This window comes from Rutidosis leptorrhynchoides, chromosome 4, assembly GCF_046630445.1.
Source record: "Rutidosis leptorrhynchoides isolate AG116_Rl617_1_P2 chromosome 4, CSIRO_AGI_Rlap_v1, whole genome shotgun sequence".
Classification (NCBI taxonomy): Eukaryota; Viridiplantae; Streptophyta; class Magnoliopsida; order Asterales; family Asteraceae; genus Rutidosis; species Rutidosis leptorrhynchoides.
In genome coordinates this window covers 551,213,750-551,285,838 of record NC_092336.1, presented here as the reverse complement: position 1 = coordinate 551,285,838, position 72,089 = coordinate 551,213,750, and the positions used below count along the sequence as shown (strand labels likewise).

Genomic DNA, 72,089 nt, shown 5'->3' with positions numbered 1-72,089 from the left:
TAAAAGCTGTGTATTGTACGAGTACGAATACGGTGCATACGAGTAGAATTGTTGATGAAACTGAACGAGGATGTAATTGTAAGCATTTTTGTTAAGTAAAAGTACTTTGATGTATGTCTTGAAGTCTTTCAAAATTGTAAGAATACATATCAAAACACAACATGTATATACATTCGAATGGAGTCGTTAAGTCTTCGTTAGTCGTTACATGTAAGTGTTGTTTTGAAACCTTTAAGTTAACGATCTCAATTAATGTTGTTAAAACAATGTTTATTATAACAAATGAGATGTTAAATTATTATATTATCATGATATTATGATGTATGAATATCTCTTAATATGATATATACATTAAAATATCGTTACAACGATAATCGTTACATATGTCTCGTTTCGTAATTCTTGAGTTAGTAGTCTTATTTTTACATATGTAGTTCATTGTAACACACTTAATGATATATTTAAATATCATTTTATCATGTTAAATATAGTGTATCAATATCTTAATATGATACATATATATTTAGTAGACGTTATCATAACGATAATCGTTATATATATCATTTCGAGTTTCTTAACTTAGTAATCTCATTTCTTATGTATATCACACATTGTTAATATACTTAGTGAGATACTTACTCATCATAATCTCATATCAACCATATATATATGTCTATATATACCACAACATGTAGTTTTTACAATTTTGTAACGTTCGTGAATCGTCGGTCACTTGGGTGATCAATTGTCTATATGAAACATATTTATTTAATCAAGTCTTAACAAGTTTGATTGCTTAACACGTTGGAAATATTTAGTCATGTAAATATCAATCTCAATTAATATATATAAACATGGAAAATTCGGATCACTACAGCTGAACCCCCCATCCCCATCCCCACCCCTTTTATTTTGATTTTTGGGCTTATTTGGTTAACTAGTGTGGTATTAGGCCCTAACTAGGAAGTATAAAAGGCAAGTTAACTCGCATAATTCCCTAAACCCTATTTTCAGTCAATCGTCTTCTCCCTCTGCCTCTCTTTTTCTTCGACCACACACACCACCACAACACCATCAAATCTTGATTTTTTAGATTAAATGTTCTACACGAAGATTTCAATTCACATCGATAGCTACGCGTTGGTATAAATAATTTAGTGATCTAAGGTATATTTATTTAAACCCTAATTGATATAGATCTGATTTTGTTAGTGTTTGATAGTGTAAGTGGTCTATTGCTCAAGTCTATATGCGTTATCGTTAATTACTCGCGTTAATTCGATTGTTTGATGTGATTAGGGTTAATTCCGAATTTGTTTTGCATGATTACAGAAACTTGACTTTATTGAATGTAAAATATTATTACATATTTGGAATCATCTCAAAAAATTAATAATTTTAGGCTTTGGATTTGCGTATTTTCGTTACCGTATGCGTAAGTTACAATTAAATGAAGTTTTGTTGATGAATCTGTGATTTATTCAAATTCTGGAAAAACGTGCATGGAATTGAGTTATATACTTACTGATCATAAATGTGTAGAGAATTCAAAAACATTCAAGTTAGACTAGGATATCATGCTATATGGTGTTGTAATGCTTACGTTATGCTTAATCGAACGTTCATTACAAAACTGATTTGCTCGGTAACTTAAAATAAATTCTAAAGGCTATTTGAAAAGAGATATTGAATCAAGTCTTTGCATATCTGGAAAATTCATATGTTTTAGATAACTTTTCATTTAATCAAGTCTTAACAAGTTTGATTGCTTAACACGTTGAAAACATTTAGTCATGTAAATATCAATCTCAATTAATATATATAAACACGGAAAAGTTCGGGTCACTACAGTACCTACCCGTTAAATAAATTTCCTCCCGAAATTTTAAGCTGTTGAAGGTGTTGATGAATCTTCTGGAAATAGATGCGGGTATTTCTTCTTCATCTGATCTTCATGCTCCCAGGTGAACTCGGGTCCTCTACGAGCATTCCATCGAACCTTAACAATCGGTATCTTGTTTTGCTTAAGTATCTTAACCTCACGATCCATTATTTCGACGGGTTTTTCAATGAATTGTAGTTTTTCATTGATTTGGATTTTGTCCAATGGAATAGTGAGATCTTCTTTAGCAAAACATTTCTTCAAATTCGAGACGTGGAAAGTGTTATGTACAGCCGCGAGTTGTTGAGGTAGCTCCTGTTGGTAAGCTACTGGTCTGACACGATCTATAATCTTGAATGGTCCAATGTACCTTGGATTTAGTTTCCCCCGTTTACCAAATCGAACAACGCCTTTCCAAGGTGAAATCTTAAGCATGACCATTTCTCTAATTTCAAACTCTATATCTTTTCTTTTACTATCCGCGTAGCTCTTTTGTCGACTCTGGGCGGTTTTCAATCGTTGTTGAATTTGGATGATTTTCTCGGTAGTTTCTTGTATTATCTCCGGACCCGTAATCTGTCTATCCCCCATTTCATTCCAACAAATCGTAGACCTGCACTTTCTACCATAAAGTGCCTCAAACGGCGCCATCTCAATACTAGAATGATAACTGTAGTTGTAGGAAAATTCTGCTAACGGTAGGTGTCGATCCCAACTGTTTCCGAAATCAATAACACATGCTCGTAGAATGTCTTCAAGCGTTTGTATCGTCCTTTCGCTCTGCCCATCATTTTGTGGATGATAGCCAGTACTCATGTCTAGACGAGTCCCCAATGCTTGTTGCAACGTCTGCCAGAACCTTGAAACAAATCTACCATCCCTATCAGAGATAATAGAGACGGGTATTCCATGTCTGGAGACAACCTCCTTCAAATACAATCGTGCCAACTTCTCCATTTTGTCATCTTCTCTCATTGGCAGGAAGTGTGCTGACTTGGTGAGACGATCAACTATTACCCAAATAGTATCATAACCACTTGCAGTCCTTGGCAATTTAGTAATGAAATCCATGGTAATGTTTTCCCATTTCCATTCCGGGATTTCTGGTTGTTGTAGTAGACCTGATGGTTTCTGATGTTCAGCTTTGACCTTAGAACACGTCAAACATTCTCCTACATATTTAGCAATATCGACTTTCATACCCGGCCACCAAAAGTGTTTCTTGAGATCTTTATACATCTTCCCCGCTCCGGGATGTATTGAATATCTGGTTTTATGTGCTTCTTTAAGTACCATTTCTCTCACATCTCCAAACCTTGGTACCCAAATTCTATCAGCCCTATATCGGGTTCCGTCTTCCCGAATATTAAGATGTTTCTCTGATCCTTTGGGTATCTCATTCTTCAACTTTCCTTCTTTTACAACCCCCTGTTGCGCCTCCTTTATTTGAGTAGTAAGGTTAGTACGAATAATTATATTCATAGCGTTTACCCTTATAGGTTCTCTGTCCTTTCTTCTCAAAGCGTCGGCTACCACATTCACCTTCCCCAGGTGGTATCGAATCTCAAAATCATAATCATTCAATAGTTCTATCCACCTGCGTTGTCTCATATTCAGTTGCTTCTGATAAAATATATGTTGGAGACTTTTGTGATCGGTATATATAATACTTTTGACTCCATATAAATAATGCCTCCAAGTCTTTAATGCAAAAACAACAGCACCCAATTCCAAATCGTGAGTTGTATAATTTTGCTCGTGAATCTTCAATTGTCTAGACGCATAAGCAATCACCTTCGTTCGTTGCATTAATACACAACCGAGACCTTGCTTTGATGCGTCACAATAAATCACAAAATCATCATTCCCTTCAGGCAATGATAATATAGGTGCCGTAGTTAGCTTTTTCTTCAATAACTGAAACGCCTTCTCTTGTTCATCCTTCCATTCAAATTTATTCCCTTTATGCGTTAATGCAGTCAAGGGTTTTGCTATTTTGGAGAAATCTTGGATGAATCTTCTATAGTAACCAGCCAATCCTAAAAATTGACGTATATGTTTCGGAGTTTTTGGGGTTTCCCACTTTTCAACGGTTTTGATCTTTGCCGGGTCCACCTGGATACCTTCTTTGTTCACTATGTGACCGAGGAATTGAAATTCTTCCAACCAAAATGCACACTTTGAAAACTTAGCGTACAGTTTTTCTTTCCTCAATACTTCTAGCACTTTTCTCAAATGTTCTTCGTGCTCTTGATCATTCTTTGAGTAAATAAGTATGTCATCGATGAAAACAATGACAAACTTGTCAAGATATGGCCCACACACTCGGTTCATAAGGTCTATGAACACAGCTGGTGCGTTAGTCAATCCAAACGGCATAACCATAAACTCGTAATGACCATAATGTGTCCTAAAAGCAGTTTTTCGAATATCATCCTCCTTTACTCGCATTTGATGATATCCAGAACGTAAATCGATTTTCGAATAAACCGACGAGCCTTGTAGTTGATCAAATAAGTCGTCAATTCTCGGAAGTGGATAACAGTTTTTGATGGTAAGTTTATTCAACTCTCTGTAGTCAATACACAACCAAAATGTACCATCCTTCTTCTTGACAAACAAAACAGGAGCTCCCCATGGTGATGTGCTTGGTCGAATGAAACCACGTTCTAATAGTTCTTGCAGTTGGCTTTGCAGTTCTTTCATCTCGCTGGGTACGAGTCTGTAAGGAGCACGAGCTATTGGTGCAGCTCCTGGTACAAGATCTATTTGAAATTCAACATATCGATGTGGAGGTAGTCCCGGTAATTCTTTCGAAAATACATCGGGAAATTCTTTTTCCACGGGAACATCATTGATGCTCTTTTCTTCAGTTTGTACTTTCTCGACGTGTGCTAGAACAGCATAGCAACCTTTTCTTATTAGTTTTTGTGCCTTCAAATTAGTAATAAGATGTAGCTTCGTGTTGCCCTTTTCTTCGTACACCATTAAGGGTTCTCCTTCTTCTCGTATAATGCGAATTGCATATTTGTAACATACGATCTCTGCTTTCATCTCCTTCAGCCAGTCCATGCCAACTATTACATCAAAACTCCCTAACTCTACTGGTATCAAATCAATCTTAAATATTTCGCTACCCAGTTTAATTTCTCGATTCCGGCATATATAATCTGCTGAAATTAATTTACCGTTTGCTAATTCAAGTAAAAATTTACTATCCAACGGCGTCAATGGACAACTTAATTTAGCACAAAAATCTCTACTCATATAGCTTCTATCCGCACCTGAATCAAATAAAACGTAAGCAGATTTATTGTCAATAAGAAACGTACCCGTAACAAGCTCCGGGTCTTCCTGTGCCTCTGTTGCATTAATATTGAAAACTCTTTCGTGACCTTGTCCATTCGTGTTCTCCTGGTTCGGGCAATTTCTAATAATGTGGCCCGATTTTCCACATTTATAACAAACTACATTGGCATAACTTGCTCCGACACTAATTGCTCCGCCATTACTCATTCCGACACCATTTGTTCCTTTCATTCTGTTAACCCCTGGTCCGTAGACCTCACACTTCGCCGCGCTATGACCATTTCTTTTACACTTGTTGCAAAATTTGGTGCAGAACCCCGAGTGATATGAAATGTCTCGTTCTTATTGATTAAAAACGTTCCATATTAATTGATTTCGTTGCGAGGTTTTGACCTCTATATGAGACGTTTTTCAAAGACTGCATTCATTTTTAAAACAAACCATAACCTTTATTTCATAAATAAAGGTTTAAAAAGCTTTACGTAGATTAAATGATAATCTAAAATATCCTGTTTACACACGACCATTACATAATGGTTTACAATACAAATATGTTACATCGAAATCAGTTTCTTGAATGCAGTTTTTACACAATATCATACAAACATGGACTCCAAATCTTGTCCTTATTTTAGTATGCAACAGCGGAAGCTCTTAGTATTCACCAGAGAATAAACATGCTTTAAACGTCAACAAAAATGTTGGTGAGTTATAGGTTTAACCTATATATATCAAATCGTAACAATAGACCACAAGATTTCATATTTCAATACACATCCCATACATAGAGATAAAAATCATTCATATGGTGAACACCTGGTAACTGACATTAACAAGATGCATATATAAGAATATCCCCATCATTCCGGGACACCCTTCGGATATGATATAAATTTTGAAGTACTAAAGCATCCGGTACTTTGGATGGGGTTTGTTAGGCCCAATAGATTTATCTTTATGATTCGCGTCAATTAGGGTGTCTGTTCCCTAATTCTTAGATTACCAGACTTAATAAAAAGGGGCATATTCGATTTCGATAATTCAACCATAGAATGTAGTTTCACGTACTTGTATCTATTTTGTAAATCATTTATAAAACCTGCATGTATTCTCATCCCAAAAATATTAGATTTTAAAAGTGAGACTATAACTCACTTTCACAGATTTTTACTTCGTCGGGAAGTAAGACTTGGCCACTTGTTGATTCACGAACCTATAACAATATATACATATATATCAAAGTATGTTCAAAATATATTTACAACACTTTTAATATATTTTGATGTTTTAAGTTTATTAAGTCAGCTGTCCTCGTTAGTAACCTACAACTAGTTGTCCACAGTTAGATGTACAGAAATAAATCGATAAATATTATCTTGAATCAATCCACGACCCAGTGTATACGTATCTCAGTATTGATCACAACTCAAACTATATATATTTTGGAATCAACCTCAACCCTGTATAGCTAACTCCAACATTCACATATAGAGTGTCTATGGTTGTTCCGAAATATATATAGATGTGTCGACATGATAGGTCGAAACATTGTATAAGTGTCTATGGTATCTCAATATTACATAATATACAATACAAGTTGATTAAGTTATGGTTGGAATAGATTTGTTACCAATTTTCACGTAGCTAAAATGAGAAAAATTATCCAATCTTGTTTTACCCATAACTTCTTCATTTTAAATCCGTTTTGAGTGAATTAAATTGCTATGGTTTCATATTGAACTCTATTTTATGAATATAAACAGAAAAAATATAGGTTTATAGTCATAAAAATAAGTTACAAGTCGTTTTTGTAATGGTAGTCATTTCAGTCGAAAGAACGACGTCTAGATGACCATTTTAGAAAACATACTTCCACTTTGAGTTTAACCATAATTTTTGGATATAGTTTCATGTTCATAATAAAAATCATTTTCCCAGAATAAAAACTTTTAAATCAAAGTTTATCATAGTTTTTAATTAACTAACCCAAAACAGCCCGCGGTGTTACTACGACGGCGTAAATCCGATTTTACAGTGTTTTTCGTGTTTCCAGGTTTTAAATCATTAAGTTAGCATATCATATAGATATAGAACATGTGTTTAGTTGATTTTAAAAGTCAAGTTAGAAGGATTAACTTTTATTTGCGAACAAGTTTAGAATTAACTAAACTATGTTCTAGTGATTACAAGTTTAAACCTTCGAATAAGATAGCTTTATATGTATGAATCGAATGATGTTATGAACATAATTACTACCTCAAGTTCCTTGGATAAACCTACTGGAAATGAGAAAAATAGATCTAGCTTCAAAGGATCCTTGGATGGATTGAAAGTTCTTGAAGCAGAATCATGACACGAAAACAATTTCAAGTAAGATTTCCACTCGAAATAAGATTGTTATAGTTATAGAAATTGAATTAAAGTTTGAATATGATTATTACCTTGTATTAGAAAGATAACCTACTATAAGTAACAAAGGTTTCTTGATCTTGGATGATTACTTGGAATGGATTTAGAAAACTTGGAAGTAAACTTGCAATCTTGGAAGTATTCTTGATTTTATGAAACTAGAACTTTTGGAATTTATGAAGAACACTTAGAACTTGAAGATAGAACTTGAGAGAGATCAATTAGATGAAGAAAATTAAAGAATGAAAGTGTTTTTAGGTGTTTTTGGTCTTTGGTATATGGATTAGATATAAAGGATATGTAATTTTGTTTTCATGTAAATAAGTATTGAATGATTACTCATATTTTTGTAATTTTATGAGATATTTCATGCTAGTTGCCAAATGATGGTTCCTACATGTGTTAGGTGACTCACATGGGCTGCTAAGAGCTGATAATTGGAGTGTATATACCAATAGTACATACATCTAAAAGCTGTGTATTGTACGAGTACGAATACGGGTGCATACGAGTAGAATTGTTGATGAAACTGAACGAGGATGTAATTGTAAGAATTTTTGTTAAGTAGAAGTATTTTGATAAGTGTCTTAAAGTCTTTCAAAAGTGTATGAATACATATTAAAACACTACATGTATATACATTTTAACTGAGTCGTTAAGTCATCGTTAGTCGTTACATGTAAATGTTGTTTTGAAACCTTTAGATTAACGATCTTGTTGAATGTTGTTAACCCATTGTTTATTATAACAAATGAGATTTTAAATTGTTATATTATCATGATATTATGATATATAATATATCTTAGTATGATATATACAGTTAAATGTCGTTACAACGATAATCGTTACATATGTCTCGTTTCGAAATCATTAAGTTAGTAGTCTTATTTTTACATATGTATTTCATTGTTAATACACTTAATAATATATTTACTTATCATTTAACATAATTAACCAAGTGTATCAATATCTTAATATGATTCATATGTACCTAGTAAGACGTTGTTATAACGATAATCGTTATATATATCGTTTTCGAGTTTCTTAAATTAATAGTCTCATTTTTATGTATATAACTCATTGTTAAAATACCTAATGAGATACATACTTATAATAAAATCATGTTAACTATATATATAACCATATATATGTCATCGTATAGTTTTTACAAGTTTTAACGTTCGTGAATCACCGGTCAACTTGGGTGGTCAATTGTCTATATGAAACCTATTTCAATTAATCAAGTCTTAACAAGTTTAATTGCTTAACATGTTGGAAACACTTAATCATGTAAATAAAAATTTCATTTAATATATATATATAAACATGGAAAAGTTCGGGTCACTACAGTACCTACCCGTTAAATAAATTTCGTCCCGAAATTTTAAGCAGTTGGAGGTGTTGACGTATCTTCTGGAAATAAATGCGGGTATTTCTTCTTCATCTGATCTTCACACTCCCAGGTGAACTCGGGTCCTCTACGAGCATTCCATCGAACCTTAACAATCAGTATCTTGTTTTGTTTAAGTCTCTTAACCTCACGATCCATTATTTTGACGGGTTCTTCAATGAATAGAAGTTTTTCATCGATTTGGATTTCGTCCAACGGAATAGTGAGATCTTCTTTAGTAAAACATTTCTTCAAATTTGAGACGTGGAAAGTGGTATGTACAGCCGCGAGTTGTTGAGGTAGCTCCAGTTGGTAAGCTACTGGTCCGACACGATCTATAATCTTGAATGGTCCTATGTATCTTGGATTTAGTTTCCCCCGTTTACCAAATCGAACAACGCCTTTCCAAGGTGAAACCTTAAGCATGACCATTTCTCCAATTTCAAACTCTATATCTTTTCTTTTACTGTCCGCGTAGCTCTTTTGTCGACTCTGGGCGGTTTTCAATCTTTGTTGAATTTGGATATTTTCTAGGTAGTTTCTTGTATTATCTCCGGACCCGTATTCTGTCTATCCCCCACTTCACTCCAACAAATCGGAGACCTGCACTTTCTACCATAAAGTGCTTCAAACGGCGCCATCTCAATGCTTGAATGGTAGCTGTTGTTGTAGGAAAATTCTGCTAACGGTAGATGTCGATCCCAACTGTTTCCGAAATTAATAACACAAGCTCGTAGCATGTCTTCAAGCGTTTGTATCGTCCTTTCACTCTGCCCATCAGTTTGTGGATGATAGGCAGTACTCATGTCTAGACGAGTTCCCAATACTTGCTGTAATGTCTGCCAGAATCTTGAAATAAATCTGCCATCCCTATCAGAGATAATAGAGATTGGTATTCCATGTCTGGAGATGACTTCCTTCAAATACAGTCGTGCTAACTTCTCCATCTTGTCATCTTCTCTTATTGGCAGGAAGTGTGCTGACTTGGTGAGACGATCAACTATTACCCAAATAGTATCATAACCACTTGCAGTCCTTGGCAATTTAGTAATGAAATCCATGGTAATGTTTTCCCATTTTCATTCCGGGATTTCAGGTTATTGTAGTAGACCTGATGGTTTCTGATGTTCAGCTTTGACCTTAGAACACGTCAAACATTCTCCTACATATTTAGCAATATCGGCTTTCATACCTGGCCACCAAAAATGTTTCTTAAGATCCTTGTACATCTTCCCCGTTCCAGGATGTATTGAGTATCTGGTTTTATGAGCTTCTCTAAGTACCATTTCTCTCATATCTCCAAATTTTGGTATCCAAATTCTTTCAGCCCTATACCGGGTTCCGTCTTCCCGAATATTAAGATGCTTCTCCGATCCTTTGGGTATTTCATCCTTTAAATTTCCCTCTTTTAAAACTCCTTGTTGCGCCTCCTTTATTTGAGTAGTAAGGTTAGTGTGAATCATTATATTCATAGATTTTACTCGAATGGGTTCTCTGTCCTTTCTGCTCAAGGCGTCGGCTACCACATTTGCCTTCCCCGAGTGGTAACGAATCTCAAAGTCATAATCATTCAACAATTCAATCCACCTACGCTACCTTATATTCAGTTGTTTCTGATTACATATGTGTTGAAGACTTTTGTGGTCGGTATATATAATATTTTTGACCCCATATAAGTAGTGCTTCCAAGTCTTTAATGCAAAAATAACCGCGCCTAATTCAAAATCATGCGTCGTATAATTTTGCTCGTGAATCTTCAATTGTCTAGACGCATAAGCAATCACCTTCGTCCGTTGCATTAATACACAACCAAGACCTTGCTTTGATGCGTCACAATAAATCACAAAATCATCATTCCCTTCAGGCAATGACAATATAGGTGCTGTAGTTAGCTTTTTCTTCAATAATTGAAACGCCTTCTCTTGTTCATCCTTCCATTCAAATTTCTTCCCTTTATGCGTTAATGCAGTCAAGGGTTTTGCTATTTTGGAGAAATCTTGGATGAATCTTCTGTAGTAACCAGCCAATCCTAAAAATTGACGTATATGCTTCGGAGTTTTTGGGGTTTCCCACTTTTCAACGGTTTCGGTCTTTGCCGGGTCCACCTGGATACCTTCTTTGTTCACTATGTGACCGAGGAATTGAACTTCTTCCAACCAAAATGCACACTTTGAAAACTTAGCGTACAGTTTTTCTTTCCTCAATACTTCTAGCACTTTTCTCAAATGTTCTTCGTGCTCTTGATCATTCTTTGAGTAAATAAGTATGTCATCGATGAAAACAATGACAAACTTGTCAAGATATGGCCCACACACTCGGTTCATAAGGTCTATGAACACAGCTGGTGCGTTAGTCAATCCAAACGGCATAACCATAAACTCGTAATGACCATAATGTGTCCTAAAAGCAGTTTTTGGAATATCATCCTCCTTTACTCGCATTTGATGATATCCAGAACGTAAATCGATTTTCGAATAAACCGACGAGCCTTGTAGTTGATCAAATAAGTCGTCAATTCTCGGCAGTGGATAACAGTTTTTGATGGTAAGTTTATTCAACTCTCTGTAGTCAATACACAACCTAAATGTACCATCCTTCTTCTTGACAAACAAAACAGGAGCTCCCCATGGTGATGTGCTTGGTCGAATGAAACCAAATTCTAATAGTTCTTGCAGTTGGCTTTACAGTTCTTTCATCTCGCTGGGTACGAGTCTGTAAGGAGCACGAGCTATTGGTGCAGCTCCTGGTACAAGATCTATTTGAAATTCAACAGATCGATGTGGAGGTAGTCCCGGTAATTCTTTCGGAAATACATCGGGAAATTCTTTTGCGACGGGAACATCATTGATGCTCTTTTCTTCAGTTTGTACTTTCTCGACGTGTGCTAGAACAGCATAGCAACCTTTTCTTACTAGTTTTTGTGCCTTCAAATTACTAATAAGATGTAGCTTCGTGTTGCCCTTTTCTCTGTACACCATTAAGGGTTCTCCTTCTTCTCGTACAATGCGAATTGCATTTTTATAACATACGATCTCTGCTTTCACCTTCTTCAGCCATTCCATGCCAACTATTACATCAAAACTCCCTAACTCTACTGGTATCAAATCAATCTTAAATATTTCGCTACCCAGTTTAATTTCTCGATTCCGGCATATATTATCTGCTGAAATTAATTTATCGTTTGCTAATTCGAGCAAAAATTTACTATCCAACGGCGTCAATGGACAACTTAATTTAGCACAAAAATCTCTACTCATATAGCTTCTATTCGCACCCTAATCAAATAAAACGTAAGCATATTTATTGTCAATAAGAAACGTACCCGTAACAACCTCCGGGTCTTCCTGTGCCTCTGCCGCATTAATATTGAAAACTCTTCCGCGGCCTTGTCCATTCGTGTTCTCCTGGTTCGGGCAATTTCTAATAATGTGGCCCGGTTTTCCACATTTATAACAAACTACATTGGCATAACTTGCTCCGACACTACTTGCTCCGCCATTACTCGTTCCGACACCATTTGTTCCTTTCGTTCTGTTAACCCCTGGTCCGTAGACCTCACACTTCGCCGCGCTATGACCATTTCTTTTACACTTGTTGCAAAATTTGGTGCAGAACCCCGAGTGATACTTTTCACACCTTTGGCATAGCTGCTTCTGATTGTTGTTGTTGTTGCGGTTGTTATTGTTGTTGGGATGATTGTTGTAATTGCTGTTGTTGTTGTTGTTGTTGTTGTTGTTGTTGTTGGGCCGTTTGTTGTAGTTACGATTGATGTTGCGATTGTTGGGATAATTGTTGCGATTATTATTGTAATTGCTGTTGTTGTTGTATTGGTGATTCTTATCACCGTTTTCCTCCCACTTCCTTTTGACTTGCTTCACATTGGCCTCTTCAGCCGTCTGTTCTTTAATTCTTTCCTCAATCTGGTTCACTAGTTTGTGAGCCATTCTACATGCCTGTTGTATGGAGGCGGGCTCGTGTGAACTTATATCTTCTTGGATTCTTTCCGGTAATCCTTTCACAAACGCGTCGATCTTCTCTTCCTCATCTTCGAACGCTCCCGGACACAATAGGCACAATTCTGTGAATCGTCTTTCGTACGTGGTAATATCAAATCCTTGGGTTCGTAACCCTCTAAGTTCTGTCTTGAGCTTATTGACCTCGGTTCTGGGACGGTACTTCTCGTTCATCAAGTGCTTGAATGCTGACCACGGTAGTGCGTACGCATCATCTTGTCCCACTTTCTCTAGATAGGTATTCCACCATGTTAACGCAGAACCTGTGAAGGTATGCATAGCGTACTTCACTTTGTCCTCTTCAGTACACTTACTTATGGCAAACACCGATTCGACCTTCTCGGTCCACCGTTTCAATCCGATCAGTCCTTCGGTTCCATCAAATTCCAACGGTTTGCAGGCAGTGAATTCTTTGTAGGTGCATCCTACACGATTTCCTGTACTGCTAGATCCAAGGTTATTGTTGGTATGTAGCGCAGCCTGTACTGCGGCTATGTTTGAAGCTAGAAAAGTACGGAATTCCTCTTTATTCATATTCACGGTGTGTCGAGTAGTCGGTGCCATTTCCTTCAAAATAGTCAAATGGAACAAGTTAATCATACAGAATATTAAGAGTAGTTAATAGTATTTCGTAGCATAATATGAATTCATTTATAAAAGCTTTTTCTTCATATTAGTGTTTTATAAGTTTAAATTCGGGTAGTACCTACCCGTTAAGTTCATACTTAGTAGTTAATATACAATTCAACTACTACAATTCTATATGAAAAACTGAATATAATAATATTTCGAGTTCAAACTTTTATACAATATTTTACAAACTTACAATACCGCTTATTTTACATAAAGCATGAAATATAGCACACAATAACTTAGATACAAGATAGTTGTGAAGATAATTCTAGCTAGTACACAAGTCGTTCAGCAAAGGCAATAAAGACACGTAATTCATACGTCCAGAAACAAGTCATGCATTCTGGTTTTACTAGGACTACTTTCCATCCTTGGTCTTGTGAAACATAACCGTTATGGCCGTTGATAAGACAGCGTGTTGTAACGTCGTCAAAGGGATGAGGGTTACTTAATGACCAACAGTCTTGTAATAACCTAAAAACCTCATTTCTTACCCCAATTACCGAATCCGTCACTTGTGGGAACGTTTTGTTTAATAGTTGTAGCCCGATGTTCTTTTTCTCACTTTGGTGAGAAGCGAACATTACTAACCCGTAAGCATAGCATGCTTCTTTATGTTGCATGTTAGCCGCTTTTTCTAAATCATGAAGTCCTATATTCGGATACATTGAATCAAAATAATTTCTTAACCCGTTGCGTAAAATAGCATTTGGGTTCCCCGCAATATATGCGTCAAAGTAAACACATCGTAACTTATGGGTTTCCCAATGTGATATCCCCCATCTTTCAAACGAAAGTCTCTTATAAACCAAGACATTCTTGGAACGTTCTTCGAATGTCTTACAAACTAATTTTGCCGTAAATAGTTGTGCCGAAGAATTCTGACCGACTCTAGACAAGATTTCATCAATCATGTCTCCGGGTAGGTCTCTTAAAATATTGGGTTGTCTATCCATTTTGTGTTTTTATACTGTAAAATAGACAAGAGTTAGATTCATAAAAAAGAATACTTATTAATACAAGCAATTTTTACATATATCATAAAGCATAAGCACACTATATTACATATATTACACCACACGAATACAACTATCTTATTCCGACTCGCTCGTTTCTTCTTCTTCAATTTTGGTTCGTTTTGCCAAGTTTCTAGGGATATATGATGTTCCCCTAATACGAGCTGTCGTTTTCCACAACTGTTTAGAAAAACCTGGTGGTTTAGAGGTTCCCGGGTCATTGTTACAACTTAAGGGCTTCGGGGGTTGACGATACATATAAAGTTCATCGGGGTTGGAATTAGATTTCTCTATTTTTATGCCCTTTCCCTTATTATTTTCTTTTGCCTTTTTAAATTCAGTTGGGGTAATTTCTATAACATCATCGGAATTCTCGTCGGAATCCGATTCATCGGAGAATTGGTAATCCTCCCAATATTTTGCTTCCTTGGCGGAAACACCATTGACCATAATTAACCTTGGTCGGTTGGTTGAGGATTTTCTTTTACTTAACCGTTTTATTATTTCCCCCACTGGTTCTATTTCCTCCTCCGGTTCCTCCTCTTCCGGTTCTGATTCTTCTTCCGGTTCTGATTCTTCTTCCGGTTCTTCTTCGGGAACTTGTGAATCAGTCCAATATATATTCGACTCTTCGTTATTATTAGGTGAGTCAATGGGATTTGTGCTAGAGGTAGACATCTATCACACAATATCAAACATGTTAAGAGATTAATATATCACATAATATATACATGTTAATAATATATAGTTTCCAACAAAAATGTTAAGCAATCATTTTTAAAGAAAACACGGTCGAAGTCTAGACTCACTAATGCATCCTAACAAACTCGATAAGATACACTAATGCAAATTTCTGGTTCTCTAAGACCAACGCTCGGATACCAACTGAAATGTCCCGTTCTTATTGATTAAAAACGTTCCATATTAATTGATTTCGTTGCGAGGTTTTGACCTCTATATGAGACGTTTTTCAAAGACTGCATTCATTTTTAAAATAAACCATAACCTTTATTTCATAAATAAAGGTTTAAAAAGCTTTACGTAGATTAAATGATAATCTAAAATATCCTGTTTACACATGACCATTACATAATGGTTTACAATACAAATATGTTACATCGAAATCAGTTTCTTGAATGTAGTTTTTACACAATATCATACAAACATGGACTCCAAATCTTGTCCTTATTTTAGTATGCAACAGCGGAAGCTCTTAGTATTCACCTGAGAATAAACATGCTTTAAACGTCAATAAAAATGTTGGTGAGTTATAGGTTTAACCTATATATATCAAATCGTAACAATAGACCACAAGATTTCATATTTTAATACACATCCCATACATAGAGATAAAAATCATTCATATGGTGAACACCTGGTAACCGACATTAACAAGATGCATATATAAGAATATCCCCATCATTCCGGGACATCCTTCGGATATGATATAAATTTCGAAGTACTAAAGCATCCGGTACTTTGGATGAGGTTTGTTAGGCCCAATAGATCTATCTTTAGGATTCGCGTCAATTAGGGTGTCTGTTCCCTAATTCTTAGATTACCAGACTTAATAAAAAGGGGCATATTCGATTTCGATAATTCAACCATAGAATGTAGTTTCACGTACTTGTGTCTATTTTGTAAATCATTTATAAAACCTGCATGTATTCTCATCCCAAAAATATTAGATTTTAAAAGTGGGACTATAACTTACTTTCACAGATTTTTACTTCGTCGGGAAGTAAGACTTGGCCACTGTTTGATTCACGAACCTATAACAATATATATATATATATATATATATATATATATATATATATATATATATATATATATATATATATATATATATATATATATATATATATATATATATATATATATATATATATATATATATATATATATCAAAGTATGTTCAAAATATATTTACAACACTTTTAATATATTTTGATGTTTTAAGTTTATTAAGTCAGCTGTCCTCGTTAGTAACCTACAACTAGTTGTCCACAGTTAGATGTACAGAAATAAATCGATAAATATTATCTTGAATCAATCCACGATCCAGTGTATACGTATCTCAGTATTGATCACAACTCAAACTATATATATTTTGGAATCAACCTCAACCCTGTATAGCTAACTCCAACATTCACATATAGAGTGTCTATGGTTGTTTCGAAATATATATAGATGTGTCGACATGATAGGTCGAAACATTGTATACGTGTCTATGGTATCTCAAGATTACATAATATACAATACAAATTGATTAAGTTATGGTTGGAATAGATTTGTTACCAATTTTCACGTAGCTAAAATGAGAAAAATTATCCAATCTTGTTTTACCCATAACTTCTTCATTTTAAATCCGTTTTGAGTGAATAAAATTGCTATGGTTTCATATTGAACTCTATTTTATGAATCTAAACAGAAAAAGTATAGGTTTATAGTCATAAAAATAAGTTACAAGTCATTTTTGTAAACGTAGTCATTTCAGTCGAAAGAACGACGTCTAGATGACCATTTTAGAAAACATACTTCCACTTTGAGTTTAACCATAATTTTTGGATATAGTTTCATGTTCATAATAAAAATCATTTTCCCAGAATAACAACTTTTAAATCAAAGTTTATCATAGTTTTTAATTAACTAACCCAAAACAGCCCGCAGTGTTACTACGACGGCGTAAATCCGATTTTACGGTGTTTTTCGTGTTTCCAGGTTTTAAATCATTAAGTTAGCATATCATATAGATATAGAAAATGTGTTTAGTTGATTTTAAAAGTCAAGTTAGAAGGATTAACTTTTATTTGCGAACAAGTTTAGAATTAACTAAACTATGTTCTAGTGATTACAAGTTTAAACCTTCGAATAAGATAGCTTTATATGTATGAATCGAATGATGTTATGAACATCATTACTACCTCAAGTTCCTTGGATAAACCTACTGGAAATGATAAAAATAGATCTAGCTTCAAAGGATCCTTGGATGGCTTGAAAGTTCTTGAAGCAGAATCATGACACGAAAACAATTTCAAGTAAGATTTCCACTCGAAATAAGATTGTTATAGTTATAGAAATTGAATTAAAGTTTGAATATGATTATTACCTTGTATTAGAAAGATAACCTACTGTAAGTAACAAAGGTTTCTTGATCTTGGATGATTACTTGGAATGGATTTAGAAAACTTGGAAGTAAACTTGCAATCTTGGAAGTATTCTTGATTTTATGAAACTAGAACTTTTGGAATTTATGAAGAATACTTAGAACTTGAAGATAGAACTTGAGAGATCAATTAGATGAAGAAAATTGAAGAATGAAAGTGTTTGTAGGTATTTTTAGTCGTTGGTGTATGGATTAGATATAAAGGATATGTAATTTTGTTTTCATGTAAATAAGTCATGAATGATTACTCATATTTTTGTAATTTTATGAGATATTTCATGCTAGTTGTCAAATGATGGTTCCCACATGTGTTAGGTGACTCACATGGGCTGCTAAGAGCTGATCATTGGAGTGTATATACCAATAGTACATACATCTAAAAGCTGTGTATTGTACGAGTACGAATACGGGTGCATACGAGTAGAATTGTTGATGAAACTGAACGAGGATGTAATTGTAAGCATTTTTGTTAAGTAGAAGTATTTTGATAAGTGTCTTGAAGTCTTTCAAAAGTGTATGAATACATATTAAAACACAACATGTATATACATTTTAACTGAGTCGTTAAGTCATCGTTAGTCGTTACATGTAAATGTTGTTTTGAAACCTTTAGATTAACGATCTTGTTGAATGTTGTTAACCCATTGTTTATTATAACAAATGAGATGTTAAATTGTTATATTATCATGATATTATGATATATAATATATCTTAGTATGATATATACAGTTAAATGTCGTTACAACGATAATCGTTACATATATGTCTCGTTTCGAAATCATTAAGTTAGTAGTCTTATTTTTACATATGTATTTCATTGTTAATACACTTAATAATATATTTACTTATCATTTAACATAATTAACCAAGTGTATCAATATCTTAATTTGATTCATATGTACCTAGTAAGACGTTGTTATAACGATAATCGTTATATATATCGTTTTCGAGTTTCTTAAATTAATAGTCTCATTTTTATGTATATAACTCATTGTTAAAATACCTAATGAGATACATACTTATAATAAAATCATGTTAACTATATATATAACCATATATATGTCATCGTATAGTTTTTACAAGTTTTAACGTTCGTGAATCACCGGTCAACTTGGGTGGTCAATTGTCTATATGAAACCTATTTCAATTAATCAAGTCTTAACAAGTTTGATTGCTTAACATGTTGGAAACACTTAATCATGTAAATAACAATTTCATTTAATATATATATAAACATGGAAAAGTTCGGGTCACTACATGATACTTTTCACACCTTTGGCATAGCTGCTTCTGATTGTTGTTGTTATTGCGGTTGTTATTTTTGTTGGGATGATTGTTGTAGTTATTGTTGTTGTTGTTGTTGTGCCATTTGTTGTAGTTGCGATTGATGTTGCGATTGTTGGAATAGTTGTTGTTGTTTTGGTGACTCTTATCACCGTTTTCCTCCCACTTTCTTTTGACAAGCTTCACGTTGGCCTCTTCGGCCGCCTGTTCTTTAATTCTTCCCTCAATCTGGTTCACTAGTTTGTGAGCCATTCTACATGCCTTTTGTATGGAGGCAGTCTCGTGTGAACTTATATCTTCTTGGATTCTCTCCGGTAACCCTTTCACAAATGCGTCGATCTTCTCTTCCTCAACTTTGAACGCTCTCGGACACAATAGGCACAATTCTGTGAATCGTCTTTCGTACGAAGTAATATCGAATCCCTGTGTTCGTAACCCTCTAAGTTCTGAATTGAGCTTATTGACCTCGGTTCTGGGACGGTACTTCTCGTTCATCAAGTGCTTGAATGCTGACCAAGGTAGCGCGTAAGCAGCATCTTGTCCCACTTGCTCTAGATAGGTATTCCACCATGTTAACGCAATACCTGTGAAGGTATGCGTAGCCTACTTTACTTTGTCTCCTTCAGCACACTTACTTATGGCAAACACCGATTCAACTTTCTCGGTCCACCGTTTCAATTCGATTGGTCCTTCGGTCCCATCAAATTCTGAAGATTTGCAGGCAGTGAATTCCTTGTAGGAGCATCCTACACGATTTCTTGCGCCGTTAGCTGTATTACTAGATTCAGAGTTATTGTTGGTATGTAGCGCGGCCTGTACTGCGGCTATGTTTGAAGCAAGAAAGGCACAAAATTCCTCTTCGCTCATATTCAAGGTTGAGTAGTCGGTGCCATTTCCTTCAAAATAGTCAAATGAAACAAGTTAATCATACAGAATATTAAGAGTAGTCAATAGTATCTCGTAGCATAATATGAACTCATTTATAAAAGCTTTTTCTTCATATTAGCGTTTTATAAGTTTAAATTCGGGTACTACCTACCCGTTAAGTTCATACGTAGTAGCTAATATACAATTCAACTACTACAATTCCATATGAAAAACTGATTATAATAATATATCACATACAAATATTCTTCAAACTTACAACTTCGCTATATTACATATAACATGAAATATAGTACACTATGATACAGGACAGTTTTGAAGATAAATCTAGTTAATACGCAAGTTGTTCAGCAAAGGAAATAAAGACACGTACTTCATAAGTCCAGAAACAAGTCATGCATTCTGGTTTTACTAAGACAACTTCCCATCCTTGGTCTTGTGGAAAATAACCGTTATGACCATTGGCTAGGTAGCATGTTGTAATGTCGTCAAAAGGACGAGGGTTTCGTAATGTCCAACAGCCCCGTAATAATCTAAAAACCTTGTTTCTCACCCCAACTACTGAATCCGTCACTTGTGGGAAAGTTTTATTTAAAAGTTGCAATCCGATGTTCTTTTTCTCACTTTGGTAAGAAACGAACATCACTAACCCGTAAGCATAACATGCTTCTTTATGTTGCATGTTAGAAGCTCTTTCTAATTCACGAAATCCTATATTGGGATATGTTGAGTCAAAATAGGTTCTTAACCCGTAGCGTAAAATTGCATTTGAGTTCCCCGCATTTAACGCTTTAAAGAAAACACGGCGTAACTTAAAGTCTCCCTAATGTGATATACCCCACCTATCAAAGGAAAGCCTTTTATAAACTAAGGCATTTCTGGAAAGTCTTTCAAATGTTTGACAAGTTAATTTCGCCATAACTAAATGTGCTGATGAATTCTGGCCGACTCTAGACAAGATTTCCTCAATCATATCCTCTGGTAGGTCTTCTAAAATATTCGGTTGTCTACCACCCTTAACGTCCATTTTGTTTTTATACTGTAAAATAGACAAGGATTAGATTCGTAATAACAAACAATACAAGCAATTTTTACATAGAACATAAAAGTACAAGCACATTACAATACATTTATTACACAACATGCTCACACCCCTCTAATCTGAATCACTGGTTTCTTCTTCATCGGACTTGGTTCTTTTTCCTAATCTTCTAGGGATATATGATGTTCCTCTAATACGAGTCGTCATTTTTCACATTGGTTTAGAAAAACCTGGTGGTTTAGAGGTTCCCGGGTTATTGTCACGATATTGAAAATACGGGTGTTGACGGTACATATAAAGTTCATCGGGGTCGGAATCAAATTTCTCTATTTTGATGCCTTTTCCCTTATTATTTTTTTTTTGCCTCATTAAATTGGGTCGGGGTAATTTCTATAACATCATCGGAATCCTCATCAGGATCCGATTCATCGAAAAATTGGTAATTTTCTCAATATTTTGCTTCCTTAGCGGAAACACCATTGACCATTATTAACTTTGGTCCATTGGTTGAGGATTTTATTTTATTTTACCGGTTTTCTGTGGTTCCTACTATTCCCCCCTCCGGAAGCTCTTCTTCTTCCGGTTCCTCTTCTTCTGATTCCTCTTCTTCCGGTTCCGTTTCCTCTTCTTCCGGTTCTTCGGGAACTTGTGAATCTTGCCAATATATATTCGACTCTTCGTTATTATTAGGTGAGTCAATGAGATTTGTGCTAGAGGTAGACATCTATCACACAATATCAAACATGTTAAGAGATTAATATATCACATAATATTTACATGTTAATAATATATAGTTTCCAACAAAAATGTTAAGCAATCATTTTTAAAGAAAACACGATCGAAGTCCAGACTCACTAATGCATCCTAACAAACTCGATAAGACACACTAATGCAAATTTTCTGGTTCTCTAAGACCAACGCTCGGATACCAACTGAAATGTCCCGTTCATATTGATTATAAACGTTCCATATTAATTGATTTCGTTGCGAGGTTTTGACCTCTATATGAGACTTTTTTCAAAGACTGCATTCATTTTTAAAACAACCATAACCTTTATTTTATCAATAAAGGTTTTAAAAACATTACGTAGATTATCAAATAATGATAATCTAAAATATACTGTTTACACACGACCATTACATAATGGTTTACAATAGAAATATATTACATCGACATATGTTTCTTGAATGCAGTTTTTACATAATATCATACAAACATGGACTCCAAATCTTGTCCTTATTTTAGTATGCAACAGCGGAAGCTCTTAGTATTCACCTGAGAATAAACATGCTTTAAACGTCAACAAAAATGTTGGTGAGTTATAGGTTTAACCTATATATATCAAATCGTAACAATAGACCACAAGATTTCATATTTCAATACACATCCCATACATAGAGATAAAAATCATTCATATGGTGAACACCTGGTAACCGACATTAACAAGATGCATATATAAGAATATCCCCATCATTTCGAGACACCCTTCGGATATGATATAAATTTTGAAGTACTAAAGCATCCGGTACTTTGGATGAGGTTTGTTAGGCCCAATAGATTTATCTTTAGGATTCGCGTCAATTAGGGTGTCTGTTCCCTAATTCTTAGATTACCAGACTTAATAAAAAGGGGCATATTCGATTTCGATAATTCAACCATAGAATGTAGTTTCATGTACTTGTGTCTATTTTGTAAATTATTTATAAAACCTGCATGTATTCTCATCCCAAAAATATTAGATTTTAAAAGTGGGACTATAACTCACTTTCACAGATATTTCCTTCCTCGGAAATAAGACTTGGCCACGGATCGATTCACGAACCTATACAAATATGTACATATATATCAAAGTATGATCAAAATAAAATTACAACCATTTTTATTATGTTTTAAAGATTTGAGTGTATTAAGTCAGTTGTCCTCGTTAGTAACCTACAACTAGTTGTCCACAGTTAGATGTACAGAAATAAATCGATATATATTATCTTGAATCAATCCACAACCCAGTGTATACACGTCTCAGGCTAAATCACAACTCAAAGTATATATATTTTTAGAATCAACCTCAACCCTGTTTAGCTAACTCCAACATTACTGCATATAGAGTGTCTATGGTTGTTCCAAATAATATATATACATGGATCGATATGATATGTCAAAACATTTGCATACGTGTCTATGGTATCCCAAGATTACATAATATATTAGAATACATGTATAATACAATATAAGTTAGCTAGGATATGATTTGTATAGATTTGTTAAACATTTCCCGTAGCTAAAAAGATCAAAAATATCCAATCTTGTTTTACCCATAACTTCTTTATTTTAAATCCGTTTTGAGTGAATCAAATTGCTGTGGTTTCATATTGAACTCTAATTTAAGAATCCAAACATAAAAAGTATAGGTTTATAGTCAGAAATTTAAGTTACATGTCAATTACTAAAGAGGTAGTCATTTCTGTCGAAAGAACGACATCTTGATGACCATTTTGAAAAACATACTTTCACTTTGAGTTTAACCAAGATTTTTAGATATAGTTTCATGTTAATATGAAAAATCATTTTCCCAGAAGAAAAACTTTTAAATCAAAGTTTATCATAGTTTTTAATTATCCAAACCAAAACAGCCCCCGGTTTCACTACGACGGCGTATATCTGATTTTATGGTGTTCATCGTGTTTTCAGGTTTTAAATCATTAAGTTAGCATATCATATAGATATAGAACATGTGTTTAGTTGATTTTAAAAGTCAAGTTAGAAGGATTAACTTTTGTTTGTGAACAAGTTTAGAATTAACTAAACTATGTTCTAGTGATTACAAGTTTAAACCTTCGAATAAGATAGCTTTATATGTATGAATTGGATGATGTTATGAACATCATTACTACCTCAAGTTTTCTGGATAAAACTACTAGAAATGAGAAAAAATGGATCTAGCTTCAAAGGATCCTTGGATGGCTTGAAAGTTCTTGAAGCAGAATCATGACACGAAAACAGTTCAAGTAAGATTTTCACTCGAAATAAGATTGTTATAGTTGTAGGAATTGAATCAAAGTTTGAATATGAATATTACCTTGAATTAGAAAGATAACCTACTGTAAATAACAAAGGTTCCTTGATCTTAGATGATCACTTGGAATGGATTAGAAAGCTTAGAAGTAGACTTGCAAACATGGAAGTATTCTTGATTTTTATGAAACTATACTTATGGAATTTATGAAGAACACTTAGAACTTGAAGATGGAACTTGAGAGAGATCAATTAGATGAAGAAAATAGAAGAATAAAAGTGTTTGTAGGTGTTTTTGGTCGTTGGTATATGGATTAGATATAAAGGATATGTAATTTTGTTTTCATGTAAATAAGTCATGAATGATTACTAATATTTTTGTAATTTTATGAGATATTTCATGCTAGTTGCCAAATGATGGTTCCCACATTTGTTAGGTGACTCACATGGGCTGCTAAGAGCTGATCATTGGAGTGTATATACCAATAGTACATACATCTAAAAGCTGTGTATTGTACGAGTACGAATACGGGTGCATACGAGTAGAATTGTTGATGAAACTGAACGAGGATGTAATTGTAAGCATTTTTGTTAAGTAGAAGTACTTTGATATATGTCTTGAAGTCTTTCAAAAGTGTAAGAATACATATCAAAACACAACATGTATATACATTCTAATGGAGTTGTTAAGTCTTCGTTAGTCGTTACATGTAAGTGTTGTTTTGAAACCTTTAAGTTAACGATCTCAATTAATGTTGTTAACGAAATGATTATTATAACAAATGAGATGTTAAATTATTATATTACCATGATATTATGATGTATGAATATCTCTTAATATGATATATACATTAAAATATCGTTACAACGATAATCGTTACATATAAGTCTCGTTTCGTAATTCTTGAGTTAGTAGTCTTATTTTTACATATGTAGTTCATTGTAACACACTTAATGATATATTTAAATATCATTTTATCATGTTAAATATATTGTATCAATATCTTAATATGATACATATATATTTAGTAGACGTTATCATAACGATAATCGTTATATATATATCATTTCGAGTTTCTTAACTTAGTAATCTCATTTCTTATGTATATCACACATTGTAAATATACTTAGTGAGATACTTACTCATCATAATCGCATGTCAACCATATATATATGTCTATATATACCACAACATGTAGTTTTTACAATTTTGTAACGTTCGTGAATCGCCGGTCACTTGGGTGATCAATTGTCTATATGAAACTTATTTCATTTAATCAAGTCTTAACAAGTTTGATTGCTTAACACGTTGAAAACATTTAGTCATGTAAATATCAATCTCAATTAATATATATAAATATGGAAAAGTTCGGGTCACTACAGCTGAACCCCCCATCCCCATCCCCATCCCCACCCCACCCCTTTTATTTTGATTTTTGGGCTTATTTGGTTAACTAGTGTGCTATTAGGCCCTAACTAGGAAGTATAAAAGGCAAGTTAACTCACATAATTCCCTAAACCCTATTTTCAGTCAATCCTCTTCTCCCCCTGCCTCTCTTTTTCTTCGACCACACACACCACCACAACACCATCAAATCTTGATTTTTAGATTAAATGTTCTACACGAAGATTTCAATTCACATCGATAGCTACGCGTTGATATAAATAATTTAGTGATCTAAGGTATATTTATTTAAACCCTAATTGATATAGATCTGATTTTGTTAGTGTTTGATAGTGTAAGTGGTCTATTGCTCAAGTCTATATGCGTTATCTTTAATTACTCGCGTTAATTCGATTGTTTGATGTGATTAGGGTTAATTCCGAATTTGTTTTTCATGATTACAGAAACTTGACTTTATTGAATGTAAAATATTATTGCATATTTGGAATCATCTCAAAAAATTAATAATTTTAGGCTTTGGATTTGCGTATTTTCGTTACCGTATGCGTAAGTTACAATTAAATGAAGTTTTGTTGATGAATCTGTGATTTATTCGAATTATGGAAAAACCTGCATGGAATTGAGTTATATACTGATCATAAATGTATAGAGAATTCAAAAACATTGAAGTTAGACTAGGATATCATGCTATATGGTGTTGTAATGCTTACGTTATGCTTAATCGAACGTTCATTACAAAACTGATTTGCTCGGTAACTTAAAATAAATTCTAAAGGCTATTTGAAAAGAGATATTGAATCAAGTCTTTGCATATCTGGAAAATTCATATGTTTTAGATAACTTTTCATCTAGGCCTTGCGTTGTATGGATTAGTATAGCTTGCGTAATGTGCGTGCAAAAACGGTAACCTGTATTCTGTCCAAATCTGCTACGTATGCACCTTTATCCCTATAAGTCGACTTGTGTATAGTTTGAGAACTTGATCTTCTGGATATTGAATTTTTGTATGTTATGTGATAAAAGTCTAGTTTATGGTAAACCTTGAAACTTGATACATTGTGCACTCTAAGGCCGTAGTTTTGGTAACGGCTGAATCGAGCTGAAATAGAACGTCTAACTTGCATGAATAAACTTTACCAATTGGCTAAACAAAAAAGTCTAATCTTTTGATATGTGGTAATTTGACTTGTCCTTGAACCATGACTACTGACCTAGCTTGATTTGCATGTCCCTAGCTCCGGTTATGATCATTAAGAGATTGGTGCGCAGTTTGAAACTGTTTTGGTAAACCATAACTGCACCCTATCTGAAACCGACTTTTAGACATCGTATGAGTCCCTGGTTATGCCTTTTGGAAACGTTTATGAGTCTAGTTATGATCTGGAGTTGGTCATATTACCATGATATATGTACTATGATTTATGTGCGTTGATTGCAACCTGTGCATGAATTATGTGCTAAACGATAAACTGTGAACGCGTACTTGATAAACTGTGAACTAAAACATGTTAGTTGACTTAGGATTGACATGTTGACCAATATTGCATGACCTATTGATATGGTTGAGTTTAGTTGACTACTTTGACCAAGTTTGACTTTTGGTTTGACTTTGGTTAACTTTTGTTGACTTGCATGAACTAGCTGACTATGTGTTGACTTTTACTTTGAAATGCGTCGAGTCGAGCAATAGGACAACTTACTCTATGAAACCCCTATTGTATAAGATACATATATTGACCAACCTACATACGTATACTTAGGTTGCGTTACTCGACAGTAAACCGTACAAGCTAATTGCTTACTTTTCTTTCCGAGCTTTTCTAAGGTGAGTCTATAGTCTCGCTTTTTACATATTTTCAGGGATGAGAATACACACTGATTACATTAACATTTTACAAATGCTTTTATGTTTGACATGACTACTTATTATACATATTGAGTTTTGTTCACAAAGCCCCAAGCTTGAATACTTTTATTACCTTCGGGTACGCACAATTTAGATGGACGGATCTGTTAGGTTAGACAAACCCAGGGGCGGTTTTTAATGGGGACAGGCGGGGGCAGCCGCCCCCAGTGAATTTGCAATTTTCAGTGTAAATTTTTTGGATTTTTCGACTTTGCCCCCAGCGGATTTTCTTTTTGCCTCAAAACCTACATATTTTGCCCCAAAACCTTTAAATTTTGCCCAAAAATCTCCAAATTTTACCCCAAAACCTTCAAATTTTGTCCACAAATGTTTAAATTTTGCCTCAAAACCTCCATAATTTGCTTAAAAACCTCCATTTTTTGCTCCAAAATCTCCATATTTTGCCCAAAAAATTGCCACGGTTTTAAATTTTTTTTTTGCCCCCGGTGACTTGGAATCCTGGTACCGCCACTGGACAAACCTCACCCTACTATAATTGTGGTGCATTTACTTTGAACTTTTTGTACGCTCGAACAAGTGTATACGTTTTTATAGGGTAAAAGAGGTCTTTATGCTAGTATTCAGGTGCTCATGGATTATGTAACATTTTGCAACGTTGGGTTGTACTTATTGAAATCTTGTGGTCAAATGAAAACGAACTATTTTCTGATTACTAAATTTTCAGATACTATTTTACATACATAAACCTGTAGATTCACCAACATTATTTGTTAACCTGTTTTTGCAGGTTTGTATTCTCAGGTCCATGAGAGGTATAGCTTATGCTGTTTGTTTGATGCTCTAGTCTGGCTGTGGAGTTAGCATGTTTTAAATAAAGACATTTATTACTTTCGCATTTAAACTTTTGCATCTGTTTAATACTGTTGGTTTGTGGTTACGATCACAATAGTATTACTTATTTTGGTTTATTGACTTATGTTTTAAAGTCAACTGTTTTTAATAAAATTAAATGCGAATGCTTTGAAACGTCTCATATAGAGGGCGTGATTGTTAACTGTGGGACCTATGATTAACACGCCATCAGATGAGAATTTGGCGGGGTGTTATATCCGTGCAGACTCGGATCACTGTGTAGATACCGTGAGATGGCTTAAGTCAATTTTACAAAGCCAAATTGTGAGTTGGTCTGTAGCGTGGTGCTGTTAAGTCCTTGAGTTTTAGAGAGAATAAAGTACTATGTGAGAGACAAAGTATGTTCTTTGACACAAGTCCAAATGTCTGAAAAATGATGGCCCATATGTCTTATTTATAGGCGTGAGAGTTTCGAAATGTTCAGAGACAAAAGGTCGTGTTATCATTGATTAATTTATACGAAAAGTATGTAACCGACTTTGAATTTTATGCTGACGTGACATGTATGATGCTCACGTGCTATATACTTAAATTTTTAGGGCTTAAGCAATAAAAGCGTCCTTCAGGGCTTATGCAAAACGATGGACGACCTGATTTGTTATTTATTGATTATTTTTATGGAGAGCGTTGAACGCCTTAATGTAAAAAAAGCCTTTAACTTTTCATTCCATGACTCTTGAGCGTCTTTTCCGTCATGTGAGGTTTATTTCATGCGTGTAGATCATAGAGTGTACCATTAAATAATAATAACAATAATATAATAATAATTATAATAATAAAATAATAATAATATTAATAATATTAATGATTAATAATAATAATAATAATAATTATTATTATTATTATTATTATTATTATTATTATTATTATTATTATTATTATTATTATTATAATAGTAATAGTAATAGTAATAGTACCACTAATAATAATAATAATAATAATAATAATAATAATAATAATAATAATAATAATAATAATAATAATAATAATAATAATAATAATAATAATAATAATAATAATAATAATATTTCACAAAGGTTACCGCTTCTGCAGAATCTACTTTTTCATTATCTCCCCGACAATCGGCCTTATGGAAATCGCAGCAGGGTGATCACACCTCTGCTTGGCTAAGGGCAGTCCCTATTTTGGGGTTGGGTCAGACAATGAACGCAAAGACTTACCGATGTGTGTTGTGCTACCGGTTGGGTATTCCATTGTTCTCTATCTCGACGGCAAGCTCTGCCTGTTCAAGGGTTTTTACTGGGGATATTTTCGGGGATCACGCGGTGTCTTGTGCTGGTATGGTGGGTGTTAAGCATCGACATAATGTTGTTCGGGATTCCCTTGTTGATGTTTGTTATCGATCTGGGATTTCAGCGAGAAAGGAGGTTGACATTGGGTTGTCTGGAGGGAACGACAGGGCCCTCAGACCTGCAGATGTGTTACTTTATTCCTGGAATTGTGGTCGCGATGTTTGTGTTGACTTGACATGGTCTTCTACTTTGACACAGTCTGGGCTTTCTGACTTTGTCCCTGGACGTGCTGTGGTTGATGCGGCTCGTCGGAAGCGGGTCAAGTACGAATCTAGCTGTCGGGCGATTGGTTATGGTTTCATTCCTTTCTCATTTTCTTCCCTTGGAGAATTAGAAAAGGATGCTGTTTCTTTGCTAAAGCGGGTTCAGAAGAGTTCGATGGCGCAAGATATTGGTGCCGGTGCTGCTGCTCATATTTTTACTAGGATAGGTTTTGCTATTGCTAGAGGTGTGAGGGCCCAGATTGTCTCTAGGCTTTCCACTAATTTTTTGTAAGTTTTAATACTTTTAAGTTTATTATAATAATAATAATAATAATAATAATAATAATAATAATAATAATAATTGATTGATTGATTGATTGATTGATTGAATGAATGAATAAATGAATGAATGAATGAATGAATGAATGAAAGCATAAAGTTTAAAGTGGTTTAGTAAAGGAGTTCTTGTACGGGATGATTCCAATTTTGTGCATCGGTAGGTTCTTATGTCAAAAGGATATGAATATGAATTTGATTTGATAAGAGTAATAAGCAAAGATTCTTGACGTGTGTATAAAATTAGGCCATACAAGTTTCTTTTCACCATGGTCCATGTTCCCATATATATTTTTAGTATAGTTTAAAAAAATGTGAAAAATATTGGAACTGTTATAATTCAGTAGGCTTATAACTACCTTTAGTGGTTTGATTCTTGATGTTATAATTCAGTAGGCTTATAACTACCTTTAGTGGTTTGATTCTTGATGTTATAATTCAGTAGGCTTATAACTACCTTTAGTGATTTGATTCTTGATTTAGAATACTAATAATGAAGTGTAAGAACAAAGATGATAATGGAGAGAAAGAAAGAAACACTTTGTAAGTGTGAGAAATGGTGCAAGTTTAATGCTTGCATTCATGAGTATTTATAGCCTAAAATCTCAATATAAAAATACATACTTTGTGTACCAAAATTGACTATATGTATACACCAAAATTGACTATCCATATCTATATTATTATTATTATTATAACACTCCCCCTTGGATAGCAATTTTATTTTGTTGAAGATCAACTATAAATTACTGCCTCGTTAAAAACCTTGCTAAAGAAAATCCAGTGGGAAAAAACTTTAGCTAAGGGAAAAAGAGTGCAGCATGGAGTTGACTCCCCCTCAAGTAGACATCGCTTCAGCTGTTACATCTTTTGAACATGTCTCATGCCAATGTTATGAACGTGTGTTCTGAAAATAGCAGTTGGAAGTGCTTTCGTGAAAAGATCAGCAGAGTTTTTGCTAGATTGCACATATCTCATTTCAATCTGGTTGTCCTTAATGAGATTTTGAGTGTATGAGAAGAATCTAGGTGGTATGTGTTTTGTTCGGTCACTTTTGATATACCCTTCTTTCATCTGTGCTATGCAAGCTGCATTATCTTCATAGATAGTTGTTGGACTTTTATCGCGTTCTAGTCCACAAGAATCAGTAATGAGTTGTGTCATTGATCTCAACCAAAAACATTCTCGAGTAGCTTCATGTAATGCAATCACTTCGGCATGATTTGACGATGTAGCAACAAGTGTTTGTTTTTGAGAACGCCATGATATTGCAGTACCTCCATTTAGGAATACATATCCAGTTTGAGATTTAGCTTTATGTGGATCAGATAAATAACCTGCATCTGCATAACCAACCAAATCTTGTTTTGATTCGTTAGAATAAAATAATCCTAAATCAGTAGTTCCTCGAAGGTATCGAAATATGTGTTTGATCCCATTCCAGTGTCTTTTGGTAGGAGCAGAGCTGAACCTTGCCAACAAATTAACTGCAAAAGAAATGTCAGGTCTTGTACAATTTGTAAGATACATAAGAGCTCCAATTGCACTAAGATATGGTACTTCTGGTCCAAGAATGTCTTCTTGATCTTCACATGGATGAAATGGATCAGCTTCAATATTGAGTGATCTAACAACCATAGGAGTACTTAATGGTTTTGCCTTGTCCATATTGAAACGTTTCAAAATCTTTTCAGTATATGTTGTTTGATGTACAAGTAAACCATTAGGCATATGCTCAATTTGTAAACCAAGGCAATACTTGGTTTTTCCGAGATCTTTCATTTCAAATTCTTTCTTTAGAAGTTGAATGGCTTCATGGATCTCTTTATTTGTACCTATGATGTTAAGATCATCAACATAAACAGCTATGATCACATATCCGGATGTTGTTTTCTTAATGAAAACACAAGGGCAAGTAAGATTATTTGTATACCCTTTGCTTATCAAGTAATCACTTAATCGGTTATACCACATACGTCCCGATTGTTTTAACCCATATAAAGATCTTTGTAATTTAATCGAATACATTTCTTTGGGTTTTGCATTTGATGCTTCTGGTACCTTAAATCCTTCAGGTATCTTCATATATATATCACTATCAAGTGATCCATATAGATAAGCAGTCACAACATCCATGAGATGCATTTCTAATTTTTTAGAAACTGCCAGACTGATTAAGTACCTAAAAGTAATTGCATCCATAACAGGAGAATAAGTTTCTTCATAATCAATTCCCGGTCTTTGAGAAAAACCTTGAGCTACAAGTCTAGCTTTATACCTTGTAACTTCATTTTTCTCATTTCTTTTTCGGACAAAAATCCATCTGTATCCTACAGGTTTCACATCTTTAGGAGTGAGAATGATGGATCCGAAAACTTTTCTTTTATTGAGTGATTCTAATTCAGCTCGTATTGCTTCTTTCCATTGAGCCCAATCATGTCTATTTTGACATTCAACCATAGATGTTGGTTCTGGATCATCATCATTATTCATGATGTCATATGCAACATTAAATGAAAATTTCTCATCAAGATTTTTCATTTCATTTCGGTTCCATAATATTTTTGAATATGCATAATTGATTGCAATTTCTGTATTGACATCATCAATCTCCTCTGCAGTAGGAGTACTGATTTGTGGTTCTTCTTGAACACTTTCTTTTACTTCATTATCAGCTGATTTTCTTTTTCGAGGATTTTTATCCTTTGAACCGATTGGTCTTCCACGTTTCTGACGTGGCAAAGATTCATGAGTGACGTTATTGCCAGCTTTTGGAATTTCAATTCGAGCTGGAGTATTTACTGCTGGTATATATGATTTTGTCACCGTTTTTGTATCTGTAAATGCATCAGGCAATTGATTTGCAAGTTCTTGTATATGCATTATCTTTTGAACTTCTGTCTCGCATTCTTTTGTGCGAGGATCAAGATACTTTAATTGAGGTTCACACCATGAAACATCATTTTCTTTATTTTTCATTTCTCCCCCTAATCTAGGGAACAATGTTTCATTAAAATGACAATCAGCAAAACGTGCTGTAAAAACGTCACCTGTCATAGGTTCAATATACCTTAATATTGAAGATGTTTCATATCCAACATATATTCCCAACCTCCTTTGAGGACCCATTTTTGTACGTTGTGGTGTCGCAATTGGAACATACACTGCACAACCAAATGTTCTAAGATGGGAAATATTTGGCTCTTGACCAAAAGCAAGTTGTAGGGGGGAATATTTATGACTTGCACTTGGTCTGATGCGAATCAATGCAGCAGCATGTAAAATTGCATGACCCCATATAGATACAGGGAGTTTTGTTCTCATTATCAATGGTCTAGCGATTAACTGTAAACGTTTAATCAATGACTCGGCTAAACCATTTTGTGTATGCACATGAGCAACAGAATGTTCAACAACAATTCCTATAGACATGCAATAGTCATTAAATGCTTGAGATGTAAATTCACCAGCATTATCAAGTCTCACCCTTTTAATGGTGTAATCAGGAAAATGAGCTCTCAATTTAATAATTTGGGCAAGAAATTTTGCAAATGCCACATTACGGCTTGATAACAGACAAACATGAGACCATCTGCTAGATGCGTCTATTAGAACCATGAAATATCTAAATGGTCCACATGGTGGATGAATTGGTCCACATATATCACCTTGAATTCTTTCAAGAAACATTGGTGATTCTTTCTCAACCTTAAGTGGTGAGGGTCTAGTTATCAATTTTCCAAGAGAGCAAGATGTACATGGAACCATTGTATCATGATGGATTTTTCTATCCTTTAGTGGATGTCCATGAGTACATTCAATAATCCTTTTCATCATTGTTGATCCTGGATGGCCTAATCTGTTATGCCATAAACTGAATACACCAGGATCAATATATTTTTCGTTAACTACCATATGTATTTCTGGTACATTTATATGTGTATAATGTAATCCAGAACTAAGTCTTGGCAGTTTTTCAACCACATGACTCTTGTCAGTGATACTTAAATATTTCTCATTTTCTGTTGTCACTGACTGATAATCATACCCGTTAAGGTATATGTCGGAGAAACTCAATAAATTTCTGCTTGACTTGGGAGAAAATAAGGCATCATTTATTAAAAATTTTGTACCATTTGGTAGTATGAAATTTGCCTTTCCTATCCCTTTTATCAAGTTAGCAGGTCCTGATATTGTATGTATAGTTCCTTCCGTTGGTTTTAGATCAATAAAATATTTCTCGGATTTAAGTATAGTGTGTGTAGTTCCACTGTCTGCTATACAGAGATCTCCACCACTTGATTGATGTTGTATTCCAGCAAAATTCATATTGAACTTCATATATAAGAAATAAATAGTGAGTACATTAATATTACACAATATTTTAAACGCAAATAGATAGTACTGAAACATTTAGCAAACATAATGACAAAGACAGACGATATTAAATCGTTTATTTTTCAAAAGACACACAACTTAAACATTCAAGAAATCTTCATATAAATCAGATGGTTTCTCAGTGACTGTTGGATCAATATTATCCACAAAATTTACTTCCTTTTCTTTACCTTTCAGCGAATCCTGATACATCTTAACAAGATGTTTAGATGTTCGGCAAGTATTAGCCCAGTGGCCCATTCTACCACATCTGTAGCAAGATTCTTCAGAATTTTTAGAAGAATTTTCTTCAACATCTTGTTTAATGGGCTTGTTTTGTGGTTGATATTTATATTTTCGTGGATTACTATTTCTTTGACCACCACGGCCACGACCACGACCACGTCCACGCCCATTACCATTACCATAAGGATGGTTTCTACCATAGTTATGGCTTTTGGCATGATGATGGTGATGGTTATTATAACCACGACCTTGTCCGCGTCCTTGTCCCTGTTTATAATTATTTGCAGTATTTGCTTCAGGGATTGCAAGTGTACCAGTAGGACGGGATTGCTGATTTTTCATTAATAGCTCATCATTTTGCTCTGCAACTAAGAGATATGAATTAAGTTCAGGATATGTTTTGAACTTTAGCATTCTCAAATTTCTTTGCACTGTGATGTTTGCAGCATTCATTGTGGAGAAAGTTTTCTCCATCATGTCTGCATCACTAATTTCATGTCCACAGAATTTAAGTTGTGAACATGTATTATACAGAGCTGAGCTGTATTCATTTACTTTCTTAAAGTCTTGGAACCTTAATGTTCTCCATTGTTCCATTGCAGCTGGAAGTAAAATTTCTCTTTGATTATTGAATCTGCTTTTGAGACCTTCCCATAAAACATGGGGATCTTCTACAGTCACATAATTATTTTGTAAGCATTCATCAATATGTTGATGAATAAAGCAACATGCCGTAGCTTGTTCTTTTTCAGAACAAGTGTTGTTTTCATTTATGGTTTCAAGAATGCCCATTGATTTAAGATGCATTTTTACTTTTATAACCCATGGCATGTAGTTGTTTCCAGTTGATTCTAAAGGAGTAAATTTAAGCTTTTCCAGATTCGACATTTTCTATTATCAAAAATTAAAACAAACATCATGACAAATTAGAGTCAATTTATATTCATAAGTATATAAACATTAAACATAAATTTAATATAACATAAATGATAAGTAGGTGACAGTGTCGACCATGTGTAAGCAATCATAAATAAATGTTATATAACAAAAATATAAATATTAGTAAACATAAATGAAAATTTGGCGACAGTGTCGACCATATATTTTTTCAGGTGGTATAACCGACCTATATCATTCTGGTGGTATAACCGACCATATATCATTTTGGTGGTATAACCGACCATATATCATTTTGGTGGTATAACCGACCATATATCATTTTGGTGGCAGAGCCAACCATATTTAGTATTAAGATTATCGTGCTGATAACGTGTTATAATTCAGTAGGCTTATAACTACCTTTAGTGGTTTGATTCTTGATGTTATAATTCAGTAGGCTTATAACTACCTTTAGTGGTTTGATTCTTGATGTTATAATTCAGTAGGCTTATAACTACCTTTAGTGATTTGATTCTTGATTTAGAATACTAATAATGAAGTGTAAGAACAAAGATGATAATGGAGAGAAAGAAAGAAACACTTTGTAAGTGTGAGAAATGGTGCAAGTTTAATGCTTGCATTCATGAGTATTTATAGCCTAAAATCTCAATATAAAAATACATACTTTGTGTACCAAAATTGACTATATGTATACACCAAAATTGACTATCCATATCTATATTATTATTATTATTATAACAGGAACTTATATGTACTCGATTCGGACAACAATGGGGCCGCTTTTTTTTCGGGGTTACTACCTTCGTCGTCGGCTACTTTGATCGAGAATGATTGGTCAAATATTTTATCGTACAAGATTGAGAATATGTCGGGAAAGAAGGTTCATTGCGTTAAAATAAAAGCTATGGTAGCAAGGTCGGGCCTAAAGGGCGTTAAGTCTTTAATGGCTTTGATTTACTTCTTACAGTATTCATGCTTAGTATACTTGGTGCTCATCTAGTTCTATTGTTGTTTATCTGTTTTGTTTGGTTTTTGTTGCCGGTTAAAGTTTTGTTGTGCCGTGTTTATGTGAATTCTTAGTTCTTACTTTGTTCGGTTCGTCTCGGTTGTAGATAACATTAGATCACTTGTGTTCTTGGAGGTTTGTTTTCTAGTTTCAAGTCGTGCGTGTTTCCGTTATATCTTTTGTTGGCTTTTTTAATATTTCGATGAATATGCCTTAACTATATAGTTCTCGTAATTTTTCTTTTTTAAAATGGGTCTCTTTTGTTGTTATGATATATAATGTTTTGTTATGAAGTAGTTATACTGTTTTATAGCTGATGTGACGTTAATGCAGTTAAAAGAATAAAAATATTAATTACGTTAAAGAGTGATAAATTAATATAATACTCCTTTCATTCCATTTTAAATGTCATGCAGGAATATTTGTTGAAATGAAGATATATTAGATGAATGTCATTTTTACTCTTATATATCCGAACTAAGTTTGACTATTTATTAAATGAATGGTGAAGAGTAATAAATGAGAACATAATAGATAGTTTATAGATATTTAGTTTTTTTTTTTTTTTTTTTTTGCAAGTAAACAAATATTTTAGGATAGATATAAATATTATGCTGTATAATTAATTAGTAATAACATAACAATAATAATAATGATAAATTAATAATAACTCTTATAATAATAATTATTGATGAGTGAAATTTTAGGATAGATATAAATTGTATGCTGTATAATTAGTAATAACTTAACAATAATAATAATAATGATAAACTAATAATAACTCTTATGCTAATCACAATATCTCTTTTGATTGGTATTACGGACAAGATTTTGGAGGATGATTGGTCTCGCTACTATTTTGGTCATTTGGATGGTTAGAAACGACATTATCTTCAATAGCAAATTCACATGCCGATCTATCATTAGTCGGAACATCAAGTTAAAAGTGTTTCTTTGAACGTCTAATATCAAACTCGTGCATGGTCTTCAAGCTTACGTATGAGAGCAAAATCCTTATTTCTTTGTCAATATGATTGTTATTGTTGTAATCCTCTTTTTAGATTATGACTGTTTTTTCATTTTCTCATTGTAATTTTAATCGGTAGTTTTCATCGCTTTGATGAAGCTATAAATTCCTTTTTTAATATAAATTCCTTTGATGAAACTATCGTTTTTATTTTTTATATAATTTTTTTTTCTTCGCCAAAAAAGATAAAATAAAAAAAAAATGATGAGTCATAATAAATTTAATTTAAGTTATTTAAAAAAAGAGAGAGAAAAGTATGATGTGGATGTGGTTGGTATCTTTATATTATCACACTATTCTTTCTTTACATATAAATTCGACAAATAGTACAATCACTATTATTGGATGAATTTTCATGGATTCGAATTATATCCCACTTTAAGACTAAAGAAGCTTTTGGAGTGATGCAAATCATCATGATATAAAAAGAATATCTTTCCGTAGTAATACCATAATCATTGTATTTATGTATGTATTTTTTTTGAAAAGCAAGATATCATATAAAAATATAAAGAGTCAAAAATGTACAGGAGCACTCATGTTAGCTCCAACACACGAACAGGAAGGTAACTAAAAAATTACAACAGAAGTTTGAAAGGACCAGGAGTTGTAGAGATGGCAACCCTCGGTCAGGAAACATATGTTATGTATGTATAAATTTTTTAGATAAAAACTAATTTTTATAATCGGGTAAAAAAATTGTATCTCCAAATGTTGGATTAAATTACTGTAATTTCTAGTACAATACACCAAATTACTGTGGTGTTTAATATCACAAAGCACACACAAAAAGTCGTAGCAAGACATCACATTGCCGATGGACCAGTAGTGTATGGTGGTTTGATCCTATGTGTCACGACCTACCTAGCTTACTATAGGATTAACAATGTGTGGTCAACGTCATAGTCAAATAAATTCATAATAATTACCACAATTCAGCTCCACTCATTTTTTGTACCGTGTCACATGCAAATACAAAAACATCAATTCCATTATTTATGTTACATACACACATCAATTCAATTGCTCCACTTCTTCACTTGGAATAACTCTTAGGACCACCACCACCATTGTCATCACCACCATCATCACCATTCACCATCTTTGATCATTTCAAAGAGGCGAGATGGTGAGATCCGAATCACGTTATCGCATCTAGAGATCGACTTTCTACGTAAAACGTAAGAAAAGACGGTAAATCTTACTTCAATCTCAACAAGTTTCTCTTGACACTTGTTCTATATGTTTATGACATGTTACATAAGTCACATAACGGATTTCGCTACACTATATGTATGGTTAACCTTTGTCTCGCTTTTTTTAAATAGTCGATTATAATTTTTCCTTGATCATGTTTTCGATCTCTAGGAACTCAAGTTCATAACATTACTCATGAATTCGAAGATGGATGTAAAACAAGCGATGTTTCCGATGCCATTTTATGGAAGTGCATCAAGTGATGATAATATGAAAGAGAGGTATAAAGATTGGAGGAAAGGTAAACATGAAAAGGGAGAATATGAAGATGAACCTTTTAATTTAAGGAGTTTGTCAAAGGTTATAATTCCTCCATTGGGTGCTTCATCAAACGATACACAAAACAATGTTCACTCAAGATCCATCATCATCATCTCTCCTATGGACTCCAAATATAGGTAACAACTCATATAAATTTCTTGTGTGTCATTTATTAATTCATAAATATAAATGTAGAGTATGATTTATGGTGATTGTCTATATGCAGAAATAATCACCATGTATCTTATTTTGACTGCATTGTCAACGGAAGTACTGTTGTAAACTATTATTTATGGTGATTGTCTATATGTAGAAATAATCAGATGTCGAAAACCTTTGATTTAAATATTCATTTATGGTGTGCCTTTTTAAAAGAATGCAATGTTTACAAAAACGTATCATATAGAGGTCAAATACCTCGCAATGAAATCGATGAATGACGTGTTCGTCCATATGGATTTGGAGCGATCGTCACAGATATGGATAATTATCCATTAACCCGCTTCACCCGACGAATATGGATATGGATGGATGAAAAGTAAAAAAAATAAATGGATATGGATATGGATACGACCTCACCCGATCCATATCCGATCCATTGTCATCCCTAGGGTGAGGATCACATCCCTTAACTATTAATATTAAATATCAATAATAATAATAATAAAATAATAATAATAATAATAATAATAATAATAATAATAATAATAATAATAATAATAATAAAAATAAAAATAAATAAAAAAATAAAAATAAAAATAAAAATGGATGGATGGACGGACGGACGGACCTTCATGAAAGTTTCATAATTTTAATAGTATTCGTAATTTTGCCAAAAAAAAAAAAAAAAATGGACAAATAAATTAAAGCATAAAGTTTAAAGTGGTTTAGTAAAGGAGTACTTGTACGGGGTGATTCCAATTTTGTGCATCGGTAGGTTGTTCTGTCAAAACGATATGAATTTGATTTGATAAGAATAAGCAAAGATTCTTGCTGTGTGTATAAAAGTAGACCATACAAGTTTCTTTTCACCATGGTCCATGTTCCCAAATATATTCTTAGTATAAAAAATATGAAAAAATATTGGAACTTATATGTACTCGATTCGGACAACAATGGGGCCGTTTTTTTGGGTTTACTACCTTCGTCGTCGACAACTTTATTCGGGAATGATTCGTCGAATGTTTTATCGTACGAGTTTGAGAATAGGTCGGGAAAGGAGGTTCATTGCGACATTGTGTTAAAATAAGCGGTATGGTAGCAAGGTCAGACCTAAAGGGCGATGAGTCTGTTCTCGAATGAGTTTACTTCTTACTGTATTGATGTTTAGTTTTCTTGGTGCTCGGCTAGTTCTATTGTTGTTTAACTGTTTTGTTTGGTTTATGTTGCCGGTTCTTAGAGATAGTTTTATTGTGCCGTGTTTGTTTGACTTTTTAGTTCTTAATTTGTTCGATTCACCTCGGTTGTAGATATCATTAGATTTGTGTTCTTGGAGGTATGTTTTTTTAGTTTCGAGCCGTGTCGTGTTTCAGTTGTATCTTCTTTTTTTTTTTTTTTTTTTTTTTGTCTTTTTCATCATTCAATGAATATGCCTTAGTTATACTAGTTATTTTTGAAAAAAAGGGGTCTATTTTGTTGTTATGATATATAATATAATGTTTTGTTATAAAGTAATTATTATAGTGTTTTATAGCTTATGTGACGTTAACGGAGTTAAGAGTGTGAAAATTTTAATTACGTTAGAGAGTGATCTAGACGATACTAAATTTTAATTAATACAATACTTCTTTCTTTCTATTTTAAATGTCCTGAATATTTGTTGAAATTAAGATATGTTGGATGAATGTCATTTATCCTTTTATATTGAACTAAGTTTGACTATTTATGAAATGAATGGTGAAGAGTAATAATTGAGAACAAAATGGATACTGTATTGATATTTAGTAGTTATTTTGTAAGTGAATAATTATTTTAGAACAAATAGTAAGTTGTATAATTTATTTATTTATTTATTTATTTACTTATATACTAAAACTCACTCACTCATGGTATATACTAAAATTCATGACCGAAATGGTAGTTTCAATTCAATTTGATTGTCTTTTTAAGTTTACGTTCACACTACAAAGGGTCTCTCAATTTCGGCTTAATTACACAACGGCCTCTCAAGTTTCCACTTTTTCAGGAGTAGAAAGCGTAAATATATAATTTTATTAAAATAAAAGAAATTAATTCCACCTGAATTTTTAACGGGCCCTATCTTCTCGCTTGGTCCGAGTTAAATTTTTTCGAGTTCACCGTTCAACTCAAAAAAATCAGACAGATCCAACGGGACTAACTATACGCGAAACGGACATCGTTAAAAAATACTAAATAACGGGCCCTATATTCTCGCTCGGTACGAGTTAAATTTTTCCGAGACCACCGTTCAACTCGAAATAATTTTACGAACACAACACGACTAACTATACGCGAAACGGACATCGTTAAAAAAATACTAAATATTTCGGGCTATAATTCATACATATACATACACGTCCAACAAACAATCCAACCTACTAGATATATTAGGTATCAAACAACGTATATCCAAATTTGACCGCGCGTTGAATACAACCGCAGCAACGCGCGGTCGAATTTTTTTCTAGTTAATAATAATAATAATAATAATAATTATAATAATAATAATAATAATAATAATAATAATAATATAATAATAATAATAATAATAATAATAATAATAATAATAATAATAATAATTGATAACTGATACTAATAAATAATAAATTAAAGTTATTAAAAAAAGAGAGAAAAGTATGATGCTGATGGTATCTTTATATTGTCACACTATTCTATTTATAAATATAAATTCGACAAACAGTACAATCACTATTATTAGATGAATTTTCATGGATTCGAATTATATCCCACTTAGACTAAAGAAGCTTGTGTGGAGTGATGCATATCATGATATAAAAAGAATATGTTTCTGTAGTTAATACCATAATCATTGTATTTATGTATGTATCTTTTTTTATATAAAAATTAATTTTTGTAATCGGACAAAAAAAAAAAAATAGTATCTCCAAATGTTGTACGGAGTATTAAAATTACTGTAATTTTTATTAGTACAATACACCAAATTACTGTAGTGTTTAATATCACAAGCCCACACAAAAAGTCGTAGCAAGACATCACATTGCCGGTGGACCAGTAGTGTATGGTGGTTTTATCCTATGTGTCACGACCTACCTAGCTTACTATAGAATTAACAATGTGTGGTCAACGTCATAGTCAAATAAATTCATAATAATGACCACAATTCAACTCCACTCATTTTTTGTACCGTGTCACATGCAAATACAAAAACATCAATTCCATTATTTATGTTACATACACACATCAATTCAATTGCTCCACTTCTTTCACTTGGAATAACTCTTAGGACCACCACCACCATTGTCATCACCACCATCATCACCATTCACCATCTTTGATCATTTCAAAGAGGCGAGATGATGAGATCCGAATCACCTTATCGCATCTAGAGATCGACTTTCTACGTAAAACGTAAGAAAAGACGGTAAATCTTACTTCAATCTCAACAAGTTTCTCTTGACACTTGTTCTATATGTTTATGACATGTTACATAAGTCACATAACGGATTTCGCTACACTATATGTATGGTTAACCTTTGTCTCGCTTTTTTTAAATAGTCGATTATAATTTTTCCTTGATCATGTTTTCGATCTCTAGGAACTCAAGTTCATAACATTACTCTCATGAATTCGAAGATGGATGTAAAACAAGCGATGTTTCCGATGCCATTTTATGGAAGTGCATCAAGTGATGATAATATGAAAGAGAGGCATAAAGATTGGAGGAAAGGTAAACATGAAAAGGGAGAATATGAAGATGAACCTTTTAATTTAAGGAGTTTGTCAAAGGTTATAATTCCTCCATTGGGTGCTTCATCAAACGATACACAAAACAATGTTCACTCAAGATCCATCATCATCATCTCTCCTATGGACTCCAAATATAGGTAACAACTCATATAAATTTCTTGTGTGTCATTTATTAATTCATAAATATAAATGTAGAGTATGATTTTTATTAACAGATAATTAAAGGCCTTTTTTGTTCATGTATTCGGTAAAATCATGTATTTTTACTTAAAATTTCTGCATTCTAATTGAATAATTTTGTGATCATTTTTAACTCTTTCATCACCCGAATTTATGCTATTCAAGACTTCTCATTACCTCAAAAACTAGACTATCTAGTATCTAACAATACCATCATAAAATGTTGGGTGATACTGTATATACATTTAGAATTAAAAAACTTAGCAATTTCTTGCGAACATGTAATAGCTATATCAATTTACCTGAATGTTCTAAAGGAAAATTGTTATCTTTCTTTTTTTAGAAATGTTCAATTATAATAATCATCTTCGTCACAACTTTTTATTACTATACTAATTATACCAGAGAAAAGAGACGGAGTCGGTTCTGTTATTTGCATACTTGGAAACTTAATTATAGACGTTTTGTTTTAGGACAAATTTTATGGTAACATATGCAACTTTATTAATTGTACATTGACCTTGTTATCGTCAGTGCCTCTGCCTCAGGGGTATACTTAGACCATTCGTAACGGTAGGGGGCGTGAGTTGCTTTTTGATGACTAGGACGTGTGGGTTGTTTGAGTGAAGTAGTGGTGGTGTGGGTTAGTGGTGTGGGTTAGTGGTGTGAGTTAGTGGAAAGCTGATGTGACATTTTATTTTTAATTTTTTCTGTTTTATTTATTTATTAAACCTTACTACGGAGTAATAAATAATACTCTATGCCTAAGTTAAAATTAGGGAGTAATATAATACTCCGTAACTAAGTTAACATTAAAATTAAAATCAATATGCATATGTATGCTGATATCCGTATTTATTTTTATTTATTTATTACATACACACCCACCTACCTTTATCTTCTCTCCCCAATATCTATCTTCAACTCCATATCCATGGAGACACTGAAACTTAAATTTCCATTTTCTTCTTTTATTTCATGGTAGCTAGAATTGACATGGGACCCACTCACTGCCCAAATTAGCCATCCAGCTCGCGTCACGTAGACTATCCACCCTCCCACACCCGTCTCTCTGCGCGTTGCCAAGCCACGCACCAAACTGCTGCCCCTCTTCCCGCCCCTTCCCCAAGCGCCGCTACTCCATCGGGGTGAGCGTGGCCGGTTGCCACGTCGGCTCCCACGGCGTGAGCCCACCCCCGTTACAACCGGTCTTAATTGTCCATCTAAGATGATCAAGATCCGACTTTATTGTTCATTTGGTCTTGTACTATTGATTATTGACACTATTTTAACTCTTACGATATTTGGACTTTAAACTACTTTTACTAATCACTAACCTCTAAATTATTGGTTTCAAAAGTAACAACCAGAAATGAAATTGTGCATACGGCTGTTTGTAACGGTGCAAAGTGACACCGTCACTTTACCATGTGGCAATGAAGAAACGCAATGGAGTGTCACTTTGTGGCGTTACTTTGGTGTGAGTTAGAAAGTGACACCAAAAGAAATTTGGTGTCACTTGTTTATTTTTTTTTATTAATTTAAAAATATTAATTTTATCGTTTTTTAATACTTAACTCAATTATATTTTAACACATCATCACAATACTCCTAACTAGCACCAAAAAGAAACATCACCACTACTCCATCAAAAAAAGAAACACGTCCTACTCAGCAAAAAAGTGCAAAAAGGCAAGTGACACCACAAAGAAACGCCCCAACCGTTACAAATAGTTTAATACTTTACTAACTAAAGTTGAAATTTAACGGAGTAGCTAGATTGTTCACATGTTTTGTTTTTCGGTTTTCCGCTTATTTAGTTCGGTGTGGTTGGTTTGAAATATATTATAGAGCAAAAGTGAAAACTGAACTGAAATTGAATTAATATTTTGAAGTCAAAAACTAAAACCAAATTTATATTCTGTTTGGTTTTGATTAAATTAAAAACCAAACCATCATAACTTTAACCAAAATGATCATAAAACATCGATGCTTAATTCAATTTTTAATTTATCGGTGGTCTATATATGCTAACATAGTATATATTATTAATATTAACTAGTTAAATTTTTTTTTTTTGAATTTGGTTTCCAGTTTAACTGATTTTTAAAAAGTAAAACCGAAAGTCAAATACCAATTAGGCATTGCCCGAACGGTACCCCGGCTTACCGGGTTTGGTGGGTGCATAAAGTTATGAGTTCGAATCTCGTCGTCGGCATTTCTTCCTGAGCTTGTCCAATGTCAGTTGCTCAGGGTGTGTTTCCCGCCTGTCGTGGGCCCGTCAGTGACTCCTAACTTAGTTAACCATCCAGGCATAGCTTGGATGGCCACTAGGGCCCTAATGAAGCGAGAGGTCACGGGTTCAAATCCAGCCACTGGCAAAAATGGACGAACTTAATAGTGACCCTTGACTAGAGGGTGCTTTTCCTGGCATCAGGGTGACACATGGGTTCCCGATGTCCTGACGTTTATCCGCTGCGGGGGGCCAATGTGCCCGTTCATAGTTGGGGTTCCTCGGTTATCAAAAAAAAAAAAAAAAAAAAAAAAACTTAGTTCAAAAAAAAAAACAATGATAGTCAAATTCAGATTTGTAAACCGAACCGATATCAAACCAAAAATCGAATTCAGACTGTTTGTTTCTTTTTTTTTTTTTAATTTCACTTTTCGAATTTACCAATTTAAAATCAAATATTGAACAGTATCATTTAGCCTCCATGTGTTATAACATCTATGTATGTTAGATTGAAGACTGACTTGTGATTTTTTGTGTAGGTGCTGGCAGACATTAATGGTTATAATGGTAGCATATTCAGCATGGACATATCCATTTGAAGTTGCATTTCTTAAATCCTCTCCACAATCCCACAAACATCTTTACATTGCTGACTCCATTGTTGATCTCTTCTTTGCCTTTGACATTATCTTGACCTTTTTTGTTGCTTACTCTGACCCCATCACTCATCTTCTTGTTCGTGATCCCAAACGTATTGCTGCCAGGTAGACTAGTACATAGACATATCAAGGATTTACACTTTTTACTTACGTGATTATCGATTTGGTTTGAATTGATTTATTCGAAAATTTAGGTACTTATCGACATGGTTTGTTATGGATGTGGCGTCAACAGTGCCATTTGAACTAATTTTCTACGCGCTCACTGGGAAACATCATATGGCTTTACCGTCTACCATCTTGGGCTTGCTTAGATTTTGGCGTCTTCGGCGTGTCAAACAGTTTTTCACCAGGTTTGTTGCAAATGTTAATCAAGAATAGTAAATTTAAGGTGAGTGGCTCCATTCTGGTGGGCCCCGTCACTGACTCCCAAACCGCCATTAAAAAATGTAGTAAATTTGAAATGCTGACATGGAATGCCAATTCTGTACTTAGATGTTGATGCTTTAGGCTTTGTTCCAGAGTTTGATTTTGGATGGATAGGAAATGAAGTGAAAAGAAAATTTAAACATTTGGTGTTCTTGAGTTTTAGTTTGAAGAGAAAGGAAAGGAAGTGAAGTGATTATTCAGTGTAATTTTCCTTTATATGCTTCCTTCCAAATTGGAAGGATTCAACTCCCCTCCCCTTCATTCCCTTTCATCTCATTTCATTTCCTTTCTTAAATAACTCTGGAACAGAGCCTTAGGCTGTGTTCCCTAGTTTAATTATGAAGGAAAGGAGATGAAGTGAAAGGGAATGAAAGGGGAGGGAGTTGGATCTTTCCAATTTGAAAGGAAAGATCTAAAGGAAAATAGACCATAATAATCCATCAACTTCCTTCCCCTTCATCTTTGTTATGAACTCTGGAACACCAATTATTTTTAGTTCCCTTTCACTTCTATTCCTTTCTCTCCAAAATAAAACTCTGGAACAAAGCCTTAGTGGTAAAAAGAGTTAGGAAGCCCGTGAGTTGCGGCGAGTGTAATAACTTTTTAAAAAATATAGATATTTTGAAAAGGATAAAATAGCTGACATCTGATGTCAGCGCGGAGATGTTAAATGCTAATTAGCTTAAGAGTCATGAAGTTTGGTTGTTTTGATTAATGATTTTACACGATTCGTTTATGGGTTATTATTGCAGACTTGAAAAAGACATAAGATTCAACTACTTCTGGGTCAGATGTGCAAGGCTTCTTAGTGTAAGTTTATTATTTACATAAACACTAACATTTAGATCAACATTGTGTTTAAATTGTGATTATTTTAAAATTTTATGGTGATGTCACAGGTGACTTTGTTTTTGGTACATTGTGCTGGTTGCATCTACTACTTGTTAGCGGTGTTGTATCCCCGTGAAGGAAGGACTTGGATTGGGTCAATGAATCCGAATTTTCGAGAAGCAGATCTTTACATTCTGTACATATCCGCCATATATTGGTCTATAACCACTATGACCACCGTTGGCTATGGTGATCTTCATGCTAATAATGCAGCAGAGATGGTTTTTATTATCTTCTATATGCTCTTCAATCTTGGCCTTACTGCCTACATTATCGGAAACATGACCAATTTAGTAGTCGAAGGCACCCGCCGAACCATGGAATTCGTAAGATCTAAATTCCTTCTTTACTTAAAGTTGACATTAAAAGCCAAACTAGTATGTCTCAAATATGTGATGGAAAATAAATTGTTACTAAAGTGAAACTTGTAACTTTTATGTCATTGTAGAGAAATAGCATTGAAGCGGCATCAAGCTTTGTCGGCCGAAATAGACTGCCAAAGAGGCTTAAAGATCAAATTTTGGCATACATGTGTTTAAGATTCAAAGCAGAGAGCTTGAATCAACAACAACTAATTGAGCAGTTGCCAAAAACAATATGCAAGAGCATTAGACAACATCTGTTTTTGCCGACAGTTGAAAAAGTCTATCTGTTTAATGGTGTCTCAAGAGAAATTCTATTACTTCTGGTATGAGTTATGATCTAATACTTTGACCTTTTTATGTCAAAAATGTTTGTACCTTTTCCTTTCCCAAAATTTTAATTCTATTTCAGTATAAGTGATGGTAGTTTGACTTTAAAAGTCAAAATGTTCCCTTTATTTTTAGTATGATGTAGTCACCACCACAGTGGCTTAAAAACACAAAAAATGACATATTAAAAGCAGCTTCAACTTAGATAGGTTTTGTGTTCATGGAACTTTTCGTTACCATTAGAAGCTCAATAAAAATTTAATGGATGCGTACGATTTATAAAAACAGGTTGCTGATATGAAGGCTGAATTCATACCACCAAGAGAAGATGTTATTATTCAAAATGAGGCACCTGATGACGTGTACATAATCGTATCAGGTGAAGTAGAAATATTAGAATGTGATCCAATGGAGAAAGAACATGTGCAGGGTGCTCTGCATTCGGGCGACATGTTTGGAGAAGTTGGTGCACTTTGTTGTAGACCACAATCTTACACCTACCGAACCAAAACCTTGAGTCAACTCTTGCGGTTCAGAACCACCGCTCTCATTGAAGCAATGCAGACCAAACAACCCGACAATGTTTCCATCCTTAAGAACTTTCTTCAGGTTCGTTTAACGGCTTTCTTCAAATTGTCATGACATAAAGTCACAATAATCACTTTTCACCGTGCGTTTGATTACCTCTTAAAGAAATGGTTCTGATACTAAACCATTCAGCATTTAATATTTAACTTGTTTATTTCCCACCTCTGAATTTTGCTTCATATTATCTAAACAGCATCACAAGAAGCTTAAAGATCTGAACTTAGGTGACTTATTGTTGGATACTGGAGAAGAGGGTATAGATGGCGATCCAAATATGTCGATGAACTTGCTTACGGTTGCTGATACCGGCAATGCTGCTTTTCTTGATGAACTACTTAAAGCGAGGCTTGATCCCGATATAAGTGACTCAAAAGGGCGAACCCCTTTGGTAATCTACTAAATCGATATATAACCTCTCTCATTATATACATATAAAAAGGAAGGAACGATTTGTGATCATGTTTATTTTGCCGTCTTTAGCACATAGCAGCATCAAAGGGGCATGAAGAATGTGTTTTGGTTCTTCTAAAACATGCATGCAACATACACCTTAGAGGTATAGCTATTTGGACTACTAACTCATTTTAATTAATTCTTTCTAAATTGAATAATGTTGTTTGAAGAAAGGAGACTAACATATAGTTATGAACTATATAATATGTAGATACGGATGGTAATACTGCATTATGGGATGCCATAGCATCAAACCATCATTCGATATTTCGAATTTTATTCCATTGGGCGTCCATATCTGACCCGTTTACAGCTGGTGAGCTCTTATGCACAGCAACTAAAAGAAACGATCTAACGGTGATGAAAGCCCTCTTGAAACACGGTCTGCTTGTGGACTCAAAGGACCACCATGGATCAACTGCATTTCAAATAGCGGTTTCTGAAAACAATATAGAAATGGTAAAGCTGCTTGTGATGAACGGTGCAAATGTAAATGAGCACACGCTCAAGAACAAGACTATGAAGGATTTAGTGGCAAAGGCGGAAGTTGGTCACCAGATCATTATGCCCGATCATGAGCTAGTAGTGGAGAAACTTGATCAATGTGGTCCGAGAGAGGACGTGGATAAGGGTATTTTTGGTAATTCTCAAGGAAAACTTGTTGGTAGGGTTAGTATTTATAAAGGGCTTCCTTTTGTAAGAAAGAAGATTTGTTGTACAGAGGCTGGGAAACTTATTAAGTTACCAAGTTCACTAATGGAGATCAAGATTATTGCAGGTACATATTTGTATATTTACTTCAAGAATGTATTTTTTTATAGTAATTACTAAAACTTCTTTTATGTATTTTCTTTTTTAAGGTGAGAAGTTTGGATTTGATACTACAAATGCAGTAGTTACAAATGAAGATGGAGCAGAGATTGACTCTATTGAAGTGATTAGAGATAATGATAAGCTTTTTATAGGAGATATTCCTTGATTATATGACCAATAATAAAACATATAAAAAAGGATCTTGGTTGTCGAGAATTTCATATTATTATATCATTAAAGTAGTTAAAGTTACATACAGATGAACAAATGTCTACTCTCTAGATGTTTGCAGGCAACATATTACAACTGTGTTTGGATGTATAATGATAACTGTATTGAGACATTGTTGTGCTAATACTTTGTTGCTAGTAAATCATCATCAAATAACAAAATTATGCAAAAATAGTATGGAAGTTATTGAAATGTTAGAAATATATCTCTTCTTATATAATATTATGATGAATTAATGAAAAATGATGAATGATGAATGCTCATGATGATGATGAATTGATAATAGAGAGAGAACATTGGCCTTAGGCAAGTGAGTCGGGTTGGATCAGGTTGGGTAACGGGGTTGAATTCAGTTTGGCTTGAACTGGGTCATGAGTCGAATGGGACAGCTTGCAAATTGGGTTAAATAACCATGTCGGGTCCAGTTGGATCATCCAGAAGGACTATCCAAGTAATTCTTTTTTATTCATAAAACTAAAGGTAAAAAGAATTTTAAAATATTAAAGAAAGATGACTCAACCCGTCCCGGTTTCAACCCGAGTTAACCAACCCATGCAATCCGAACCATGACCCATTTCAACCCAAATTCAATTCGAGCCGTGACCTACCTGACCCGTTTTCAAGGTATATATGTGACCCGTTCAGCCCGCTAAAACTTTTTAAGATTGGAGACCCGTTTAAAGCCGTTCAATAAATTTGACTTACAGAGACGTGAGTTAATCAATCAACTTGATCTCTGTATTTAGTTCATTTTAAAAATAAAACTAACGTGCTAAAAGATTTTGATAAATTTTATCAGTCACCATCATAATTTACAATATAAACCAATTTAAAGTCAACTTAACACAAAGCCAACACCAAACCCTAACATAAGCTCATATACTTTTGACAAGAAACCTCCTATGCAAATCGAACAAAAGATAGGGAAATATACACATGTATATACTATATGTCGCCTCCAAAGCAGAAAATACGACCACACAACTATGTTTCTAATGAAAACTTGAACTCGGTTATAAAGTAATGTATATCATTAGACTAAAGGCCTCTGGGAATACCTGTAATTACTATTTACAGCATGAAATTAATTCACTAGATCACTAACTATACGTCTTGGCCTGGCATTGCAAATTGAGTTGCAAAGTCTTCAACTTGGGCACGTAGATCAAGAATGTCTTTATTGTTTTCGAGACCTTTCAAGAATGCCTTTGCCATTTTACCATGTTCCCTTTGCATTGAACTGGTAATTTGGGCAGCTCTAAATAGAAAATCAGCCATTGTTTCAAAGTCCGACTCCAAGCAACCTCGAGACGTCATAGCAGGTGTGCCTGAGGCACAGATGCATATATTTTGTTAGTGATCGTCATTGGTATTTAACTGATCAACTAGAGTGCAGTTTATATCCATTTACTTGGGAACGGGTCAACTCGTTTTATTTTATCTCTAACAAGTCAAATGTGTGAAACAAAATAAAATCACCAAGATATCACTGTTTAAAAAATTTGTAATTATAAACAAGAAATTATTTATATAACAGCTGCCTGGGTCAAGTCATCACCGCCTATGTAAAAGTTACCCGCAACCCAACCCACCTGAAGCCCATTTTACCACCTCTAGCAATCCTCAAAAGAACACCACGATAATTATAATCTTTCACTCACCAATCCTCACACCTCCTGGTATCAGAGTCCCATTATCATCAAATATGGCAATTTTGTTGACAGTAATGTGACACATCTCGCATACCTTTTCAAAGTTTTTACCTGATAACAGAACAAAAGATAACATGAGAATATATATATATATATATATATATATATATATATATATATATATATATATATATATATATGTCATTAATGAGCTATATGATAGGAAAGAATATGTACCAGTCAATCCAAGATTTCTAAGATCCCAAAGTAACATATGATTGTCAGTGCCACCGGTAACCAGCCTGCAGTTTTTCCTGAGTAGAGCAGACGCCAAAGCTTGAGCATTTTTCTTAACTTGTTGCATATATGCCTTGTAATCAGGAGTAGCCAATTGTTTAAGGGCAATTGCAAGTGCTGCAATATGATTATTATGTGGGCCACCTTGAAGAGCAGGACATACAGCAAAATTTATCTTCTCTTCAAAGTCATACTTATCACTACCATCACTTTCATTAAAAAACATGCCTCGCTTTTTTGTCTTTAAACCCTTCCTGTAGAAAATAATCCCTCCCCGAGGACCACGAAGACTTTTATGAGTAGTAGAGGTCAAAATATCACAAAACTCAAACGGACTAGCACATTCCTGCAAATAACAGCCACGAGAAAACTTAAAGAGTGTTTCGCATTTGGTTATGTATTACAGAGTATTCCTAAATTAATTCCTAACTAAACCAATAAACTGATCTAGGTTATGTTTGTTTTTTTAGGTTATTTTGTTTTTATAAGATGTTTTTGTCTAAATATCTGTAAACCACATCTTTAGAGAAGTTGTGGTCTGAAGATCTGTAGGCTGAACATCAAAGACTGTTTGTCTTTTTGTTTGCAGCAGTGAGAAACATATTTCTAAGTCTGCAAATTAGCAAACAAAAGAATATGTTATTCTATCTTATGTCTTAAAAAAACAAACAGTCTGCAGTAAAGCGAGCGGGCAGACATACGACCTAATAAGGTATGCATAATAAAAAACAAACAACACCTTATACCCAAACCCTGGAGCTATAAAAGATAGAACTACTATTACTAAAAAGGAACAATCATGCTAAATCAACAAAATTGGCATGATCCAACATACAAAACAATTAGCAAGGTAGTTAAATGCACCTTCGCGGCAATGAGTCCACTGATCTGAGCCATATCACACATCAAAATCGCACCACATTTATCAGCAATCTGTCTAAACCTCCCATAATCCCAATCTCTAGGATACGAACTCCCACCACAAATAAGTATCTTCGGACGAAAATCAAGCACTCTTTCCTCAAGCTTCTCAAAATCCACCACACCAGTTTTGGGGTCAACCTTATACGAAAGACTCTCAAAGAAAATCGACGCACCCGATACTTTCTTCCCGTTTGGCGTATAATAACCATGACTTGTGTGGCCCCCACAAGGACTATCCAACCCCATAATCCTATCACCAGGCAACAACAAACCAGTATAAACCGCGAAATTTGCGGAAGTACACGAATACGGTTGAACATTAACCCCCCAATTATCACCATCTAACTCAAATGCAGCTAATGCGCGGTTACAACAAAGTAATTCGATTTTATCGATATATTGATTTCCAGTATAGTATCTAGCACCAGGCATTCCTTCAGAGTACTTATTAGTTAAATGACTACCTAATGCTTCCATAACAGCTTTACAAACATAATTTTCAGAAGCGATTAATTCGATACCTTTATACTGTCTCTGTTTCTCATTTTCGAGTAATTCGAAAATAACGGGATCAGCTGATTGTATTGATTGGTTCCCCCAATCTCGAACGGCTTTTCGACGTGATTCTAGAGTCGAGTGATTGCGTTTTAACGGTGTAGATGATGAACAACATGATGACGATGATGCTGAAGATGATTCATTGTTGTTATCTCGAGGTCGTTTTAGAAACATTGGATGATTTAATATATGGAAATTGTCTTCTTGTAGTTGATTTAGGGTTAGAGTTTGTTGGAGTGAGGAAATGAGAATGTATGGATCTGTCTCTTAATTTTGAATTATTGATAATGAGATATTAGATGACATATTTGTGTAGAAATAAATATGAAATTTATAAGTTAAAAAGGTTTATTCTTCCGGAGAAACCTGACTACGTATGACTATGTCACCCATACCGCTCACCCTGCTAGGGCTAAGTAAGCCGTGTAAAGCACCTCCCCCACAATACCCAATAGGAAGTTGCACTCGAACTGCACCTATCTGTATTCAATAAGGCCCTCTGTGGGCCTTGGGATCATAAGCGACGGGTACCAGTGAAGTACTGCTTCGTTAGTATGAAATTTATAAGTTATGCAAGAATGATGATGGAAAAATAAACAAAACAAGTGAATTTTTGAAGGATGAATTTGGGAAGTAATGCAGAGTGATGATTAAAAAAGAAATGAGGAGGATGATAATGGTGGAAAGGGGGATGTATCGGGACATAATTAAAAGGAGTGGTTTTTGATGGTTAATGTAGACCGTTTTGTGAGATAAAAACAAGTGAGATATTTTGTTGAATGTACAACGTTTGAATGTGAACTACGTAAGTGGGTGGCCCACTGGCCCCATCTTGTTGGTGCAGGAAAAACAAAATACTCCGTTAAAAAAGAAAAAAAAAAAAATTATTGCATACACTACAAGAAAAATAGTCCTTAGTGACTATTTTTTTAGTGACGACTTTTTGTTTGTTCACTGATAATACTATTTAGTTAATATTAAAAAGTCGTCACTAAAATTTTAGTCACTATATTATATTAGCGACCTAGAAAATAATGGTCACAAAAAGTGGCACTTATTTAAAAAAATAGAGACAAAAAAATATTCGTCTAAAAGTTAGGTAATTAGTGACTAAAAAATGATCACTAATTTTAGAAAAAGACATCAAATAGTGTTTATTACACTAGAAATTTTTTTTCACGCTTTTCTTACATTTGGTATAAGTGTGAAGAATGTTATAAATTTGACACTTACTCATATAAAAAAAATTAAGCAAAAGTCACTACAAAGATTATTCTTACTTTGTAACACTAAGCATCAATTTTTTTATTTTATTTTTTTGTGATAATTTGAAGTATGAAGTTTAATTGATATATTGAATTATTGATATATTAACACCTCAAGAATTTGCTATTTATTCACAGTTGATGATATTAAAAGTTTTAGTAAAACTTTACAATTACTGTATAAGCTTAAAAAGCAGTATACAAATTAGTAAAGGGGTCAAGACTTAGACGCAAGTCAAGGTAAATTGTTGTGTACTCCGTATCTATAGTATCTATTAAATTCCTAACTTGATGATGTCATAAAAAAACAATTTCTAAGGTTAAAAATAATTCAAAAATAAAAAGAAAAATTCTAAGACATCCATGATAATGTCATTATTAATAAAAATATAAATATTTAATTATTAAGCAAACTTTATTATTATTATTATTATTATTATTATTATTATTATTATTATTATTATTATTATTATTATTATTATTGTTATTGTTATGTTATTATTATTACTATTGTATTCTTAAGTAAGTATAGGTTCGTTTTACGGAATTCATTATGTTACATATGTATGTTAAGATAGTTCATTTATTCTGTCCAAGTTAAATACATCAATATATTTGTAGTTTATCTTAAAAATTTTCGGATGCATATGTTCCACATAAATAGAGACGTGGAGACGAAATTGAGTGCGGAGCAATACATAAGCAATAGAGACGAATTGAGAGCTTTTTTTTTTTTTTTTAGAGAAATAGTGATGCTTCTGTAGGGTTGTAAAAAACGGGCCAGACGGCCGTCTAGACGGATTTTTGAATGATCCGTTCCGTTTGTACCTGAAACGTTTAAATAACGGAAATCAACCAAAAAACGGTTAAACGACGGTCAAACACGGGTTAAAACGGGTATTTGCTTTTTCTCCAATTTTTCACGTTTTGTTTTTTTTTTTTTTCAAAATTAAAACTGGCGGTACGGTATTACTTAGGGTTTCTTTTCCTTTTATCACGACCTTAGTACTCGACTCCTCACAAAACTTAGGGTTTTTTCTCTACACCGATTTAGCACGACGACTTGGGGTTTATCTTCTACACCAATTTAGCAGCTACAAAACAAGAGATATTAACAACTAATTCTTCTCAATTTCATTTTATTTCACTATTTCTCACTTACAAAGGTATGATTTCTTCTCGATTTTACTTTATCTCTCACTTACAAGTTTCTTAGGCGGAATCCATGATTCCACAGGTCATTATACTTAATATCTAAAACATATTATTAAACTGTTTCGTGTAAACAAACTCGTGATTTCACGGTTTATTTCACTGGTATTTTAAGTAGCGGAACTATTCGGCATTTGACCTATTTAAACTCATAATTTCGCTCATTTTCATTTTCCCCCTAATTCCTCCCTCAAAACCCTAATTCTCTACATCGCTTTACTAGTTCTCATCTCCAATGGCTGATTCTTCGTAGATCTCATCTATATCGCCACCACCAGTTACATCACGTATAATCCCCCAAATTTTCTAACAACCGCTATATCGTAGTCTGAGTTATCGTCTGCGTAAAATTGATGTTTATGTCGGTGCAGATAAACTGTTTGATGAAATACGAACATGTAAATGAAGAAACACATGACGATTTTTTAAGTATAACTTTATCGGAACCGGAAAAAGATAGGAATCGATTGATGTCAGTTGAAGTTTCAAAAGACTTCGATGAACTGTTGTTGTATCCTTTAGACGCTATTGAAGCTAATGATTATGGAGTATCATTACTATTGATAATGTGACAGATTTTTGGATTTTGTGTTTCTTTCAACGTCAGAGACTGATACGAGCAGGTAGACTCGTCATTTCATTCTAGCAATTTGTTTATATGCTTGATTTTGTTTCATTTTCTCAATTTATTCATTCAGTTAGGTTATGATGTCAATTGATGTTATCAGTCACTATTTTAGTTTAGTAATTGGTGCATTTCTACCAATCAAAAGTTTGTGGATTGGAAATTTGGGTTACAAAACTAATTATTGATTGACGTTAATCTTCGTTTGCATTATTTAGTAGTAGTATGTGTTTTTCTCAATATATGAGTTTTTCAGTTCCTAACTACTGAGTGAATTCATCATTTCATGTTTTGCAGTTAACAATAATAGAGTTGTTATATCAACATATAATGTGATTTAGTGGTATGTTACAAAGAAATATCGATTCAAGGGCATGAATGAATTATTGTGATTTAAGTTTAAAATTTTTGACAACATAAAGTTTCATGGAAATCTTTTTTATAAAAGTTTTCTAAATACTTGCCAATTGAATTCAAGATAATGTGATCTAGGATGTTGTGAATCTTGTCATCAAGACACTGTTCTAGAGTTCCAACTAATTGTATCCTTATAAATTGCTAGAAGTTGTTCATGCTAAAGCAGAGGTATTCAAATCTTTTTTTTTTTTTTTTTTTTTTTTTAACACTGACATGTGTTTTAACCAATTTAGTAATTGTCTAACATAAGTAGATTTGCTCTTTCTATATGTTTAGAAATAGAATTGTTATGGACATAATTTGATTTTGGAATTTATGGCCATAATTTGATTTTGAAATGATATATTGATGCAACATACTTACATCTTGGAAGTAATCACGAATTTAATGATGATGCATTGTCGTACAATGAATCACTGAAATGGGTTTACTTTTGGAAAAAGATTAATAATAATATGTAAATGATGATAAATAAAGAACTATCCTGAAGCCTAACATAATATGTTGTGTTCAAAATTGCTTGAAAGTTATGTGATCATTAGGTTCTTAATCTCTCGACTTTTAAAAATCCCTCAAATTGCTAGCGTAACCATGCCTCGATATGATTCTAGTGGTCATCGTCACTAGCTATCTAAGATCCAACTAAGTGTGGATGATCATAGTGCGCTTTAAAACTTATGGTCTCATACTCCTACATTGTAATGTTTAATTAGTAGATTTTATATGATATGGTATCTCTACAACACCACGATATACCCATGTGCATACCCCTTTCTTAGTTTATTCAGATCTCCTCATCTTGAACTTAATTTTGTAGGTCTGCATGGAGATTAATGGGATAAGAGTGTCCATAAATGGTGTGCGGTTTCCGTTTGGATATGGTGATTTTTTACCAACTAATTCATCAGGTAAATGTGTACTCTAATTGCAGTTCAATAAAATGTTTGTCATTGAGCTTCGTGACTATTTATTATTATTTCCAAACCTCATGATGAATCCCTTGTTTTAGTGTTTTAACAGGGTACTCAAGATTAGCTGAGAAAGGAGATAAAAAATTTTGTTCATAGAAGATAACTTGGTAGTATCGTGTTTCTTTGACAGTACCCCTACACTAGATTCAGATTAATGCTAATGATTAATCAAAACTCTTATCTCAGTTGTAAGAGCACAAGTTTCTAGAATTACTCTGGACCAGCTTATGAGTAGAAGGATCAAGTTAGAAAAAATGTATTGTTGGATATTCAAAATGAGGCTAAGTATCCAACTTTGCTTTTTAAACAGCAGCCTACGTCTTATGTTGAAAATAAGTAGAACGCCAGAATGCGGTAATATGACGTGTATTAGCAGTTCTTTTTATTTGATTATTTTCTAAATTTTTTGTTAAATTTGTAAATGTTTAATCTCTAAAATACATGTAGGCTGCTGCAAACTCTTCATTGGTTCCTGGAAGTAGTGCAAATACTCCCCCGAAAAAGGCAACTGTTGGCCAGAAAAAGTTGTTGGAAGCACCGGTTTTCTTCATAAGGTAGTTTGTCTTTATTGTCTAAAATTTTTCTTCAACTATAATCTAACTTGCTCTTTCTTTCATGAATTTTTATGCACATATCAGTCTGAAGCAAAGCATATTCAGATCAAAGTATTGAGGAACTTAACGATGTAACTGCTGTCAGTGGAGTTAATCTAAAGGTATACTTTGTTCTAACAGGATGCTACATGTCATGTTAAACTATGAACTGATCCAATTACTGTTTTGTAGGAGGAAGAACAACTATTTTCTGGGTCAAAAGAAGATAGCCGAGTTTCAGAAGCTTGACGAAAGCTTGGTTAAGAAGAAGAAAGGCTAATTTTGCAGAAAACACCACTTCAGAAGAAATTGGGTCAATAAGTAGAATATTTTAGGTCTAGATTATGTAATTCAATGACTTTATTTGTTTCCAGCACAATTTGTAAGTAAAAGAATCCCACCTTCGATATCAGATTGTTGTACACTCATCAAATTGTTGTTACATTATGGAAACACGCTGATTCTGTTTAATATATAGTTGAGGTTTAGCTGAATGCAGTAACAATCATAGCATAATATGATAATTCGTATTATATTATGCCACAATAAAAGATCAACAATTATGACCATGTATTGGTCTTTGATAGAAAAATAGTGACCATTTTTTGGTCTTTAATAGAATGATAGTGACCATGTTGTGGTCATTAACAACATTTTTGTGACCATTCTTTGGTCACAAATGGTAAGTGAGAGTGACTATTTTTTTCGTCACTAATATTAGTGACCATAAATTAGTTGGTGGTCACTGTAGTGACCAATTCAATATTTTGGTCTCTAATAAAATTTTGTGACGGACCTATAGTGACGAAGATTGATCAACTTATTTTGGTCATTATTTTGACTTAGTGACCATTTTTGTATGGTTAATGACCAAAAAGCTCTCGTCACTAAAGCTCTTTTTTATTGTAGTGGTATATAAAATTAACATCTTACACACACTCTATCTATTACATCCGTGTTACATTTCCGCAACAAATTTTAATAATTCTTTAATTAAACACGTACAAACCAAAACTGTGAAAGCCTAGAAATATAAATGCCTAGTTGAAATGTGATATAATTGCATCACGATGCCTAAGTACACGATCTAATAAATCGTTGTATCGAGTAATTAGACCATAGTCTCTTACCATAAAAATGGCTGCATGCGCAACAACACCAACTATGAGAAATCCACCAATCCTCCTATGATGTGTGAACAATGATAGGATTTGTACCATAGTCAGTAGCTAGATATGGATAAGGGGGCATGACATACATATGGTGAGCTACAACAATGGTGAAAGAGCCTAACATAGCTAGGTTAAGAGATAATTGAGCATGTCATGACGTTGTTAGGATCTCATATAGGCCTTTATGACCGTAGCCCGTAAATGGACCTTTATGAGCTTCTAAAATATCTTTTAGACCATGACCAATGCCCCAGTTGTTCCTATACATGTGACCCGCTATCAGAAAAAGAACTGCAATAGCTAAATGATGGTGTGCAGTATCAGTTAGCCATAGACCTCTGGTTATTTGGTCTAATCCTCCACGAAAAGTAAGAAAGTCCGAATATTTTGACCAATTCAAGGTGAAAAACGGGGTTGCTCCCTCGACAAAACTGTGATAAAGTTTAACCAAAAGATCCCGATTCAATATAAATTCATTAGGATGTCGTATTTCTTTAGGATCCTACTCCAACGTTTAGAATTTAGTTAACCAATAAAGATACATGTACTTGGTGCTCTGCCCAAGAGAGAGACCCAAGCCCTAGTAGCCCCGCTAAATGGTGATTCAAACATAAATTCTACATCTTGAAACCAAGCTAGTTTTGGAGCAGCTTTATGGTAATGAAATCAACCAGCAAAAAGCATTGACGTTGCAAAGATCAATGCACCAATTGCGGTACAATAGAGTTGTAATTCACTAGTTATTCCAGATGCTCGCCAAATCTGAAAGAAAACCTAAAGGTTATTTGTATTCCTCGGAAGCCCCAGTCCACATTACCATTCAATATTTCTTGGCCCACTATCGGCCAAACCACCTGGGCACTAGGTCCAATGTGAGTTGGATCACTTAGCCATGCTTCATAATTGAAAAACGTGCACCGTGGAAATACATGCCACTCAGCCAAAGGAAAATGATGGAGAGTTGACCGAAATGCGCACTAAATACTTTTAGAGAGTTCTCCTCCAAATCACTGGTATGGCTATCGAAATCGTGAGCATTAGCATGTATGTTCCAGATCCAAGTGGTAGTTTCAGGGCCTTTAGCTAGTGTTCTTGAGGAATGGCCTGGTTTAGCCCATGCCCCGAATGAAGTTTTTATGTGATCCCTGTCTACTAAAACTTTTACTCCTGGTTACGTTGAACGAATAATCATGGAGTCTTCCTCTTTCCGGAAAACACATACAAAGAGATCCCCCAACAGTCAAATAATTAGTGAATCTCGGAGAGATATTTCTATATATGTAACATCCTCATCTGCGCCTAGCTGTAAGATTACTTATTTGCCCTTAAGTTGTGTTGTGTTAATATATGCTTTTATTTTTATTTAATGTTTGTTATTATTTAATGTTGTGGTTATGACCAGTTTGTGACAAAGGTCACAGAACAGGTTTGTTTATTTAATTTGGACTTCGTTTGGGTCGCCAAATAATGAACGAAAGATATCAAATAACTGATAAATACCCGTGTGTTGCACAGTGTGGGATTTTAACCCACTTTAGATGACTAGTGCTGCTTCTCTCCTCATTTGTGTTCTTTGTGATTTACTGATTCTATCAAGGTAAGAATCAAAACATTTTATGCTCTAATCTTTGAGAAAATTGGGTTTTTGTGTTAGGTTTTACAAAATGTGTAATTTGGGTCAAAATGGTTAGATTTGATGTTGTTTGAGTCTAAATTTAGTGGGTTTATGTTTCTATATGTTTAGTGTCTTCGATTTGGTCAGTTTTGAGGTTGTAATCGAGCTATATGAAATGTCCCGTTCTTATTGATTAAAAACGTTCCATATTAATTGATTTTGCTGCGAGGTTTTGACCTCTATATGAGACGTTTTTCAAAGACTGCATTCATTTTAAAACAAACCATAACCTTTATTTCATCAATAAAGGTTTAAAAAGCTTTACGTAGATTATCAAATAATGATAATCTAAAATATCCTGTTTACACGCGACCATTACATAATGGTTTACAATACAAATATGTTACAACTAAATAAGTTTCTTGAATGCAGTTTTTACACAATATCATACAAGCATGGACTCCAAATCTCGTCCTTATTTAAGTATGCGACAGCGGAAGCTCTTAATAATCACCTGAGAATAAACATGCTTAAAACGTCAACAAAAATGTTGGTGAGTTATAGGTTTAACCTATATATTATCAAATCATAATAATAGACCACAAGATTTCATATTTCAATACACATCCCATACATAGAGATAAAAATAATTCATATGGTGAACACCTGGTAACCGACATTAACAAGATGCATATTTAAGAATATCCCCATCATTCCGGGACACCCTTCGGATATGATATAAATTTCGAAGTACTAAAGCATCCGGTACTTTGGATGGAGTTTGTTAGACCCAATAGATCTATCTTTAGGATTCGCGTCAATTAGGGTGTCTGTTCCCTAATTCTTAGATTACCAGACTTAATAAAAAGGGGCATATTCGATTTCGATAATTCAACCATAGAATGTAGTTTCACGTACTTGTGTCTATATTGTAAATCATTTATAAAACCTGCATGTATTCTCATCCCAAAAATATTAGATTTTAAAAGTGGGACTATAACTCACTTTCACAGATTTTTTACTTCGTTGGAAAGTAAGACTTGGCCACTGGTCAATTCACGAACCTATAACAAATATGTACATATATATCAAAGTATGTTCAAAATATATTTACAACACTTTTAATACATTTTGATGTTTTAAGTTTATTAAGTTAGCTGTCCTCGTTAGTAACCTACAACTAGTTGTCCACAGTTAGATGTACAGAAATAAATCGATATATATATTATCTTGAATCAATCCACGACCCAGTGTATACATATCTCAGTATTGATCACAACTCAAACTATATATATTTTGGAATCAACCTCAACCCTGTATAGCTAACTCCAACATTCACATATAGAGTGTCTATGGTTGTTTCGAAATATATATAGATGTGTCGACATGATAGGTCGAAAAATTGTATACGTGTCTATGGTATCTCAAGATTACATAATATACAATACAAGTTGATTAAGTTATGGTTGGAATAGATTTGTTACCAATTTTCACGTAGCTAAAATGAGTAGTTTTTACCAATTTTGTTTTGCTCGCCATTTCTTCGTTTCTAATCCGTTTTGAGTGATTTAAGTGGCCACAGTTTCGTATTGAACTTGAATTTATGAAACTAAACAGAAAAGGTATAGGTTTATAGTCGGGAATACAAGTTACAAGTCATTTTTGAAAGAGGTAGTCATTTTCGTCGAAAGAACGACATCTTGATGACTGTTTTGAAAAACATACTTTCACTTTGAGTTTAACCATGATTTTTGGATATGGTTTCATGTTCATAAGAAAAATCATTTTCCCAGAATTATAGCTTTTAAATCAAAGTTTTTCATAGTTTTTAATTATCCAAACCAAAACAGCCCCGGTTGTAACTACGACGGCGTAAATCCGGTTTTATGGTGTTTATCGTGTTTTCGGGTTTTAAATCATTAAGTTAGCATATCATATAGATATAGATCATGTGTATAGTTGATTTTAAAAGTGTATTTAGAAGGATTAACTTTATTTGCGAACAAGTTTAGAATTAACTAAACTATGTTCTAGTGATTACTAGTTTACCACTTCGAATATGATAGCTTTTTATGTATGAATCGAATGATGTTATGAACATCATTACTACCTTAAGTTCCTTGGATAAACCTACTGGAAAATAGAAAAATGGACCTAGCTTCAACGGATCCTTGGATGGCTCGAAGTTCTTGAAGCAGAATCATGACACGAAAACAAGTTCAAGTAAGATCATCACTTGAAATAAGATTGTTATAGTTATAGAAATTGAACCAAAGTTTGAATATGATTATTACCTTGTATTAGAATGATAACCTACTGTAATAAACAAGGATTTCTTGAGGTTGGATGATCACCTTACAAGATTAGAAGTGAGCTAGCAAACTTGAAAGTATTCTTGATTTTATGTAACTAGAACTTGTAGAATTTATGAAGAACACTTAGAACTTGAAGTTAGAACTTGAGAGAGATCAATTAGATGAAGAAAATTGAAGAATGAAAGTGTTTGTAGGTGTTTTTGGTCGTTGGTGTATGGATTAGATATAAAGGATATGTAATTTTGTTTTCATGTAAATAAGTCATGAATGATTACTCATATTTTTGTAATTTTATGAGATATTTCATGCTAGTTGCCAAATGATGGTTCCCACATGTGTTAGGTGACTCACATGGGCTGCTAAGAGCTTATTATTGGAGTGTATATACCAATAGTACATACATCTAAAAGCTGTGTATTGTACGAGTACGAATACGGGTGCATACGAGTAGAATTGTTGATGAAACTGAACGAGGATGTAATTGTAAGCATTTTTGTTAAGTAGAAGTATTTTGATAAGTGTATTGAAGTCTTTTAAAAGTGTATGAATACATATTAAAACACTACATGTATATACATTTTAACTGAGTCGTTAAGTCATCGTTAGTCGTTACAAGTAAGTGTTGTTTTGAGACCTTTAGGTTAACGATCTTGTTAAATGTTGTTAACCCAAAGTTTATAATATCAAATAAGATTTTAAATTATTATATTATCATGATATTATGATATATTAATATATCTTAATATGATATATACATTTAAATGTCGTTACAACGATAATCGTTACATATATGTCTCGTTTCGAAATCCTTAAGTTAGTAGTCTTATTTTTACTTATGTAGTTCATTGTTAATACACTTAATGATATATTTAATTATCATATTATCATGTTATATATAATATAACAATGTATTAATATGCTTCATACATATTTAGTAAGACGTGGTTATAACGATAATCGTTATATGTATCGTTTCGAGTTTCATACGTCAATAGTCTCCTTTTTAAGTATATAACTTATTGTTACTATTTTTAATGAGATACTTGATGATCATTATATCATGTTAAACATATATATTTATTCATTTATGTATCATCATGTCATATACAACTTATAGCGTTCGTGAATCATTGGTCAAACTGGGTAATCAGACGTTTATAAAATTTCCGTTTCAATTAACCAAGTCTTAACAAGTTTGATTGCTTAACATGTTGGAAACATTTAATCATGTAAATATAGTTTTCATTAAACATATAATCATAGAAAGGTTCGAAAAAGTTCGGGTCACTACAGTACCTACCAGTTAAATAAATTTCGTTCCGAAATTTTAAGCGATTGGAGGTGTTGGCTCATCTTCTGGAAATAAGTGCGGGTACTTCTTCTTCATCTGATCTTCTCATTCCCAGGTGAACTCGGGTCCTCTACGAGCATTCCATCGAACCTTAACAATCGGTATCTTGTTTTGTTTAAGTCTCTTAACCTCACGATCCATTATTTCAACGGGTTCTTCAATGAATTGAAGTTTTTCATTGATTTGGATTTCGTCCAACGGAATAGTGAGATATTCTTTAGCAAAACATTTCTTCAAATTTGAGACGTGGAAAGTGTTATGTACAGCCGCGAGTTGTTGAGGTAACTCAAGTCGGTAAGCTACTGGTCCGACACGATCAATAATCTTGAATGGTCTAATATACCTTGGATTTAATTTCCCTCGTTTACCAAATCGAACAACACCTTTCCAAGGTGCAACCTTAAGCATAACCATCTCTCCAATTTCAAATTCTATATCTTTTCTTTTAATGTCAGCGTAGCTCTTTTTTCGACTTTGGGCGGTTTTCAACCGTTGTTGAATTTGGATGATCTTCTCAGTAGTTTCTTGTATTATCTCCGGACCCGTAATCTGTCTATCCCCCACTTCACTCCAACAAATCGGAGACCTGCACTTTCTACCATAAAGTGCTTCAAACGGAGCCATCTCAATGCTTGAATGGTAGCTATTGTTGTAGGAAAATTCTGCTAACGGTAGATGTCGATCCCAACTGTTTCCGAAATCAATAACACATGCTCGTAGCATTTCTTCAAGCGTTTGTATCGTCCTTTCACTCTGCCCATCAGTTTGTGGATGACAGGCAGTACTCATGTCTAGACGAGTTCCTAATGCTTGCTGTAATGTCTGCCAGAATCTTGAAATAAATCTGCCATCCCTATCAGAGATAATAGAGATTGGTATTCCATGTCTGGAGACGACTTACTTCAAATACAGTCGTGCTAACTTCTCCATCTTGTCATTTTCTCTTATTGGCAGGAAGTGTGCTGATTTGGTAAGACGATCAACTATTACCCAAATAGTATCAAAACCACTTGCAGTCCTTGGCAATTTAGTGATGAAATCCATGGTAATATTTTCCCATTTCCATTCTGGGATTTCGGGTTGTTGAAGTAGACCTGATGGTTTCTGATGCTCCGCTTTAACCTTAGAACACGTCAAGCATTCCCCTACGTATTTAGCAACATCGTCTTTCATACCTGGCCACCAAAAATGTTTCTTGAGATCCTTGTACATCTTCCCCATTTCAGGATGTATTGAGTATCTAGTTTTATGAGCTTCTCTAAGTACCATTTCTCTCATATCTCCAAATTTTGTTACCCAAATCCTTTCAGCCCTATACCGGGTTCCATCTTCCAGAATATTAAGATGCTTCTCCGATCCTTTGGGTATTTCATTCTTTAAATTTCCCTCTTTTAAAACTCCTTGTTGCGCCTCCTTTATTTGAGTAGTAAGGTTATTGTGAATCATTATATTCATAGATTTTACTCGAATGGGTTCTCTGTCCTTTCTACTCAAGGCGTCGGCTACCACATTTGCCTTCCCCGGGTGGTAACGAATCTCAAAGTCGTAATCATTCAACAATTCAATCTACCTACGCTGCCTCATGTTCAGTTGTTTCTGATTAAATATGTGTTGAAGACTTTTGTGGTCGGTATATATAATACTTTTGATCCCATATAAGTAGTGCCTCCAAGTCTTTAATGCAAAAACAACCGCGCCTAATTCCAAATCATGCGTCGTATAATTTTGCTCGTGAATCTTCAATTGTCTAGACGCATAAGCAATTACCTTCGTTCATTGCATTAATACATAACCGAGACCCGTCTTTGAGGCGTCACAATATATCACAAAATCATCATTCCCTTCAGGCAATGACAATATAGGTGCCGTAGTTAGCTTTTTCTTCAATAACTGAAACTCCTTTTCTTGTTCACCCTTCCATTCAAATTTCTTCCCTTTATGCGTTAATGCAGTCAAGGGTTTTTCTATTTTGGAGAAATCTTGGATGAATCTTCTGTAGTAACCAGCCAATCCTAAAAATTGACGTATATGCTTTGGAGTTTTTGGGGTTTTCCACATTTTAACGGTTTCGATCTTTGCCGGGTCCACCTGGATACCTTCTTTGTTCACTATGTGACCGAGGAATTGAACTTCTTCCAACCAAAATGCACACTTTGAAAACTTAGCGTACAGTTTTTCTTTCCTCAATACTTCTAGCACTTTTCTCAAATGTTCTTCGTGCTCTTGATCATTCTTTGAGTAAATAAGTATGTCATCGATGAAAACAATGACAAACTTGTCAAGATATGGCCCACACACTCGGTTCATAAGGTCTATGAATACAGCTGGTGCGTTAGTCAATCCAAACGGCATAACCATAAACTCGTAATGACCATAACGCGTCCTAAAAGAAGTTTTTAGAATATCATAAATTTTTACTCGCATTTGATGATATCCAGAACGTAAATCGATCTTCTAATAAACCGACGAGCCTTGTAGTTGATCAAATAAGTCGTCAATTCTCGGCAGTGGATAACGGTTTTTGATGGTAAGTTTGTTCAACTCTCTGTAGTCAATACACAACCTAAATGTACCATCCTTCTTCTTGACAAACAAAACAGGAGCTCCTCATGGTGATGTGCTTGGTCGAATGAAACCACGTTCTAATAGTTCTTGCAGTTGGCTTTGCAGTTCTTTCATCTCGCTGGGTGCGAGTCTGTAAGGAGCACGAGCTATTGGTGCAGCTCCTGGTACAAGATCTATTTGAAATTCAACAGATCGATGTGGAGGTAGTCCCGGTAATTCTTTCGGAAATACATCGAGAAATTCTTTTGCGACAAAAACATCATTGATGCTCTTTTCTTCAGTTTGTACTTTCTTGACATGTGCTAGAACAGCATAGCAACCTTTTCTTATTAGTTTTTGTGCCTTCAAATTACTAATAAGATGTAGCTTCGTGTTGCCCTTTTCTCCGTACACCATTAAGGGTTCTCCTTCTTCTCGTACAATGCAAATTGCATTTTTATAATATACGATCTCTGCATTCACCTTCTTCAGCCAGTCCATGCCAACTATTACATCAAAACTCCCTAACTCTACTGGTATCAAATCAATCTTAAATATTTCGCTACCTAGTTTAATTTCTCAATTCCGGCATATATAATCTGCTGAAATTAATTTACCGTTTGCTAATTCGAGTAAAAATTTACTATCCAACGCCGTCAATGGACAACTTAATTTAGCACAAAAATCTCTACTCATATAGCTTATATCCGCACCCGAATCAAATAAAACGTAAGCAGATTTATTGTCAATAAGAAACGTACCCGTAACAAGCTCCGGATCTTCCTGTGCCTCTGCCGCATTATTATTGAAAACTCTTCCGCGGCCTTGTCCATTCGTGTTCTCCTGATTCGGGCAATTTCTAATAATGTGGCCCGGTTTTCCACATTTATAACAAACTACGTTGGCATAACTTGCTCCGACACTACTTGCTCCACCATTACTCGTTCCGACACCATTTGTTCCTTTCGTTCTGTTAACCCCTGGTCCCTAGACCTCACACTTTGCCGCGCTATGACCATTTCTTTTTCACTTGTTGTAAAATTTGGTGCAGAACCCCGAGTGATACTTTTCACACCTTTGGCATAGCTGCTTCTAATTATTGTTGTTGTTGCGGTTGTTATGGTTGTTGGGATGATTGTTGTAGTTGCTGTTGTTGTTGTTGTTGTTGTTGTTGAGCCATTTGTTGTAGTTGCGATTGATGTTGCGATTGTTGGGATAGTTGTTGCGATTATTGTTGTAATTGCTGTTGTTGTTGTATTGGTGATTCTTATCACCGTTTTCATCCCACTTTCTTTTGACTTGCTTCACATTGGCCTCTTCAGCCGCCTGTTCTTTAATTCTTTCCTCAATCTGGTTCACTAGTTTGTGAGCCATTCTACATGCCTGTTGTATGGAGGCGGGCTCGTGTGAACTTATATCTTCTTGGATTATTTCCGGTAATCCTTTCACAAACGCGTCGATCTTCTCTTCCTCATATTCGAACGCTCCCGAACACAATAGGCACAATTCTGTGAATCGTCTTTCATACGTGGTAATATCAAATCCTTGGGTTCGTAACCCTCTAAGTTCTGTCTTGAGCTTATTGACCTCGGTTCTGGGACGGTACTTCTCGTTCATCAAGTGCTTGAATGCTGATCACGGTAGTACGTAAGCATCCTCTTGTCCCACTTGCTCTAGATAGGTATTCCACCATGTTAACGCAGTACCTGTGAAGGTATGCGTAGCGTACTTCACTTTGTCCTCTTCAGTACACTTACTTATGGCAAACACCGATTCGACCTTCTCGGTCCACCGTTTCAATCCGATCGGTCCTTCGGTTCCATCAAATTCCAAATGTTTGCAGGCAGTGAATTCTTTGTAGGTACATCCTACACGATTTTCTGTACAGCTAGATCCAAGGTTATTGTTGGTATGTAGTGCAGCCTATACTGCGGCTATGTTTGAAGCAAGAAAGGCACGAAATTCCTCTTCGCTCATATTCAAGGTGTGTCGAGTAGTTGGTGCCATTTCCTTCAAAATAGTCAAATGAAACAAGTTAATCATACAGAATATTAAGAGTAGTCAATAGTATCTCGTAACATAATATGAACTCATTTATAAAAGCTTTTTCTTCATATTAGCGTTTTATAATTTTAAATTCGGGTAGTACCTACCCGTTAAGTTCATACTTAGTAGCTAATATATAATTCAACTACTACAATTCTATATGAAAAACTGATTATAAAAATATTTCTCGTTCAAACTTTTACACAATATTTTACAAACTTACAATACCGCTTATTTTACATATAGCATGAAATATAGCACACAATAAATTTGATACAAGATGGTTGTGAAGATAATTCTAGCTAGTACACAAGTCGTTCAGTAAAGGCAATAAAGACACGTAATTCATACGTCCGGAAACAAGTCATGCATTCTGGTTTTACTAGGACTACTTCCCATCCTTGGTCTTGTGGAACATAACCGTTATGGCCGTTGATAAGACAGCGTGTTGTAACTTCGTCAAAGGGACGAGGGTTACGTAATGTCCAACAGTCCTGTAACAATCTAAAAACCTCATTTCTTACCCCAATTACTGACTCCGTCACTTGTGGGAACGTTTTGTTTAATAGTTGTAGCCCGATGTTCTTGTTCTCACTTTGGTGAGAAGCGAACATTACTAACCCGTAAGCATAACATGCTTCTTTATGTTGCATGTTAGCCGCTTTTTCTAAATCACGAAGTCCTATATTCGGATATATTGAGTCAAAATAATTTCTTAACCCGTTGCGTAAAATAGCATTTGGGTTCCCCGCAATATATGCGTCAAAGTAAACACATCGTAACTTATAGATTTCCCAATGTGATATCCCCCATCTTTCGAACGAAAGCCTTTTATAAACCAAGGCATTCTTGGAACGTTCTTCGAATGTCTTACAAACCGATCTCGCCTTAAATAGTTGTGCCGAGGAATTCTGACCGACTCTAGACAAGATTTCATCAATCATGTCTCCGGGTAGGTCTCTTAAAATATTGGGTTGTCTATCCATTTTGTGTTTTTATACTGTAAAATAGACAAGAGTTAGATTCATATAAAAAAATACTTATTAATACAAGCAATTTTTACATATATCATAAAGCATAAGCACACTATATTACATATATTACACCACACGAATACAACTATCTTATTCTGACTCGCTCGTTTCTTCTTCTTCTTCTTCGATTTTGGTTCGTTTTGCCAAGTTTCTAGGGATATATGATGTTCCCCTAATACGAGCCATCGTTTTCCACATTGGTTTAGAAAAACCTGGTGGTTTAGAGGTTCCCGGGTTATTATCACAACTTAAGAAATACGGGTGTTGACGATACATATAAAGTTCATCGGGTTTGGAATCAAATTTCTCTATTTTTATGCCTTTTCTCTTATTGTTCTCTTTTGCCTTATTAAATTGTGTTGGGGTAATTTCTATAACATCATCGGAATCCTTGTCGGGATCCGATTCATCGGAGAATTGGTAATCCTCCCAATACTTTGCTTCCTTGGCGGAAACACCATTGACCATAATTAACTTTGGTCGGTTGGTTGAGGATTTTCTTCTACTTAACTGTTTTATTATTTCCCCCACTGGTTCTATTTCTTCTTCCGGTTCCGATTCTTCTTCCGGTTCCGACTCTTCTTTCGGTTCCTCTTCGGGAACTTGTGAATCAGTCCACGAATCATTCCAATTTACATTTGACTCTTCATTATTATTAGGTGAGTCAATGGGACTTGTTCTAGAGGTAGACATCTATTACATAATATCAAACACGTTAAGAGATTAATATATCACATAATATTCACATGTTAAAAATATATAGTTTCCAACAAAATTTGTTAAGCAATCATTTTTCAAGTAAACACGGTCGAAGTCCAGACTCACTAATGCATCATAACAAACTCGATAAGACACACTAATGAAAAATTCTGGTTCTCTAAGACCAACGCTCTGATACCAACTGAAATGTCCCGTTCTTATTGATTAAAAACGTTCCATATTAATTGATTTTGTTGCGAGGTTTTGACCTCTATATGAGACGTTTTTAAAGACTGCATTCATTTTAAAACAAACCATAACCTTTATTTCATTAATAAAGGTTTAAAAAGCTTTACGTAGATTATCAAATAATGATAATCTAAAATATCCTGTTTACACGCGACCATTACAAAATGGTTTACAATACAAATATGTTACAACAAAATAAGTTTCTTGAATACAGTTTTTACACAATATCATACAAGCATGGACTCCAAATCTCATCCTTATTTAAGTATGCGACAGCGAAAGCTCTTAATAATCACTTGAGAATAAACATGCTTAAA

General features: G+C 34.1%; 2 protein-coding genes and 1 long non-coding RNA gene across 5 annotated transcripts; 2 read left to right on the top strand and 1 right to left on the bottom strand.

Moving 5' to 3' along the window:
• The first annotated feature begins 38,663 nt into the window (after nt 1–38,663).
• LOC139839677 (potassium channel AKT2/3-like) lies at nt 38,664–50,365 on the top strand. Of its 3 annotated transcripts, none has more exons than XM_071829808.1 (12): nt 38,664–38,818; nt 42,913–43,201; nt 46,017–46,241; nt 46,331–46,489; nt 47,318–47,375; nt 47,465–47,782; nt 47,905–48,144; nt 48,437–48,757; nt 48,930–49,124; nt 49,217–49,292; nt 49,401–49,967; nt 50,050–50,365. In XM_071829808.1, the coding sequence occupies exons 2-12, from the start codon at nt 42,939–42,941 to the stop codon at nt 50,166–50,168; spliced, it is 2,541 nt and encodes an 846-aa protein (XP_071685909.1). In that variant the 5' UTR covers nt 38,664–38,818; nt 42,913–42,938; the 3' UTR covers nt 50,169–50,365. The 3 variants fall into 3 exon arrangements, with proteins under 3 accessions (XP_071685909.1, XP_071685907.1, XP_071685908.1); XM_071829806.1 differs by lacking the exon at nt 38,664–38,818 and adding an exon at nt 42,567–42,738; XM_071829807.1 differs by lacking the exon at nt 38,664–38,818 and adding an exon at nt 42,569–42,725.
• A 681-nt stretch (nt 50,366–51,046) lies between these two features.
• On the bottom strand, nt 51,047–53,890 carry LOC139845216 (serine hydroxymethyltransferase 6-like). Its single transcript, XM_071835460.1, has 4 exons — nt 53,047–53,890; nt 52,123–52,528; nt 51,895–51,996; nt 51,047–51,561 (listed from the first exon to the last, which is right to left on the bottom strand). The coding sequence occupies exons 1-4, from the start codon at nt 53,836–53,838 to the stop codon at nt 51,338–51,340; spliced, it is 1,524 nt and encodes a 507-aa protein (XP_071691561.1). The 5' UTR covers nt 53,839–53,890; the 3' UTR covers nt 51,047–51,337.
• A 2,456-nt stretch (nt 53,891–56,346) lies between these two features.
• On the top strand, nt 56,347–59,199 carry LOC139845430 (uncharacterized). The gene is made up of 7 exons (XR_011758308.1): nt 56,347–56,764; nt 58,001–58,091; nt 58,193–58,261; nt 58,341–58,508; nt 58,602–58,708; nt 58,793–58,869; nt 58,940–59,199. It is a non-coding gene; the product is annotated as an uncharacterized lncRNA (long non-coding RNA).
• Nucleotides 59,200–72,089: the final 12,890 nt, after the last annotated feature.

Excerpts from the sequence above, each read along its gene's own strand:
- LOC139839677 (XM_071829808.1), top strand. The coding sequence starts at position 42,939 with ATGAATTCGAAGATGGATGTAAAACAAGCGATGTTTCCGATGCCATTT. Across the intron at positions 46,242-46,330 it reads CCCAAACGTATTGCTGCCAG|GTACTTATCGACATGGTTTG; the intron begins GTAGACTAGTAC and ends TCGAAAATTTAG. Across the intron at positions 48,145-48,436 it reads GAGAAATTCTATTACTTCTG|GTTGCTGATATGAAGGCTGA; the intron begins GTATGAGTTATG and ends TTATAAAAACAG.
- LOC139845216 (XM_071835460.1), bottom strand. The coding sequence starts at position 53,838 with ATGTTTCTAAAACGACCTCGAGATAACAACAATGAATCATCTTCAGCA. Across the intron at positions 52,529-53,046 it reads GTGGACTCATTGCCGCGAAG|GAATGTGCTAGTCCGTTTGA; the intron begins GTGCATTTAACT and ends TGTTATTTGCAG. Across the intron at positions 51,562-51,894 it reads ACCAGGAGGTGTGAGGATTG|GCACACCTGCTATGACGTCT; the intron begins GTGAGTGAAAGA and ends TCTGTGCCTCAG.